This window comes from Lynx canadensis, chromosome E3, assembly GCF_007474595.2.
Source record: "Lynx canadensis isolate LIC74 chromosome E3, mLynCan4.pri.v2, whole genome shotgun sequence".
Lineage (NCBI taxonomy): Eukaryota > Metazoa > Chordata > Mammalia > Carnivora > Felidae > Lynx > Lynx canadensis.
The window spans coordinates 8,417,500-8,478,447 of NC_044318.1; the positions used below are offsets into that span (position 1 = coordinate 8,417,500).

Genomic DNA, 60,948 nt, shown 5'->3' on the forward strand with positions numbered 1-60,948 from the left:
CTGGATTTAATAAGGAGAGGTCCTATTGAGGAAACTTACTTTAAGGGGGAGACAGGGACTATTATAGTGGGATAGGCCGCAAGAGTTTTTCTGCTACAGGGAGGAGGAAACAAAACCAGGAAGAAGGGAGTCAGGAAGTTATGTGCATTGGCAGCAGAGGGGTGGGGGGGGCGTGTGATTGGATGGATCAGAGGGTGTGAGACCAGCCTAGTCCTGGGGGAGGGTGTGTGTTGACTCAGGCTGATGGTGTTCAGGGACCTGGGAGGAGGAGAGAAGCTTAACCAATGTTCACTTGACAGGCATTTTGTTCTGATCGGTTAGTGGGGAAAAGAGGCTTGGCTAATCATTTATGAGCAAAGACAGGGATCTTGGAGGGTCTGTGTCTGGCCGTGGCATAGGGAGCCAGGGAGGGGTAGTCCGGGGGTCATATCTAAGTCCTATTGAAAAGGGTGGTTCTTTACAGTAGGCTGTTTCCTGGAATTCATAAAGGAGAGAAGGTCTTTAACTGCCCCCTTTTTCCCAGAATCATGAGTCACGGAAGCTTGATGAAGTTCAACATTATCAGAGTCAAGGCCGCGAGCGTGGGAAACTGCACAGGAAGAGGAGAACCAGGTAAGGGACGGCGGCAAAGCTTGCTGCTAAAACCCGAAAGCCGGTCCCTGGATTCTTCCGATTCTCTGCTTCCTTCTGCACTCCTCCTTTGCACAGAGTGGGAAATCAAGTTCTCTGCCCCTTGTGCAAATACCGAGCCTGCTCGAAACATGCCCGATGGCCAGCGCAGCAGCAAAAAAGACCACAAAGACCGCAACAGCATTTCTCATTTTCATATCAATCGGCAGAAATTATCTTTATTAGAAAAATGAAATTTTCCTGTATTTACATTTTTACACCATAGGACTGGGCACTTTTGTTGCCTCGGGAGTTATGTACATATATCAGTTTGCACACACAGTTTCAAACCCCATTCCTTAAAACAGTTGAGAACACGTTGAACAAAAAGAAAAGACGTACTACAAGAAGACAACCATAGTATATACTTCCTCTATCATAGAAAGGTGTTAAGCAAACGTGTAATTTTGTAGCTATGCTTGGAAATATTTAATACAGTTATCAGCACTTCCTCATGCGGTTGATTAAAACATGACAGGTATAAACTGCTGGGATTGGTAAGTGAGTGTCTGTTCCCAAATGAGGACCATTGAGTGGAGCACACAGCTTGCTTTGGGCCCCACCATACAAGAGATCAAGCCAGTTCTGATGTGGGTTTTTTGGACTGGGTTTGGGTGTCGCTGTGAATGGGAAACGCTCTGCATATGGAGTGTTCAATCCTGCCCATGTTGGGTGAGGGATGGACTCAGACATGGGTCTTCAAAGCTGCTTCCCAGTCCTTCCTTGTGGGTAAATGACCAGCCTGTGTGTTACGCAACAGGTCGTCATGTGTCTGGAAGGTGAATAGTTGACCCTCTTTTTCTGTCTGAGAAGGCCACTGTTGGTGACTCTGATGGTCTATTTCTTATTCCAACCACCCGTGAAACTCACCTCATCCTTTCGGAATATTCAGCTTGAAATATATATACTATACATAAACACATATGCACAAACATCCTTTTGTGATCAACAGCAAATTCTACCGACTAAGTGATTTGGCAAGTGTATGCTTTTCAATTTGTTTTAGCAGGGGAAGGAACCGAGACTAAGACTCCTAGCTTAAGAACAACTGATAAATCTTTGAGGAACCTCAGGCTTGGAAGGCCTCTGAGCCCCATCTAGCCGTGTAATTAGTTGTTACCGAGTAGTTTCCTGAATTTTCTAAGAAAATGTTATTCTTGGCCTTATCTCCGATTTGGGAAAAAAAAATACGCACTTGGCATCCTTTCCCAGTGAAAAATGTGGGGGAACGTGAAAGTTAAAGTGCCATTTTCATCTCTGTAAATCCACCAGAATTTTCAAAGATGATCGTCTGAATTTGACCCCAAATACTCCGTATCTTCAGTTTCTAAACTGGAACATTTCCTTAGCGGCCAGGGCTTCAGAGCTATGTCCACAAACCTAATAAACCTAGAGTTTTTTTTTTTTTTTAATAAAATAGTTTTAAAAAGTCAATACCGCTCATTTATTTGAATTAGCTTAACTGAGAATAGAAATAATTCAATAGGTCTTAGATGTAATGCAATGTAAAAACCTCAGTTGAATTCAAAAGGCTATGATTATTTTTCATGGAAAAACTGACAATGTTTTTATATTTCTGGACCTTCACTGTTTGCTCAGATATCAATAGTCTTTGATTTGAGCCCTTTAAAAGCTTGAAACAGCAAAATGTCAGATCAATGAGAAGCATTTAAAATGCCAAAGACAAACTTATGTTTGCTGGAGAACAATTAACCTTATTAATTTAAAAGGCAGCTGTGGTATTGGCTACGTGTTACGTTAATATTCTTTAGAAGGCTCGTCTTAAATCCTTCCCAAAGGTGTGAGAGAATTAACTGGAGGAGGTTATGACCCAGGGCTACTGCTAATGAGGAATGTTCCAGAATCGCGAAAATGCAAACTTAACTTACTGTTTCATGGACCTGGTCCCTAAGAGGGGTTTATATGAGTGATAATCTCAGTTTTGTCCTGTTTGTCTCTGCACACTGCGGACACCTTATTTGAGGAAGTTGATCTGAGAAACGATTCTACTGGAGACAGTTCGGTTCTGGCTCCCTGGAGAGCTGTATGCTTTGAAATACAGCCCCAGAGAAGAACCCCTACCAGCCAGATGGTTCTTTGGAGTGTTCCAGTTTCTGCACAGCTCATCATCCCCTGGAGAATGTTGTCATGCCCTTGTAGACCCAATGACAGGATCTCAAAAGAGCTATTAAATCATAATAACTTCTGTCTTAAGAGACTTTTGACTGCCAGCTTGGAAGATTGTAAACAGCTAGAGAACTTCTCAGGGACGAGGACACGGGCGCTCAGTTAGATGCACTGGCCCTCCAGAAGGACTGAATCACAGAACCTCCCAGAAGAACATTCCTTCAGATCTCAGCTCAGTTTCTTCATCTATAAAATGACCTTAATGTGTCCCCAGTTCATGGTAAGCATCAACGCCCGCTGTTCTGTGGCTCAGAACACAGGAGCCGCGCAAGAAAGGAACACACGGGCTCAGGGTCTTGGCCTCCCCGATGCGTTATGCACGCTGTCATCTTGGACTCCCAGAGAGCCCGATGGAAACATTCCAGATCGACACCCTTTAAGGAGGCAAACGGAACACTCCGTGGTTCAGTAGTTACCTTGGTGCCAGTGATGACCCTGCAGAGACGGTCCCTTGCAAGTAACAGGACCTTTCTGAAAATGGGCCATAATGTTTAGGGGAGCTCGAATGGGGGCACCCCCGGGCCGCCTGTGTGCCCGCACACACGTGGGAGAATACGATTTGCCCATGTTGAATGGAATGAACCCTGATGTCTACTGAGAAAAAGAAGAGAGGTGTGGAAAGGGATAGTTGAAAGTAGGCACGTGCCAAGGAGAGACAGCAACTCCCCAGGAACCAAAAAAAGTGAATGCCGAGTGCAAGCGTATGGGGAGAGACGCAAAACCGCATTCGAGTCTCAAAAGGGACCTGAACAGAGGTGAGATCTCCAGGAGTTCTCAATACACCCCAAACCAGACAACGGGGGGTAGGACACTAACAAACCTCCTCCCCACAGAGGTTGAAGCTCCAGAGAGAGCCCCGGGGACCTCAAAACAGCACATCTCTCTTTCCGACTCACATTCTGACCTCCCTGGCAGAGATCAGGCACTTCAAGAATACACCCAACATTAGGGGTTTATTAGCAAATTCCTGTTGCTGATGAGGCTGAGACCAACCTGAGCCTCAGTTTCCTTATCTGTAAAATGGGAGCAATCACACTTCTATCCTATGGTTATTTTGAGGATCTCGTTCTAGGATATGCCTAGGATAGTCTACACTCTGTGTGGAGACATTTTGGTACTTCCAAACTCAGGTGCTGACTGACCCAAGGCACGTAGCTGGGACAAGGAGAGACTCCAACATCCTGGCAATGCACAGAACAGGAGGGACAGAGAGAAAAGAAGCTCTGCCCCCCCCCCCCGATTCCTGAAACACATCCTGATTCTTCTCACCATCTGTTTGCCCCATTTTCTCTCCGGGGAACCTGATGAGCTCTCTTCTGTCAGCCACACAGTAGGCACTTGGGACTCAACAAGGAATTCTCCTCACTCCCTTCCCTGATACATTTATACCCTGAACTATCAAAAGTATTCTTCATAAGTCAAAAATAAAACCAACCAAACAAAAAAATCTTTCAGGAAATAGTTTTTTTATATCACGGTCTGTTTTCTAATCCTTTGGCGATTTCTTTCAACCTTTTCTTGAAGCACACATCTTAAAGTGGGGCTGGAAGGAGGCAGGATTTGGCAAGAGCTGGAGAACCCCATGGACCCAGATCTGAGTCTCCTGCACACAAACGCGAAGGGTAAGTCTGGTCACCTGTTTAGATGCTCTTGGCTTTCCCAGGCTCTGTCTTGGAAGGTTAAAATCATCAAGGTTATCTCCGGGAGACCGTATTTTCCAGAGTTACTTACAGGTCTAAGGAAGGAGGGGTCTGTTTGTTTGATCCTGGAAAAAGTTAGATTTTTATTTCCTGGCAAGAACTTGATTTATCATTTCCAGTTTTTACACTCAGTCTCTGCTTGCGTTTCATGGGTCCTCAGTTATCTTTTGTCCTAGGGAGCTGAATTTCTAGACCGTAAGCTGCTCATGGGAAGAGACCATATATTTTCTATCACCCTTGCATCTCCCAAACCCAAATTGGTCTTAAAAGGAGAGTAGATCCTTACGCAAGTGCTATCAGCTGGTCAGTGTCCTTTGTTCATCCTTGGCTCATGAGAAACAGGACTGTTACCTCCGTGATCGCTGCCAGCTTTCATCTTTGGTTTGAGGTTTTAAACTCTATTCCTTGTTGACTTTCCAGGGAACAGGTCCCTGAGAAAAGGTTTCTCTTCCCCAGGAATCTGAGGCAGGGAGTGTTGGGGAGCTTAAGGAAAAACCGAATTCAAAGAGGGATGTATGGGTCTGTATAAGGCAAGAGGCAACGAAAGCGGGGTCAGTTCTGTGAGGTTCTCTGGCTCTTATCCCAGAGGTGCCCGGAGACCACTTGTGAGAGAAGCCTAGAACTGAGTCACCTGGTCCAGGGACTCATTACGTGGACCATACATGTGGGTCTTGGTTTCCAGACCTGGCTCTGATACTGTCTGTCTGACCATCTTATACAGATGGTGCCTTTTTGGGACCTTCATTATCTCTTGATTTTCTCACCTCCCTTCCCCCCAAATCTTGGTGTGGTCCTATAAGTTCTGTTTTCTTAAGACCCTTCTGGGCAGGCATCTTTAGCTGATGCCAGATCAAGGGTACTTCTGGGCACACACGTGGAGATGGGGAAGACGATGGGGATGATGCCCTTTGACGGGTTTGCAGAAATCACACACACGTCCATATCGGCACTGTCTTCAGAAGCAAGTGTGAGTAGAACGTGTGCTGTGCCCCTAACCCCACATACCATTTTTGAACAGAATCCAAGGACACCAACCCCCCAGATTCCACTTGGGCCCTGCCATCCTCCCTAGAACTGAGTTGTTGTTTTTTTAAAGAGTGCCCTCTCTTCCTCCATATCCTTGCACCGATAACCAGAATGGGTTTTCCGCGGGTCCATAACCATCATCGTCACATAATTTTTAACATAAACTTTACACTATATACAATGTTATTTGGATAATACACTTACGTGTGGACTGTAGAAGTCAAGCATGTGTATGATATGTACATGTGTACCCGAGCATTGGTATTCACAGGATAAGTGCATTTTACCACGTCTGATGTCTATTGAGTGGGAAGCTGACCTCATCGGATAGGACTAGATGTGAACACAGCATGATGGGAGGGGGTTGAATGGAAAAGCACAACTGAATTTTGGTATAGACCCCACCAAACCTCTCATTCAGCACTTCCAACCCTGTTGGCCAAAAGAATATGAGGCATCCGGAAGGCCTAATTTTGTCTCAGGTGGAAATAAACACTGCTTTTGCATTGAAGACCGCCTTTACGTGGAACCCTGGACTCCCATGAAATACCGACCAATGAGTTTTGTTGCCACACGTGCCATTTTTTTTTACCCCTAGAACTCTGAGTTCTGCCCACGTTCGTCGCGGTCAAACGCAAACAGCCTCTGTTTCAGAAACAACTCAAATCCCCTTCGCAAGGATTCCTGAACAACAGCTCTGCACAAAGAAACAGTACAGGGATGTGCCTGAAGTTAACAAATATATTCAGCTCTTCTGAAAGATATTTTGGTTTCTCAAGTGAGTATTTATTTAGGTCCTATACCATAAGGGATTTCAGTGCAAGGTATTTATTTATACGGCAACCGATTATTAGAGCTGCACTTCTTAGGTTGAAAGGACATAAATTTTTAATCACCATTTAATTAACACCAACTTTGTTTTTTTGTTTGTTTGTTTTTTCCTTTTTCATTAGCAATTCTATTTGCCAAGAATTCAGGGCATTTGTCATTTCCTGAGAAGGACGCAGAATATTAAACACACATCACTGGCAGACATATCAAATAGAATAAACAATGTGGGGCTGTATGACTGCTATGGATCTGTTGACTAATTAACAGCCTTGGCTAGAGTCCCATTTAAGTGAAACTATTTCATTTGTAAACAAGGTGTAATTTTCTTGTTCCTTCCTTGAAAATAAGTGTGAGTCGATTTGACTGATTTTTGCTGCGATGATCGGTTTCATCAGAACAGCAGAGGGTGAAAACTTCTTAGGCTCTCTGCAACAGGGAAGAGAAACCTAGTCTAATCCACGAGACACCCAGTCACGTGGCCGGCTGTAATGACAAAGTGAGATGTGCAGAGGACAGAAGAGTGGGGAGATCATAATCCCGCACCTCTCAAGGAAGCCTCACTGGCAGAAACACAGACGCACGAGGAACCTGACTTCTCAGATCAGTGAAGCCAGCAGTGGCCTAAGACTGTAAGGACAGTGAGGACTATTTTTGAGAAACTCAAAGGTTTCCAGGGTAGAATTCATGCCCTAGAAGGCCCTCCTCTTACACAGACTGTTTTAAGCTGGGCCTGTGTATACTGTTACCGATCAACAGAAACGTATGTATCTGCATTCAGAAGTACGAGCCGTACTCAAGTAGAGAAGGCCAGTTAGGGTGGCCAAAGTACCATTATGGATGCCCGCTGTGACTTGAGTCAGGTGAAACTCAGGCACAAATTTGGGTTCAGAGATTCTGGCTCTTTGAGATCTAAGATCTCAAGCTGGAATGTCAGCGGAACCGTCTGTGATGGGTCCAGAGTCAAGGGCTTCCTATTTATGCCTTGATAGGCTTCTGCAAAGAACAGAACTGACTTGATTACTTTGGAACCGCTCCGGGTCATTATCTTTCTCTTGGCAATTGCCCGTCTGATTCGACGGTCAATTTTCTGATGTTTGCGATCATCACCGTTGAGAGTCAACGAATTTGGAAAAGAGGGAAATTATACATTCATTATATATAGCATTCCAATCCTCATTGTTTGTTTTGTTTAAAAAAAACACTTTGGGTATTAAAGGAAGCATGTGTTTTTTTTTCAGTATGTTACTGTTGGTTCTTCCAAAAGCCCCATCTTTAGTTTCTTTACCTAGATAAACATGGGGTTAACAGCAGAAATTATGCTGTTGTTAGCAGGAGGGTTTTTGATCCGTGGGACGTTATGAGTGTAAGTCACCTTCTCCCTGGAGGTCTTTGTCACAGTTGGCGGCCCCCTTGGGTTTTGAGGACACGGGAAGAAGACAGAAAGCCTCTTTGGGTTGATGACACAACACTGCCGTGTGTGCTGGGGAGACTTTGTAATTCATTTCATGTCATGACACGCCAGTCTTGTGAGGGAAGGAGGTGATCCTGGCTGGGGGGAATGTAGGTCTGGAAAGCAATGGGAGGGCAGAGGCAGAAAGTTCTAAAAGACAATACAGTCAGGGCTGTGCCTAAGACTGGAAATGGATATGGGGCTCTCGCAGTCTAGGCTTCTCCACTGTTGGCTCTTGGGCAGCAGAAGCATACCATCTGAGAAAGAAAATACGATGTCTGAATACGTTTGTCCTCAGTGCCTAGCCAGCCTCTTGGGCCTCTCAACCACAAAGGTGAAGAGAGGACTTTTGGCCCCTCTGCCTCCCCACCGATGACCCTGAAACTTACTGTGACCACTTCTCATTACTGCTGGGTGCACTGACCCAACGATAGAGCTATTCAATGAATCCTGAAGCTCTGAAAGAATCATTCCTGGCCCTGCCCCCTGGCAGGAAAACCCTGCCTACAAGACAGAACGTGGCGTGTGTAAAAGAAACAGGGTAGCTACCCCTCGGTCCCCTTCTCTGAGAACCCAAAGCAAAATGTGGGAGGAAACCAGGAGACTGTCAGGTTCATCTTAGCTTAGGGTTTCCACAGTATCTTGTCAAGCAGACTCAGCTACTCTACAGAACCTGAGGCCTAGTCATCCCAGAAATCTCAGGGGCGATAATGAATGTAAAATAACCTAAATCAGAACTATATAAAATGTGCAACTAACATTGTTTGTGGGGGTTATAATATTTAGTTTTTCAACTAGGAAATTCTGATAAAGTGTCAGAACATAACAACTACCTTTTTGAGGGGGGGCACTTGGTGTGAGCGAGGCACTGTGCCAAGAGCTTCTGATGCTGAAGCTTCCCCTTCTCCCCACACTGTTTTAAAGGCGTATCATTTCATATCACACACGCACAGATCTGAGTGAAGCAAGAAACGGACAACGGGGGTGGCTCGGAAATGACAAATGCTCTGGGGAGTTTGTCATAGATCTCTGTTGGTGCTGGTGAAGCACTGTGCCTCCAATTGAGCGAGTATTTCAGAAGAGAGTAATCGTGTTTGCCACTAAAGTTTATCCACGATTTTGGAGGATGCTGAGGGTCGATGCATGAGGGTCTCTCATGTTTTGAAGGCTTTTGATCTGAGGAGGTTGGGGTGGGAACGAATGTCCAACTGAATTTCATGGGGTTAAGGACAATTAACTTAAAAGCGTGCCAGCCTTCAGTGGACAGACAGCATCGTACTTTTTACAGATCACGGTACACACGTGGCTGCTGGCATATGCCACGATGTTGACAACCCTGGGAACAGTGACACACACTTGGACTCCACCATAGCTGTTCGGGGACTGAACGAGTGATGGTCACTCTAGGAGGTAAGGGGTAACAGATACTATACAACCCTGAGTCGTCACCAGAAGGGGGGGGGGAAACACAGACTTACGTACATAGGAATCTTCGGGATAAACTACAACAGCCTCTGTGTCCAGAGACAGAAGATCCACAGATTAGGTGTCGGAGACATACACGTATCGGTTTGTGCAGCTCTGAACAAGACCATCGAAGCCAAGGGTGAGAGAGTGTCTGTGAAACACACAAGTTGACATCCAGAGAGATTCTCGTCGTTCTCCGCCTGAGGGCCCTCCTGGCCTTTTCCTCCAGATGAGTCTTGGAAACAGACTCTAGTGAAGGTAGCATGGTTACTGTGAACACGGGAATTTGCGATTCTTTGTGTGTGTGGTGGTGGGGGGGGGGGGGGGCCGGGGGTTGGTTCTGGGGTCGGGCCGGGGCAGTGACGGGAGGCATGACACTAAAGCTGAGACGGGTACAAAGCCAAACTTCCTCATCTCTTGCACGTCCATCTCGCTGCGGTGCAGACGCGTTCGTAACTGCTGTGTCTGTGTCGGGTTTACATGCGTACCATATTGCTTATTCTGGATGAGAGAGACCGTTAGGCATTTCTGATGAGGAAATTACATGGTGGACTGGTCTTCGTGGACTTTGGAATATAGAAAATCATAACATCACCACTGGCCTCCGACGCATCGTTATTGCCAACATCCCTAGAGGGCGTGTCCCGGAGACCTGCCCTATTATTTATTATTTATTTGCTTTTTTTTTTTTTTTTTTTTTTTGGTTAAGGACTCAACTATCCGGTATCTGCTATGCTCAGCACACGCCTCACAAGATTCCTTGAGGGGAAGACTATGTATGGCGTGGAGCCAGGTGCAAAAGAACCAACAAAAAAAATACCTTCCTAAATCCCCTTCTCTTTGCAGGCACCATCGGACATCCGACATTTACCCTCCAGAACGTTGGCCGTTACGTATGTTTCCCTATAGATAAAACATTAATGGAAGGTTCTAAACATCAGATTCGATACTAGGCATTTTCTTGTACACACGTCTACTGCTGCAGGAATTCAAAACCCTGGGGGTGGAGTACATATTGTTCTTATTTGCAGCATAAGGCCTAACATGCTCTGAGATATACACGTCGTCGTGGCCTCTACTGTCCCTGGAACAGTACGACGCTGTGGACCTCAAGGACGATCGAAGGTAGCTGTCATTCACGGCCTGGGATGGCAGCGAGTGTTTGTAAGGGTCCGAGGGGCATCTCCCAATGACTAAGCGTCGCTCGTCCCCATGGCAGCGGAGGAAAGGGTTCTCGGAGGTGTGGTCCGGCAAGAGAGACTTGCTCCGTTTGCTGTCCTGCAGACCCTGGGGTAAGAGGGAGCTTTTGTTCCCCAAGAGTTTGCTTGAGGGCACGCTACAGAGACTCCCATACAGGTTTCCCTCCAGAAGCCGTTCCCGGTCCTTGAGGCTTATGCTCCTGGAGGGCCTGCTAAGGTCTGTCTCCCGAGGTTTGTCGAGAATGTTGTCGTAGGAGTGCTGACGGCTGATCCTGAGTTTGTTCTTCTGGAACTGGAGGGTGCTGTTCTGCGCCCAGTCCTGCTGGTAGACCTCCTCCTGGGCGGCCGGGCTCCCTGTCTCCTGGAGCATCTGGTCTTCGTCGATGTCGTACAGGTTCCCCATCCGCAGGCAGGCGTCGCACTTGAATGGGGACCTCACGGTGAAGTGGCCTGAGTAGGTGGGCAGGTTGGAAAGGCAGCTCCTGCAGTGGGTAGAGTTCTGTCGGTACCGCTCGCTGCCCTCGCTGTGAGGGGGACTCTTGTCTTTCAGGGTGAAGTGCTTGGAGTAGAACTTATACTTGTCATTGTTGGGGGGTCCGTCTTCATTGTGCAGGGGGTTCCTGGTGGCTGGCAGCGCGGGGTCCCCCTTGCGGAAGTTCTCGTCGTGGTCTGGGTAGGCGTCTGTAAACTCCACGTTCTCGGGAAGGGCCATGTTCTCAACGAACTGGGGAGGGTCTAAGTGGAAACTGGGCTCCTTCTCACCATCGATGGTGTAGATCTTGTCCCTGGGGGAGCTCGCTTTGGTTTTCAGGTAGGAGCGCTCGACCTCACTGCAGTCCTTGGGGTATTTGGAGGCTGCTGACCTTTTGAAGTTGTCCTTGGTCTTGTGGTTCTTGTTGTTGTCTGGCTCTCTGTGGCACGTGGCCCGACTCGAAGTTTCCGAGATGTCCGAATGGGCCACCTCTTCTGGAAGGTATCTAGGACTCTTTAGGGAGTGGGTCCTGTTCTCCACTGCTCCCTCGTCCCTCTGGGAGACAGGGTTCTGGCTCAGGGAGTCTTGGCGCAGTGATTCCATGGATTTCTTCCAAAGCTGCCGGGGCCTGGAGTTGGCTTTGGAGTCTGTGCTCACGGCCACCTCCACCGTGTTGGGGTTGGACTCATTGAGCGTGAGAGGGTGCTGTCCCTGGAACACATAGTTATTGAGGCTGTCCTTGTGCCTGTTGGCCACGAAGGTTTGCAGTTCGTTCATGTTGTCCCCAAAAATGGTGTCTTTCCCCTGAAAGGACCTGTTGTCTGAATAGACCAAATTTCCCTTATCTGAAACCATGTCCATGATGAGGGAACCTCTTTGGATGAAGTCTCCAGCCCTTTTGGGGGAATCCATTCTTGAGGAATTCATGTTGGACATGTCGGAGATGTTTTTGGCTGACCGAAGGAGTTTTAACATGTTGCTCTGGGATCCGGTCAGGTTGAAGTCTGGAGACTTCTTCTTCTCTTCGATGTGCACTCCATGAATGCAGCTGTAAATGCCCTGTGGGAAAGAACACGAGACAGCATCAGTGGCAGCAGGGACAGAAAAACACTGCACACCCAGGCTTTACCTGCGAAGGTGAGATGTGTCCTTCTGGGAGGAGCCTTGGAGAGATGGCGAAATCCAATCTGAAGCCTGGTACTGTTTCTTAAATGTACCAGACCAGTGGCAAAGTGCCCGGCTTCTCTGGTCTCCCTGGCTCAAGATGATCTGACACTTTTGCCTGTGACACTCATACACAGAGTTTGAGAGAAGGTATCGACTAACGGTCACGTAAGCATACAGGTCTCAGTGCCTCCACGGTGGAACCTGGGGTACTGGATTGATAGGTGGGTTGCTAACTCATCTTTCCCCATGGTTTCTCAGGATCATCTTTGGAGTGTGGATACCGGGGTCAGTTATTAAACTGGCACGGGGCCCCTGGGTTGCTAGAGATTTTAAGAACTTCTGTCCCCCCCTTCCCTGACAGAGCAATATGTTAAAACCAGCTGAGATGGGCTGGCTGTCTGTTTGAGGGGGGCCCACAGAGGTGGTCAGGGGGCTGAGTTATGTTTCAGGAGCAGGAGGATGGCTGCTGACTGCTTTCGCTCTTCCCCAGTTTGCCCTAGGACTCACAGGATACTGGGAAGGCACTTGCAGCTGCTGGGGTGCAGGGGGAAGCCTCAGAAAGGAGGCCACGCGATGGACCCAGCCCATACCCCAGGCTTGGGTGCTAGTGTTCTCCCACTCAGTTGACCCACCTTCTTGATGGGCTGCTGAGGAGGAGGGGGTGCATATCAGAGACACACGGAAAGAGCCGGAGCCTGGAACCCACTGGAAGTGAGTCCCAGCTCCACCTGTTAGTAGCTCTGTGACCTTGGATAAGCTGCAGCAGCCTAAAAAAATGTGTTTTAATGTTTATTTTTGAGGGGTGGGGAGGGACACAGGGAGAGAGGGAGACAAGAGAATCCCAAGCAGAGCCCGACGAGGGGCTTGAACCCATGAGCCGTGAGATCATGACCTGAGCCAAAGGCGAAGGGTCAACTGACCGGGTGCCCACCTTTCCTGGTGCCCTTCTTTTCTGTCACCTTTTACTCCTTCACACACTAGCACGAGACCCCACTGCACACTTCCCCACGGCTGCAAGAAGACGCATGCTACCCTTTACTACCGAAGGTTCGTTCTCCTCGGACAGCAGCCCAGACCCTCCGTCGGCCCTGCTGTGGCTCTCCTCAAGGGTCCCTGACCCCTCGGAACAACTCCTGATGAGGCATGCACCCTACTGCCCTCTGTGGTTCCCTGGAGTCTGGGCTTGACCCCTGATGTATCTTCCAAGGCCTACACGTTTGTGGTCCCCCCAACAAATTCACATAATGAGATCCCAACCCTAAAAGTTGATGGTGTTAAGAGGTGGGGCCTTTGGGAGGGGGTTAGGTCATAATGGTGGGGCGCTGGCCAGGCAGATGACTGCTCTCGTAAGAGAGGCCCCACATTGCCCACGGCCCTTCCACGTCGTGAGGACACAAGGAGAAGCCTTATGACCCAGAAGGGGACTCTCACTTGACCACGCTGCACCCTGATTTCACACTCCCAGCCTCCAGAACCATGAGAAGTAGGTGTCTGTTGTTCACAAGCCACCCAGTGTGTGGTGTTTGGTGATAGCGGCCCTGGCAGACTGAGGCAGTATCTCCTTCTGCTCTCTTGGTCCTGACTGTGGGGGAGCCAGAAGCCTGTCACTGTCCCCAGGATCCCCTCCAAGGAGCCCACGGGACAGGCTGCCACAGTCTCCATCCCGTGGTCTCTGTCTTTGCTACGTCTCCAATTCCTCATGGCCGAAAACCGAGGTGGGTTCTTTTTGCTGGTGACACTGACTATTTTCTTCTAGGGGAGAGGGAGAACATTTTGGAGAGAAAAATTAAGAGCCTCCTGGAGACTAGAGGGCACACTTATTTTTTAACCGGGAAAAGCCAAAGGCCCCAACTGTGGGAGAAACTGGGTTCTCATGTGAAGTGAATGACTTCTTCAAGCTCTGGCCCGCCCCCTTGGCAGGCCAGGAGTGCCCATATGTCCAGTCTGTATTTTGCTGCACTATCCAGGAGCTTCCCGAGGGACATCGAGCCCATGGGGACAGCTGCATGTGTCTGCTGCGTGGCAACAGCTCGGTCCACGGGCTGGGTGTTGAAGGTGCTACCAGAACTGGTGAGTGGAGACCCCTGGCTGCTGTGCAGGAAAACACCTGCCTCGGGTGCAGGCACATTTCAGAGCATCCTGGATCCACGTCCCTACACTCAGAAACGGGCGGAAGCATGCGACCCAGCCCGGTGCACAAGACAGTCCTCCTCTTTCCTGCCTTGTTCTGGCATGATAGGTGAAGCAGGAGACATAACGTGAGGCCGAAAGGGTCCTGTTCCGCCCTTCGCGGCCTCAGTTTCTCCATATCCATAGGATGGGTGTGGTCATGTCACACACACACGGGTGCTGTCAGGATTAGAGATGACAGGGAGACGTCAGTCACCTGGCCCTTACTCACACGCTGGGCATGATTCGTTGTGGGGTTGTGATCTTGGCTTGGTAGGAAAGTGGGTTCTTGGCTTGGGGATTCCCCACTGCAGGTGTGTTAAAGAAAATGTTTACATGCCTACAACGAGGGCGCTTCTGTTTCTGTGTGTATGGCCTGCTCGGTGTGAAGAATATACATGTAAGCTGGCATGTGTGTGAATGTGCCCATAAGACGAATTTAAGAGATGTGTGTTAGCCCTTGATCAGAAAGGAGGAACATTTTTCTTGAGCAATCTGAAAGCCCTGCTATGCGTGAAATTGGGTGCTGAGCTCATTCTGAGTTCCCTAACAAATGAGAGAGGCAGGAAAAGTATATTAAATATGAAATCCTTCTCTTCACACATATTAGGGCTGCACTTATTTAAAACATAGGATCTGGGGAGAAGGAGGGTCAGTGCTCAAGTAGCATTCCCTGCAGCCTTTGAGGACACAGGAATGCTGGTGGATGGGAGTCCCCAAGGGGCACAAAAGTCCTTGCAGTGCTCCTGTGAGGCACGGGTCCTCTCTCCCCCAGGGAGGGGAGACTGAAGTTCAGATTCCAGCCTGTAAAGCTGACGATGCCTACTCCTGTGTGCCCCACTGGCCCCCAATCCTGCTCAAGATGCTTGCAAGGGAAGCGGGGGATTTAGTTCATGCCTCATAATGACAGTCCTCTCAACTGGCTGCCTTAATGGTATCTCAGAGGAAACGCTCTTCCAGATCCAAGCAGGATTTACAAGGAAACGCAACAGTGTGCATTTGCTCATGATAATCCCAGAGTCATTTGGGTATGGAAAGCCTTTAGTAATTGGTGGAGAGAATTAGCTTAAAGTTGGCATAATACCTAGCTAGATGCGTGCACATTGTTATTTTTAAGCAGTCTGTGTTTAGATGCCATCAAGTTAATTAGGAAATATGTATTTGCACAGAATGCAAGTTAAGAGTGCCACTGAACAGAAAAAAATAAATCTTCCTCACTAAGCTAATAGGTGCCTTCGGAATCTCCAAAGTTCTTAAAATCACCAAATGCTAAGAAAACACAAATTCCTTTAAAAATGATTATTTAGTTTTCCCAATAACCATTAGCATATAAAACCAGGTGTTTGTACCCAAGTGTTTTTCACCATGTTTCATGTCTTAATTCATTAAATTCTTTCAGAGTGAAAACATTCCAAGGTGAGTAAATGGGAGAAATAGGTAGATAAATAAATGGACCAGATGGATGGATGGATGGATAGGTAAATGGGTGTAGGGATGGATGCACAGATGGATGAATGAAATGGGTAGATGGATAGATAAAACAGGTGGGTGGATAGATGAGATGAATGGATGTATGGGTGAAATGGGTGAGTGGATGGACGGATGGATGGATGGGTGAATGGGTAGATGGACGGATGGATGGATGAAATGAATGGATGTATGGGTGAAACGGATGGATGGATGGATGGATGAACTAGGCAGATGGAGGGAGGAATGACTGATGGGCTGTGAGGTAAATAGATGTTATATTCTGTTAGAAGATGAGTGAATGATATGTACATATGATGTAAGCGATAAGATCATGTCAGTTGCATGCACATATGTGTCATGTAGTGTGATCTGTATCAAATCTCTTGTGTTGCTTGTATTTGATGTTTGTTGCTTGTGTAGGAACCTGTGCTCTGGCTGGTACCACACCACCTCGGCTCAAGTCCCGGCTCCACCAAGGCTGGGCAGCCGTGGATGATCCTCTAACCTCATTCCCCATCTGTAATCTGGGATGAAGAACAGTTACACGCCTCACAGAAATGGCTTGTAGGTGAAATGAGATGAAGAGGATGAAGTCCATACAGGGTGCTTGGCACCTATCTGTGCTGCACAAATACAGGCATTTTCCATGATCGTTGCTATTACTGATGACCCATATGTGCTTTTTTTATGGTAATATACACATGCCACATTGCGTAACAGGAGAGGGGTTTTCCTTGCATTGTGGGTGAGTTCGTTATAGCATGTGTGTTTGCGGCTGTAGTTCATGCTGGGTTGAATGTGTATTTTGTTTTCTGTTTGACATGTGTGCCTTTCCTCGTGGCCCTTCATGTCTTTGTTTCGTTGGAGGCTCTGCTGTAATGCAGACGCTCTTTGTGTTTTGTTAGATGTGCGGATACAGAGCATGGCATGGGATGTACATTTGGTTTTGGCATATGTGTCCCGCTGGGATGTGTGCATAAACTGTAACATCCTGCACAGGAATGGTAGTCGTGTCGTAAAGCACATCAGCTGCTAACGGTGGATGCCACAGACTGCTTCGTTTGGCCTACGTGGTATTTTGGTGTTGTATAAAAAAATGGAATTAGTTACTAATATTTAAAGAGTGGAAAGGCTTCACGTAAAATCAGATGACTACTTTCTCTCTGACAACCTACAAGACCTGATAATATTGCCCTTGAATTCCCATAAGACCATACTCAGCAGGACCTGAGGACTGCCCCCTCCGGGTGTGGTAGGCATTCTCAAGTGTTCCCTCACCTTGAACCCCAGGGACATTTGCTGTTTTTATCTCACTGGTGCTATTTTTCTCATGCCCAGCCTGCATTACCCATTTTCCTTCCCTCTCTGGCTTCCGCGGTCACCTGGGTTTGCTACCCCTGGGTTAGGACCACACAGAATCCGGATGCCTTTACGACAAGCCCAACAGGGGTTGGTGAGCGAGGGCAGGATGTGCAGACCGCCCCCCACCCACGAGTCCAGCGTCCTCGATTCTCTGGGAGCCCCGTGCTCTTCTGGACCTGCCGCTGCACTGAGAACGAGCCGCCCGAGGTACTGACCCTGCTGATGGAGAACAGCAGCCCCGGCCGGTCGGAGCACACGCCCGTGAAACAGAAGCGCAGCTTCCAGTAGAAGAGGTGTTCCCAGATGAAGGTGATGAGGCTGAGGGCCATGGCAGCCGCCAGCATGTAGAACACGCCTGCCATGTTGTCGATGTCCAGCTGACTGCTCATCACCTCGTTCTTCTCGTTGTGGCAGATCCCCGTGAGCCACAGCGTCTCCAGCTCCTCCATCTCGCCTGGACAGAGGACAAGAGCCACAGGCAGTGAGGAGCACGGCACGCACTCTGGTTCTGGACACACGCGGGTGACCCACAGCTGGACATGCAACCTGCAGGCAAGTTCCTGAGCGCACCATGTCTGCGTGCACTCACTCGACGGGCGAAGCTAGTAACGGTAACAATGCCTACCTGGTCTCGTGAGGGGGATGAAGTGAGATAATGGATAGTTACGTTCAGTCCGGGTCATGTTTTTGTTTTTGTTTTAATGTCATTGTGTTCTGCCCTTCCTGCTTTTCTCTCCCTGTGTCTCTGACACCCACCCAAGCCTGGAATAGGGCCCTACCATGGAAAAGCTCATGTTCCGGGTACAACTTCATCACTTCCTAGCTCCTTCAGAACTACATCTCTCCTGTCTATAAAATGGATATAATAATAGTGCATACTTTCTAGACTTCTGGGGAGGACCAAATGAGCTGATGGGTGCAAACTTTCTAAAGGTAGTGCCTGGCTTATGGTAAGTGTTCATAAATAGTAGTGTTCACGGGATGGAAACGCCCGGCACCATGCCTGGCACACGGCAGTCCTCGAATATATGTTGCTTCTTTCATTTTCCTTTAGAACATCTGGGGCTATTCCAGGAAGTCACCCGCCACCACTGCACTTGGGGCAAAAAGCACGAATGGAAAAGAGGCTTCTCGATCAGCTCTGAATGTCTCCTTACAAACTAAACACCTCGCCACTTGAGCAGGCAGCTACAGAAGCAGGTGGAGTTTTCAATGGAAAAGAAAAAGTAGGCGTGCGTAGCATTATTTCATCTTTTATGTGCGTTTCATCCAATTGCCATTTAGGAGGAAATTCTCCGATCTAAACGTCTAGCAATTAAACTGTCTAGCAATTCACGAAACTATGGCACTTACGCTATGATTCAGACTTTAAAAATTATCCTTCAAGGACAGTGAAAATCACAGAAGACGTATATAATGTTAAACGGAAAGTATGATTTTGGGGCATGTGTGTGTTATCTAAGATATAATATGAAACAGGCAGAGAAAAGTAAATACTGCAAATGTTTCTTTGATTCCCTTTTGAAGAGGTTAGCACAATTAATGCTTTCAAGTTGCTTTCTTTCTCACTCTTGAATGATTTGGCTGAACAGGGCAACCTAGGTGGATAATGATTTTTTTCCGGACCTTTTGAAGATGTTACTGAGTTTTCTTCTGATCTGGATTATTATAGTCGTTGAGAAGTCGGCGAGTAATCTAACTGTTGCTACCTTCTATGCACTCTGTGCTTTTTCTCTGATTGTTTTTGAGACTTTTTGTCTTCGGTGTGGAATTGAAATGTGGATTTGCTTTAGGATTTTTTCTGCTCTGTGACCCAGTGGCTTTCTTTGACGTGTGACTTATAACTTTAATTCTGGAAAAATCTCACCCATCCTTACTTTGAATATCGACTCTCCCTCTCCCCCCCATTTTTAAAAACTTAATAGAATGTACTTTTTAGAGTAATTTAAGGTTACAGAAAAATTGAGAAGTACAGTGGGTACAGCAAGTTCCCATACACTCCTCCCCTCATCCTCCCTCCCACCCTGCCTCAGTTTCCTCTATTAACATTGGCACTGGGGTGGTAATTTTTTTTTTAACAATTCATGAACAGGTATTGATACATTATTATTAATTAAATTCCACACTTCACATTACGGTTCACGCTTTGTGTTGTATGGTTTTGTGGGTTTTGCCCAATGCTTAATGCCATGTTATCTGCCATTATAGTATCGTATAGAATAGTTTCACTGCCCTAAAATTCCCCTGTGTGCCGCCGATTCACCTCTCCTCATGCCCCATCCCAACTCCTGACAAGCACTGATCTTTTAATGGTCTCTATAGTGCCGCCCTTTCCAGAACATCCCATAGTTGGAACCATAATGCACACAGTAGCCTTTTCAGACAGGTTTCTTTCACAGTAACAACATGCATATTTTTTATTTATTTATATTTTTTTAATTAAAAAAATTTTTTTAACATTTATTTTTTTTTGAGAGAAAGAGACAGAGCATGAGGGGGAGAGGGACCAAGAGAGAGGGAGACACAGAATCTGAAACAGGCTCCAGGTTCTGAGCTGTCAGCACAGAGCCCGACGTGAGGCTCGAACTCACGAACCGTGAGATCATAACCTGAGCTGAAGTCGGACACTCAACCAACTGAGCCACCCAGGTGCCCCAACATGTATCTTTTTTAAATGTGGGCAGTCATCTGATTTATAAAAAGATGCAACAAAATTTAAAATGATAGAAAATATCAATTTCAAAATGTCAAAAAGTGAGTGTATTTAACCATATTCAGCCCATAACAGAGCAAATGGGTAAGTGGAATAATTCAAGCTGCAGCATATTGCTATATACGAACTGGCAGCAGTAAAAGTTGATAAATGAAGGCAGAGGAGCTCGCTTCAGAATTAGAACCGAGGGGCTTCGTAATCATCTGGTGTCTGTTCCATGTTGTACTTATGGCTAGAAATGCAGATGATGGGAACTTCAGAGATCTTTTGGATCCTTCCTTTAAGCTCCTGGTCATCAGTGGCTACAGTGCAGGGCTTGTGCTGAGAACAATATGCATTTAAGTTCCTCCACATCCTTCCACGGCTTGACAGCTTGCTTTTATTTGTGAATAATATGCCATTGCATAGATGCACAGTTTGCTCATTCCCCTACTGAAGGATATTTCGGCTGCTTCCAAGTTGGGGCAATTACGAATAATGCCGCCATAAACATCTGTGTGCAGGTTTTGTGTGGACGTATGTTTCCAGCTCATTTGGGTAAAGACCTAGGAGCACGATGGTAGGATTGTGTGCTAAGAAGATGTTTAGCCTTGCGGGCAACCGCCAAGCCCTCTTCCGAAGTGGCCGTGCCATTTCGTGTCCCCTGTTGAGCTCCCGTCACTCCACATCCTCACCAGCATGTATCAGTGTTGTCAGTGTTTCGGGTTTTAGCCGTTCTAATAAGGTGCATAGTGGCATCACATTGCTCTGAGCTGCAAGCCCCTAAGGACATGCGACAATTCTCTTTTCTTCTGATTGTGTTTTAAGTATTCTAAACCTTCTCATTCTGTTCTCTAGGTTATTCACTTTGCTTTAGTATTTTCCATTCCTTTATCACTCTGTCCTGTGGTTAGATGCTTCCCGCAGATCTATTTTCCAGCTCATTTATTCTTTCGTTAGTAATATTTAGCGTTATGCTCTCATTTAATCTATTCTAGTTCTTCTATTCACCTGGCCATTTAAAATTCTGCCCGTTCGTTTTTATCATAATGTCTCATTCTTCTGTTAGGACTTAAAAAAAACTTCTATATTAAATAATTTGAAACCCACCATCTTTCAGATTATTCTCTGCCTTGCCTCCTCCCCCCAGTCCTTGTTGGGATTCACATACGTCTGGTTGCTGTGTGTGCTGACCTCATGGTGGATTTCTTCCTTGTGCTGTTTGTAACTTCTGAGTCTGAGCTAATACTCAGCAGAGGTTGTTTTCCCCCCTAAAGCGTGGGGCCCCCAAGCACACTGGGCTATAGGAATGTTCCTACAGTGGGGTTGAGTTAGCTTCTTCTGTGGTTCCCAAGGTACTCCCAAGGTACCAGTTTCTGTATGAAAAAAAAAAATGTGACTGCCTTTGCCACGCCATTTAGTGTACATTCGGACCTCCATACTCATTTAGGTTTTGAAAAACTATTTATTTTGGGGGGCAGAGAGCACAAGCTGGGAAGGGGCAGAGAGAGGAGAACAGAGGATCTGAAGCAGACTCTGCAGTGACTGACAGCAGTGAGCCCGCCGTGGGGCTCTAACCCACAAACCGTGAGATCATGACCTGAGCCGAAGTTGGACGCTTCGCCAACTGACCCACCCAGGTGCCCGGATATTCATTTAGGTTTTAATTTCTCACTCAAGAGCTTCAACGAGATGGCAAGGCGACTTTTACTTGCTTCACTTTTATGGACAGCTTTTTCTAGTCTTTTCACAGATGCGCTGATTCACTGGAGAGCTCAGATTTATGCATCCACATACGTTGGATGTTAAAGCCACGCCTCCACCCCTGCTGCCTAGGTCCCCTGAGGCTGCTGCACCTCAGCAGGAAAAGTGCCGTGAGAATATCCCATCCCCCTTGGTTTCCTTTCCCTTTGCTCTTTACTGTGCTTTGTGCAAGCGCGCATGTGCATATGCAAGCATGCCTACGTATGTGCAGATGTGCATGCGCGGGCGTATGCGTGAGCATGCCTGGAAGGGTGCGCATGCGCAGTCGTATGTGTGCGCATGCACCTACTTCTAATCCTGCGCTGTGATGTGTTTGTAGCCCCAAGGGGGCTGCTGCTGATTTAGTCTCCGTTGTACCGCAACCAGAGAGGCATGTACACCTTTTGGTATCAGGGCTACAAAAGCATTGCATTTTTGAGGGGAGACAACAGAAAACCTATCCCTTTGTAAGTTCATCACCTACAAGGAAGGGTGCTGGCTCACCAGTGGTGCAGGCTAAGTTATGGGAAGGGACATCTCAGTTTCAATTCCTTTCCTTCCGACAGCCTCCCGAACTTTGCACATGATCACATTTGTCTCGGGATCCTGTGTATCATCATCTCATCGTCTAAGCCGACACCCCCACCTGCTCATCCAAACCCTTCTACGTTTTTGCTTCCTCTTCTCAAAAACACCAGTGCCGTCCCTTCGAAACTACTGCGTGCTGTTGACTTTCCTCTCCCTTTGGAGTTTGCGAGGACACAAAAGTGAGTCTTCTCGCCGTGTTTCCGTCCATGTTTTGTATGCCCAGAACAGGGTCAGTCTGGGTAAGGAAGAAACATCATTAGATTCCTTTCACGATGTAAATACAAAGACTGCCTTCTCACCAAACATCTCTCTCTGAATAAGTCACCTCGGTAAACCAGACCCGTGTCGCAAAAGGAGGGCAGACGCACATTTCTCAATCCCAATTACAGCCTGTTCCAGTCATTTTGCAGTTACTCATTTCCTGCCTTGTGGCCTTCTACTAGTTCACTGAACTGTAGTTCAAATACTTTCTTATTTCGTTTTTAATTTACTCAAGTATATTGTAATCTCCTTGGGGGAGATCAGGGACCGTGTTTCATGATTTTGATATTTTTCATGGCCTGCAGCACACAGCAAGCACTGAATCCCTATTTTCTGTTTCTATTTCTTTCCCTGCATCCCGGGGCTTAAATTAGGCAGCACTGCAAACATGTTCAGATCTGCCGGGTGAGTTTTTCTGCCATATAAATAGAGGAAACACAGATCAAAAGGGAGCTTGCCGTGGGCTTGGGAGTAAGAGGCTGAGAAGTATGCATGTCCTCAGCTGGGGTGAAGCGGCGAGGGTCATTTTTCGAAGGAACAGCTCTAAGATGCTCATTCCACCGTCCGTTTCTTCCATTACAAAGAGGCCGCGATCTTTGTCAATGTGGTCTTGTGAGCTGGAGCTGGTAAGTGGGACAATTAAATCTGTTTCCTGAAGCGGACTCATTCTTGCTGGGAAGACAAAAGCTAAGTGCTCTCCTGGGAGCACAGAGAGCCTGGGCCACTGTGGGTTTGCAGCCAGGCTCCAGTGTTGTCCTCCTCGGACCTGAGAGGACAGGTCCCTGCATGAAGCTGCAACCCCCCCCCCCCCCCCCGCATATATACATTTAGGGGCAGGAGGCTCACGAGCACCTGAGAACACCTCTCCATCCACGTATGTCACACCTGTTCGAAAGTTCTTCCTGTATCTGTTTTCAGGGGGCACGATGTTGTCTGCCACAGGTAATCCCTGCCAACGTCTGAGTTCTGCGCCACCCTGAGGAAGGCTGTAAGGCCCATACACAGAGCAGGCATCCCAGCTCTCTCCCTTCCCAGTGTTGCCATGAAAAGGCAGAGTGGTGGGGCTTTAAGAGGCAGGGGCCAGAAAGATGTAAAATCTAAAAGGGAACAGGTGAGAATAATTGAGACAGAATCAGGCATATGCCTGAGACTCGCTTCCATTAGCTGCTTGGGTGATGCTGTGAGGCTGCTGAGTATGTATCCAGCCGCTCACTCAAAAGGTACACGCTCGTTTCTAGTTTGCAAAAAGGAAGCAATTGCAAATTCAAATAGACGCCTTCCCCAAAAGCACAAGAAAGAACGTTGCACGTAGAAAACACTAGGATGAGCCTCACGAGGGAGGGCCCTTACCTGACAGGTTTGAGGAGCAAGTCCAGGCATGCTGTCGGGTGGAGACTGCCCGCACGGGACTGCCTTCAGCGCTTCGGACCCATTTGACCTTGGTCCCGGTACTCTGCTTGCCTACCCATCCACTCATCCATTCCTGAACCTATCTTCCTATTCTCATATTTAACAAAGTTACATAAATTCCCTTCCATTTCAGGCACTATGCCAGGATTTTCCAAAATTAACCCACGCAACCCTCATGTCAACCCAATGTGTTTGGAGCCATCACCACACCCATTTTACAGACGCACAGAAAGCAATCTGCGCACTCTGTCTAGCGCCTACAAGCAGCACGTGACAGCATCTCCTACGAGTCGTGCTGGAATTCAGTGAGGTCACGTGCACACCCATTGCTCAGGAATCGTTGGAGATACTGTTAGTTCCTGCATGAAGCCAGGGCAGGTGGGGGTGTTGGTGGATCTCATTCCCCCCGCCCTCTGCCTTGCCAATTCGTGGAGTCTGTGATCCCCGGAGGGCACGTCCAGAGAGAAGGCTTCGCCCTCCAAGAGGAATCTGTTATGTCCAAAGTAAGAGAAATCAGTTCCTTATCTGTCCTCAGACTCCTCTGCACTTCCAGAGGGACTGAAGTAGCTTTTCAGATTAGATTTCATTCTGCTCCATAAGACTGTCTGAGAGCTGAGGGGATTGCTTCGGGAAGAGATTTTATAGCATGTGGTGTGCCTAGCCTTCAGACTTCCTGAGCATTTCTCCCCCGAGGTCGCTTGTAAAAAGTTCATTTTGGACCTGTACCCTTTAGGCTTTGTCCGGGGCCTGAAAATATGCTGCAGTACATCTTGTGATACCAGCCCACACACAGACCCTCGCTGGCACATATCCACATACTGCTTTTTCTTGGTGTCGGGCCAAAGCACCTGCCCCTAGGCAATGACGCTATGGAAGGATGTAGCGTGTGGTTTGAGGAAGCTGAGTGTGATGCCCTCTTTCATTTCTAGTCAAGGAAGCTGATGCTCTTTGGTTCTCCGAAGGCTTCATTTGGTCTTGCCTTACTCCCTCATTCATTTGCTCGCTCATTCATTCACTGAGAAAAGAACATTTTTCAAGCATTTAGATGGGGCGCCTGGGTGGCTCGGTCGGTTAAGCGTCTGACTTCGGCTCAGGTCGTGATCTCACGGTCCATGAGTTCGAGCCCCACATCGGGCTCTGTGCTGACAGCTCAGAGCCTGAAGCCTGTTTCAGATTCTGTGTCTCCCTCTCTCTGACCCTTCCCTGCTCATGCTCTGTCTCTCCCTGTCTCAAAAATAAAACATTTAAAAAAATTAAAAAAACATTTAGCACGTGGTTGGCGGCATCCTTGTATCTGCATGTAGAGACAGATCCTATGTAGTCTTCGGGTGCTGCTAACTCTGAGTCCTTTGGGAGGGAGCATCCTCCAAACCAGTAATTCTGGTAAGATGAGATGCCTGTGCATGGGGCTGGAGGCAGGAGAAACGTGGGGCATTTGGACATCAGAGAGAGGTGCAGAATTTGCAGGGAGGAAGAAGTGATCAAAGGGGGCCCAATCGCAAAGGACCTGGCTTTTGGGTTGAGGAGCTAGGGTGTCCGGGGGGGGGGGGGGGGGGGGTGGGGACACCGGATGAGACCAGCTGTATGCTTGCTGCATCCAAGATTCTTCAGTGGCCGTCTCCCCACACATAATGTAAGGCAGGCTGTTACAGGCGGGTGGGGTGGCAGATTTGAGTGATGGGGCTACAGTGCGGAGGTCTCCAGTAAATTCCATCCCAGTGACAGAATCACTGTTGGAGTCCTGTCCCGGTCTCGGGGGCAGGCAAGCCATGCGGATGAAACTCTCCTGCTCTCAGGATATATGGTAACTACAGAGAACTCTATCCGCAGGAAATCACTGGTAAGGATCCGTTGTGAATTGTCATCCCCGTCACCAGGGCCCATGACAGTTTACTCCGGATGTCCCAGCTGTGTGGTATCATGCTGAAAACTGGCCAGTGGGTACCTCTTCAGCGCAGCTCAGAGGTCTCCACTTGCAGGAAGTCTTCCCTGAATGCACAAGGACATGGGTACGAGATCACGGTTTCTCCTTCCACAACATCCTGGGTCTTGCATCAGCGGAGACTCTGTCGCACTCCAGTATAGTTGCCACTTGCTTCTAAGTCTTCTCCATTGGGATGTGACTTTATTCCCCCATTTGGGGACTTTATTCAGGGTGGGCATCCTGCCATAGTCTTCTTATATCCCCAGTCCCTGGCACAGGGCTCAGCACACAGAGGATCCATACAACTGTGTTGACTGTAGATGACACGAGGCTCCTTTGCTTGATCAGCTTCTGATACACTGTCTGGAGCATCAGCATAAGACAAAGAGAGGAAGCAATCTGTGAAGTCCCAAGCAGAGGGGTCAGGAATAATTTCTGAAGCCCAGAAATCAAGGCCAACTCTCAGGGCAAGCGAGTTCCGATCAAAGAGCCTAGCATAGATTTTGGTGGTTCCCCACAGGGAACCAACTTCCATCTGTAGCCGAAAGACGTCAGGATGATGTCGCTACTGATCCCATTAGGGTTTTGCTGTGAACGCCAAGAGGGGAGCTGACCCCGTTTCAATCCTGTTTTCATGTCTTGCCCAGGGACTGGGCACTTCATGTTTCTCAGAAGCCCGAATGGAATTGGAAATGGCAAAGGAACAATTTTCTTTGTCGAAATCTAGGGCACCGTCAACGACAGGCTCATGCTCTCGACGATAACAGATTCGGTCACTGTGAGCTCTGAACTGTGGTCCCCAGAGTGAGGACAGTTTGGGGTCTGCAGGGTTGACACCACGTGTTCTCTCTGTCCCGTCGCCCTGGAAGAAAACTGCTGTCAGGTCTGGGATGGAGTCTGTGGGCCTGGAACAGAGCGAGGTCAGCTAGATCGTTCGATTACTGACCTTGGTGCCTTACCTTTGTTAATTTTACACTCTTGACTCAAAGCCAGGTGACCTTGGATCTGGAAATAGCATTCCAGAGCCTAGGACCTCTGTATCCATGACCTATGAGGGCCAATGAACAATTTGCTGGAGAGAAAAAATAAAAAAACCTTGGGTGGTGGTGATAGTACAAGAATCTGGACACAAATAGACTAAATCTGGAAGATGCATCTCCCTTATTTAAGTGTCAGAATATTCCATTTCTGTATAATGCTGAGAAGTCACAAAAGCAAAATAAAAATAGGGCCAAGCTTAAAAGTATCCAGTCAGATGCAGAGACAGGCTGTCTTTGGCATCAGTGTTTTACTACCACCTTCCAGCTGAGGTCTCTGCTCTGTGGACAGAGCCCGGAGCACTGCATGAGGCAGTGCTGCTGGTCGCCATCTGGCTGAGATTTCACAGGCCACACGATCAACGGTGCACTGTGGACTTGGGGACTTGCATGCACACAGGTCCCCAGCCTGTGTGTTCCTGAAGAAGGGGAAGGAAGAAGAGTGTAGAGATTGTGCAGCCCCATCAAACATCAGACAACATACATGGTCGCAATTCTCCAACAGATGGTGGGGGTGGGGAGAAATAATTCTCTAGAGTAAAACTGCAGAAAAATGGCAAGATGTCCAGGAAATCCTGTGCGGGCCAAGCACCTGTGGAGTCTGCTTAATGCATGTGCCTCACACATGTATGGATGGCCAAGGTGCCATGGCTTAGCAGGCATATGCACTTGTGAGCATAAATGAATTCACAGTAACTTTTTGACAACTGCTCATTTCCCCCATCAATAGTCCTGAAAATCCTATGACTCATCTTGTATGAGTATGGGGGCTTTTTAATACCACAAGGGGGTCCTTGTGTGTTAAAAGGCCATAGACATAAGGGGCCGGCGCTGGGGGAGAGGTATAGAAAAGGACAGCAATAATCCCACATGCCAGGTTGAGGAAGATCTTTGAGCAAGTAAAATGGTATTGCAACTTTCTGGTTTCCTTTTTATTGAAGGGTGGTCAAAAGGCTACCCGAGACTGTGGAGTCCTTAAGCAAAGGGGATCCCATCCATTGTCCCCACATTCCTCATCCTCAAGGACAGGGCAAGGACTTAAAGGGCACTCAAGACTTGGTTGTGGCATGGAGGAGAAAAAGGAGGAGAGGTAGGAAGGAAAGCGGAAGGGAGAGGAAGGAGAGAAGAAGAGAAGGAAGAAGGAGAATGGAGAAGAACAGAAAGGGGTATAGACCTTTCTAGGAAGTCCCCTGTATCTGCTGTCACTGCTGTCCATAACCAGAGTGGAAGGAAGACCAGTCTGTTGATGGACAGGGTGGGCTACAACTTAAGAGAGCTCTGAGACGGCTTTGATGACAGCCCTCTTCCTCCATTAGGAGCAGCGGTGTTCCTCTGGCCTCCTCTTTCTTCTCCCAAGTCTGAAGTACCAGATAGGGGTGAGACCGTTGCCAGAGAAGAGTGGGAGAGTGGACAGAGATGGTTAGATTAGATGTCAACTCAGGAAAGTGTGTGGGGCAGACACCACAGTCCTCTTGCTCCATTCTACACAAGAAGGAAGGAAGATGGAGAAGGAATTGGGGGTCTCTAAACTATGAGCTATGATCGTACAAGAACATCCAACCAGTGCCATAATGCACACACCTAGCGATCAGTTATACAAGCCCACTCTGCCTCTCTCCTAGAAGGGAGAAACAGGGCACTCAGAAGTTTCCAGAACCACACGCTCTGCTGATGGGAACATAAACGGGTTGTACTTTCCCTGCAAATTGTTTGGAAGTGTCTACTGGAACAGAGTATATGCACACTCTATGACCCAGCAATTTCATCTGTAGGTACATTCCCAATTAAGTGCCTACCTGCACCAAAAATGTACACGAATGTTCAAAGCAGACAAAATTGCAAAATAACACAAATGCCCATCGACAGCAAATGTATAAATAAATTCCAGTATGTTCATATAACAGAACGCCATGCAGTCCTAAATAAACGATACGCTTTAGTTATATGCATTACTATAGATTAATGTCCTAAAAGAAAGGTCAAAAGGAGGTAAAACCTGTCCGTGTTCATGAGGGGCAGAGTGGTGGTCACTGTGCGGGGAATACTGGCTGCAAGGGATTTTCTAGGGTGCTGGTCATGTTCTAGATCCTCATCTGAGTGGCAGTTACACAGTTGTATAAAAATTAATTGGACATGGAGATTTGTGCCATATAATGAACATATGTTCTAATTTACAGAGGGAAAAAATGGGCAGCAAATGGCAAAGTAGAGGTGTAAAGCATTCTTCCATTTTGGGGGTCAAGAGAGAAAATAGTAAGCAGAAGAAAAAAGACTTTGTAAACCAGAAAGAAAAAAACCCTCATTTTTTTTTTTTTAGAAACATTAAATTTTTTTTTTACAAAGAATAAGTTCTTAAAGGATAAAGAGGAATGAGTTAAATTAAATTCTTTCATATTGTTGGAATTATTTTAAAAGAACATTTTGGACTCTAATGATTGAAGCCAGAAGCCACCAATCTTTCTATAAAGGTCTAATTAGTAAATATTCTCGGCTTTGTGGGCCATCTGGTGTCCGTTGTAACTACTCAGCTCTGCCCCTGCAGGACAAGAACATCCTCAGACACACATGGTGAATAAAAAGGATGTGTCTGTGTTCCAATAAAACTTTATTGACAAAAACAGGCAAAAGGCCAATGTGCGCCATAATTAGCAGAATCCTGATTTAAGCAATTTTAAAAAATGGGAAAAAAAATTTTTTTTAAAGTATATATACGAACAAGAACAAATCCCAATTTAAGGAGACGCTTATCACTGTTATGATCTATGATAACTTGCTGAGTACTTACCATTTGATGGGTACCATACCTAGAAGTTCTTATACATTATACGATTCAACTTGGTGAGGTCGGTGCCATTATAATCCCTAATATAAAGAAGAAGGTGGCCCTTACAAAGGATAAATAACTCTCCCTAGACCGTGGAGCTAGAAGACATCAGTTGTTATATTTGAACCCAAAGCCTTTGGTCTTCACTAGACCCCGTGTTGCCACATTTATTATGACTTTTTTTGTGTGTGAAATATTACAACTAGAGTCTTAATAAATTACTTAGATATACAAACTGTCCATAAAAATCTTTATGTAAAAATAGTTAAATGTTCCAAAAAGAGGAAAAGACAACTCACTTTTTTTTTTTTCCATTTTCACTACTATTCAAAGGAACTCAAATTAAGGCAACTCTAAGATAGCACATGCTCCTTCTAAAACAGCACAAAGAGCCATAATGCTCGAAGCTGCTTGACTGTTTTAAAACTGGTACATTGGTGCATTATTAATAGTACTTTTAGATGGAAACAAACTTTTGGGGTATTAATAGGATACTATAGATCAAGACTTCTAGACATGTTTATAGCCATTAACCCTTTGAATTCTACCTCCAAGGGTCTGTTACAAATAGACAATTAAAAAAAAAATAGGCATGGGGGCCCCTGGGTGACTCAGTCAATTAAGCATTCAACTTTTGGTTTTGGCTCAGGTCCTGATCTCCTGGTTTGTGAGTCTGAGCCCTGTGTTGGGCTCTGTGCTGACAGTGAAAAGCCTGCTTGGGATTCTCTCTGCCCTTCCCCTGCTCACACGTGTGCTCTTTCTGTCTCTCAAAATAAACATTTTTTAAAAAGGGAAAATAATGTAATAAATTATGGTTTCATAACGTTTATGACATTTTATACACAATCGGAAAGAACCGTGATGACTAGACGATGTAATGACCTGAAAAAAAAAGTTTAAAATACAATATAAATGAACACAGTGGAATATAAAAGCGTATATAACCAATGCTTATATATTTACAGCAGTGTTTCTGCATGAAAAAGGACCAGGAGGTATAGCTAAACTGAAAATAATTCTGTTGAGGTAGTAGGCTGGGAAATTTTGTATGGACATTAGATTGCCTTTCCAAATACGGGTTTTACAAAACGGAGACGGAAAGGGATTCGGGGCCACTGTTTATGCATCCTGTAATTCCCACATTGGGTTCTGTGACATCAGGGTTTGACTTACCAGCAAGCTATTCATTATGTCTTATTTCAACTCTGACGGTTCTCTTGACATTTGACTTTCCCTGGTTTGAGCGATTCACTGCTTGTCAGGCACGAATTTGGCACTGCTGACCTTGTTCTAATCCTGGCATCAGATTGATAATAAACACTGCAGCTCTGAATCTCAAGGGACCTATTGGGAAATTCACTGCTAACTTAGGCATATGAAACCCCTCCAGCACAGAGGGAGAGTCAATGGCCCTTCAGGATATTTATGGATTTTATCTGTTTCTTAAGTAAGTGCTGCTCCGTTATTATTCCAAATATGTCTCTAGTTAAAATTAGGAGGGAGATAAACAAGTCTAGTTTTTATGGTACCATCTGGTCACAGGCCAGTGAAGAAGCACTTAAACCCTTTATGGCTAATGTAGGCTTAGGACTGACACATTTCTTCCTTTCAGAACATTTCATTTCTGAATGCATGGTTTGCCGTGCGGTTACGTTTTACATCCTAGGAGGGTCAAAGTGACTTGGTTGCTGGGGCGTCCAAATGGCCATCGATCACCACGCCCTATGGGTGGATGGCATCAAAGCTGCCATTCTGTGTATTAGTGACGTCTGTGTGCGTGTCACAGTCATCCACGCACAGGATGTCCCTGTGTTCCATACTGTGGTCACTGTGCGGGCTGACGCTTACACGTTCTACAGCACTTACTTCTTGCGTTTTCACCATCTCCAAGGTCTCTGGATATGGAAACCCAGCTAAGAGCCTCGAGAGATGAGGTTGGAGAGAACTCACGGTGAAGACCCAATTTCATGGACCCCACACGAGTGATCTGTTGGCCCCTGGCCTCTGTATCCAGTACTGACCAATCAGAGATGCGTGCTACTAAGGGCTAAATACTGTTATTCTAAGGAGTGGTTCTTAAATCTTACTGCGTTTTAGATATCCCAGAGAGGATGTGAAAAAATGCCCCATGGGGTAAGAATCAGGTATCTATATTTTCCACACGTTCTCCAAGAGAGTCTGACGGACACAGTGTGCCACGAAAGCACTTTGTAAGGAAAGTAACTATTAAGAGCAATAGAGCAGGAGCCTCTAATCATTTTTATATTCCACCACCTGGAGTTCAGAAGCTGCTCAGTTATTGTTTGTGAATGAGTGTCTAGAGGCAGACTGAATGAATGAATGAACAACTGGGTTAATAAATCAGGGGGCTTTGTCAATGGCACCCGGTCTTGCTAACTTGATTATAAAGTTCATGATTTATAGAGTAGCCTAGCTCAGCCCAAACTGTGATTTCTGCCTTTGAAGTCTCAATTTGATTAAAACACGTTTAGCAAGGAACAATAACCTTCTGAAATGCCGGGGATTATGCAGCTCCGAGGAGCTCTGTGGGGAACAAGCAATTCCGGCAACCAGGACGGGTCTTTGTGAACCTGGAGAGGCCTCTCTGCAAGCCTGTATCGGGGCCAAACATCTGACTCCTCTTAATTACACTCTGTCCTTGCTCCATTCCTTCTCGTCTCTGGCTTCTGGGTCCTGAGTTTTCCCCAAACTGCCAGGGTTGAATGATCTCAAAAATTAGGCTGAGCCTGTCCCCATGGTGCCGGGGCCTGGGGCATGGACAAGTCTCCTTCTCCGTGGAAAAATGGGGAAAAAAGCCTAGGTCGCTTGCTCGCCTACCCTCAACCTCTGTTGCCAAGTTATTCTGCCCAGTGTCATCTGCAGGGAACCGATGCTGTGCCTTCAGTGAAAGAGGAATGAACGCTGAATATGGATTCTGGCCAATCTGCATTTAAATCACAGCTGTGACCCTTTCCAGATGGGAAACCTGCTGTAGAGATGTCGACGACAGTTGGGAGTAGACAAAAGGAGAAGCAGTACTGCAACATGGTTAAAGCCAAGGCCCTGTGGCCCGTTTGCCTACATTCCGATCCCAGATCTGCCACTTAGGAGCTTGTACATATTCCTTGACCTGCCTGTGACTCAGTTTCCTCATCTGCAAACAGGCGTTAATGATCATAACTCATGCCATTTAGCCATTGTGAGGACTGGGTAAAATTAATACCTAGACAGACTGAGATTATTCTGTGACCCATAGGGCTCCCTCCCTAAGTGTCATCTCTTACTATAAACATCTGTAACACCAGTGATCATGGTGGCTGTTGACCCACGGAAGCATTTAGAGAAGTGGAAACTGTCTCTTCCCCTGAAACGGGGCTCTCAGATCCTCGGCACCTCCTCTCCTCCAAATCCTCCCTGCTCACCCACCCCAGCCTTATTCTGGCATTTATCTCTTTAAACCGGTTGAAGCTGCTGGTTGCACTAGGGTGTTGCTGAGTCATCTGAGGACACGGGGACCTATGTCACGAAGAACTGCGGGCAGGGAGGCCAGCGGGAGACAGATTAGAGGGCTCCGAGGCAGGAGTGAGTCAGCCCGTGGTCCGCGCCTCGCTCCCGCGTGGAGCCGGTCGAGATGGGGCGGCCGTGGGCTCTCAGACTTTTCCAGGTTCCACCGCACCGAGGCTAATTGCTCAGCGGAACAAATGCAGCTCGCGCTGGAGATGCCCGGGCTGAGTCCTGCCTCCCTCTGGCCTGCTCTCCGTGGCTCCTCTGTCTCCTCCTCCCTCCCCTTCCTTCCTGTCTCCTTCCTGTTTGACTCTTTTCTTTATAATTCCTCCCTGCTCTGATTTCTGGCTTCCCTTCCTCCCTCTTTTCCCACCCTCACCTCCCCCTTCCCTTAGGAGAACTGGAAAACCTCCAGGCTTAAGTCTTCTCTGCCCTCTCGTCTTTCTCCAGACAGCCTAAGACCAGGAGCCATCACACTTTTTCTATGAAGGGCCAGACAGTAAATATTTGGAGCTTGGCAGCCTGTGCAGTTGCTCTTGTGGCATCTCGACTCTGCCGCTGCAGGGTGAAAGCAACCACGGGCAGTATCTGAGTGAATGGAGAGGGCTGTGTTCCAATAAAACTTTATTTTTAAAAACAGGCAGCGGCTGGATTACACGCCACGGCCATAGTTGGCCAGACCCGGGGGAAGATACTATTTCTCCTGTTTACTTCCTTGATGCAGAGACCACAAACTGGTTAACAACTGATGATCCATTTAGGTGCTAAAAGCTAGGAAATATTTAATTTTGCCAGTTATGTCCATCCCAGAAATTCGAGTTAAAAAGACGAGTGCACGACAGATATCTGACTACAAGAGCACACAGATTCAACAAGGCAAGAATTTGCCTCCATCTTATAGTGAATGAGGGGGTCAGAGGCTTGGGGAGATTTTCAGACTGGACAGTGACTGAGTGATTACTTTTTGCGACTCCCTCCCTAGAGAGGCACCTAATGTCCTTCCTAAAGAAAATGGCATCCCCTTCATCAGAAGAGATATTTGATGAAGTCAGCCCTGTAAAAGTGTGCCTGTAGTGTTTTCTTTTTTTTTTTTTAATTTTTTTTTTCAACGTTTATTTATTTTGGGACAGAGAGAGACAGAGCATGAACGGGGGAGGGGCAGAGAGAGAGGGAGACACAGAATCGGAAACAGGCTCCAGGCTCTGAGCCATCAGCCCAGAGCCCGACGCGGGGCTCGAACCCATGGACCGCGAGATCGTGACCTGGCTGAAGTCGGACGCTCAACCGACTGCGCCACCCAGGCGCCCCTGTAGTGTTTTCTTTAAAACAATGTTTGTTTATTTTGAGAGAGTGTGAGTGGGGGAGGGACAGAGAGAGAGAGAGGGAGAGACAATCCTAAGCAGGCTCTGCATTGTCAGCGCAGAGCCCAACACGGGGCTTGATCTCACAAACTGTGAGATCATGACCTGAGCCAAAACCAAGGCTCAGACAGTCAACAGACTGAACCACCCAGGTGCCCCCGCCTGTAGCGCTGGCAAATCTACGCGTTCGTTTGTCCATGCACCAGTGAGTTCTGTGTCAGCAGCAAGCTCAGTCGTGGGTCCTAGGGGAGACAAAGGGGCAGCAAGAATGGACACGATAGCGTCTGCCCTCCAGGGACTGAGAACGCAGTGCCCCTTAGTGGCACAAGGAAGTGGGAGGTCCGCAGTGAGCAGGCATGTAATACGTGCCAAGCACTAGATTAGTTTGTGTTTGCTTTCACGTAAGCCCAGAACAGCTCCAATAGAGAGGTAAGGAAACTGGAACGCCGAGAAATTAATTTGCCCAGGATCACACAGCGAGGGAGTTGGGGAACCTTCCACCTTTCCCCTTCACGCGTGATGCTCTGCCGAAGGCCACAAGAACGCCGTGAGTGCGGCGCTAAAGGGGGTCACGGTTTATGAACGCTATCTAGTGGAGAGCTGTGGTCTTTAAGGAGACCTTAAAGGAGGACACATGGGCTGAAGGGTCAGACACCCAATCAGCAAACGGGGTCAGGAGCAGATTGGAAGAAGGAACTCCATTTTTAAAGGGGGTTTCATGCAAGAGTCCGTGCTTATCTGAAAAAACTTCGGTAGAATTTGAGACACTGCAGAAAGTTGAATAAGGAAAATGTTTAGGGGTCCCTCAGTGATCTCCTCAACCAGCGCTGCCCACACATTCCTAAGTCAGACTAAGAAGACAGGCCAGGCCACCCAAGCTGTGGGGGTGTCCAGCTCTCCCCAAGACTCGGACATGAGCGCAAAGATATTAAGCTGGGAAGTTGGACTAGGGCGGGGAGGAGGATATTAACGACCCATCCAGTGGCTCAGAGCAATTTATGAGAATCCTAATTAGATACACAAAGAGCTTCTGCAATCACAAAACCACTCTCTACTCTGGCTGGCAGCATGGGGTCCCTTCCCACCCAAACCCACCCTGCCTTCTTCACTGAAAGAGAGGCCAACAGATAAAAGAATTGGGAGCACTGACGGACCCACTCAGAAGTAGGGAGTGGGCTTCCCCACCAACTCCCTCCAGCACTCCCCAGTCCAAGGTCTGTGAGCACTGTTCTCCTGGAGTGGTGCTTTCCAAAGCTTTAGAGAGTCTATTGTAGCAAGACATCTTACTGACACAAGAGCAGAGTGTGCGGACCCTTCTAATCTCACATCAATCTGGATGAGTCTTTAAAACAATTGCTTGTGGGGGCACCCGAGTGGCCCAGTCAGTGAAGCGTCCGACTTCAGCTCAGGTCATGATCTCACGGTTCGTGAGTTAGAGCCCCGCATCGGGTTCTGTGCTGACAGCCCAGAGCCTGAAGCCTCCTTCAGATTCTGTCTCCCTCTCTCTCTGCCCCTCCTCACTCATGCTTGGTCTCCCTCTCTCTCTCTCTCTCAAAGATAAATAAACATTAAAAAACAATTTAAAACGACTGCTTACAAAGTTGCAGTTACAAAGGGGCAAAGGGCCCCCAACGTACCTGTCCAAGTGAAACGATATATATGGTATCTTTCAAATATATCACATATGATATCTGTCATATGTGCTCAGATAGGATATAACTGGGGTCACTAGTTTTAAACTGAGAGAGTCCCAACAAAATGGGTTGAGTTAATCACCCTATTAATGCAATATTAACACAGGGGCTGTATGTGTCATACCTCTCAAATATTTCATATGATATCCATCATATAGATGTAGATAGGATATAAGTGCAGTGGAATATAGCATATAGCTTATAAAGATGTACGATATACATACATATATTTGGTTTTATTTGTTCGGTGAACTCGGACGAGATACCAGGGACAAGTAATGTATTTCTGGGTTTAAAAATAAACCAACAACCATGAAAACTGAGCAGAGTACAAAGAGGAAGATTAAATGTGTCTCTGTGCTAGAGCATATTATTTATAGCTAAGGTGATCTGGCCACTAGCAACCGAGGATTTGCCCCTGGAGCATGGCCCCTGAGCAAGACGATCAGAACCGGAGTTACACGAACCATAAAAAAATCCATACAGGGTGTTGTCCATAGACCAGCAGCAGCTTGTTAGAAATGCAGAATCTGACCCGTGCGCTTGCTTCCCCCATCCCCCGACTGACCCACCGAACCAGAATCTGCACTTTAACAAGATCCCCAGGTGATTCCTGTTTACGTCAAAGTCTGAAAGCTCTGCCTTGGCTCTCTTAACCCAACAGAGCCTCATTTTCCTGCTCTGCAAAATGGGGATAAGATCTGCCCCAGAGTAATGTGTGAAGGGCTGCTAAGAATATTTGTGAGGTACCTGGCCCTGTGCTGGGCCACTGACAACAGGCTCCAACAACAACTGTTTTCCTTCCTCTTCCCAACATCACTGGCTGCTGAACAGTATTATCATACAGTCTTGTTCTCCTCAATATCTATTTGCTGGCCTCTATACGCCCACAGGGCTTTAACCTCTATGATCTTCCATCCATCTCTTCAAATCCCAGGATCACATTTTTAAAAAGTACAAAATCCGGAAGATTGATGGGACCTAACATCTCTCATTCAACCTCTCCTGTGAAGCCAGAAATGCCGTTTTTTAGGTCCCAGACTTACTTACTCTTTATTTCTCACTCAAGTGTCACCTTTTAGGTGCCAGGGAGATACCAGATACTCAACAGATATTTGCCACTTGCTGGATGAATTAATGAATGAGGCTCTATGAACTCAGGCCGTTCTATTTTTTGTCTAAATCTTACTATACCTATTCTTTATGACTTACTCTGCCTTTTCATTCTTCCATTAAAAAACTCAAGTGTATCCCATATTTCCTCTGGACTCCTCTCTCACCTATCCAAGATACCTAAGAATATATAGCCACATATATGTATATGTTACTTCATATTTATGAATTATTATAATAAGCTTGCATCTTGAGATTAGATATTTTAAGTTTGTACACTGCCAACCAACTGGACTGTAAGTTCCCTGAAGGAGAGAAGAAAAAGACCGTGACATTCCCCTCTAGGAAAGTGTGTTTCCCAGTAAATGTTGGATACTGATGATCAATGCTGAAAAGTACTCATGAGTGTTGTTACTAAAGTACTGAGAAGCAAAGATCCCCGTGGGGCACTCCACTATTTCAGAAAGGATACAGCAATTAGACAGGAAAAGGAAGGTGAGCTCTTATTGGGATTCTGTGTACCTCTTAAGGGAAATCAGCAGTCCATCTCCTAGGGAAATGCCTGGCAGGCTTCACGTAAGAGGCTCCCCCAATAACTAAATGCTCCACTCAAAGGTTGTATTTACACAGCTCATTAGGAGAATTTTTTATACTTTTGACACACATTAGACTCGTAATCGTCCACCAAAGCTACTCTATAACAAGAGATAAACACTCCATTCTAGAGGATGAATAATAATTAGGTACTGCTTAGCACTGTGCTCTTTACAGGTCTAATTTTAGAGCATAATTAATCCTGCTGAAGCTGCATAAGATAAGTGAAATATTTATGCAGTTGTGTTAATTCATGTATTTACTCCTAGAGAGACATTCAGAATTGGACGTGCCTTTGCGAGAAGATTATCTTAAGACACCCCCTGGAGCAACGTCATTTTCTCTCTAATGTCTTTGCTTCCAGATGGCCTCTAGAGATGAAGCTGAGAAGACACGTGTCCCAATCCTGACAGTCTGACCAGGAAAGCAATGATTGAGGACAGAAAATATGTGTAAGAATCTAGATGCTCTGCTACTACCAGAAACACACTTTTGACCTATCTGGATGCCTGTATTTTGTATTTTTTATTTGCCACAAAGAGCGCATTTTATGTTCAGCACCATAAAGGTTGTTTCCATGATACTATTAACCACCAATACAATACTAAATAGGCTATACTGAATATTGGAGTTGTGGATGGACAACAATGAGGAGGAGGTGGAGACTGGTAATGATGAGGATGGTGGTGACGATGATCATGCTGGTGATAAAATGGTGATGATGATGATGATGGTGGTGATGGTGATAAGGGACAGTGATGATGGTGATGGGGATGGTCGTGATGGTGATGGTGGTGATGATGGTGATGGGGATGGTGGTGATAAGGACAGTGATGATGGTGATGGGGATGGCGGAGATGGTGGTGATGATGATGGTGGCGATGATGGTGGTGATAAGGACAGTGATGATGGGGATGGTGGTGATGATGGTGATGGGAATGGTGGTGATGGGGATGGTGGTGATAAGGACAGTGATGATGGTGATGGGGATGGTGGTGATGATGGTGATGGGAATGGTGGTGATGGGGATGGTGGTGATAAGGACAGTGATGCTGGTGATTGGGATGGTGGTGATGATAATGGTGGTGATGATGATGGTGGTGATAAGGACAGTGATGATGGTGTTGGTGATGATGATATAATGATAATGATGGTGATGACGATAATGGCGATGGTCCTGATAATGATGATGGAGATGATGATGGTAATAGCTAGCATTTATTGAACCACTTCTATTTCCAGGTGCTGGGCCTAGCTAAGCTCTTTAAAGGTCTCCTTTCATTTCATCCACATGCCAGCCATATCAAGGAAATATTTCTGCAAGCATTCATTCACAGATGAGTAAACTGAGGCTAAGGAAGATCACCCCCTTCACAGAAGTATTTGTCAGTGGGGCAGAAGATTTCAGTTCAGAGGTATACTAGATTACTTCTTCCTGAAGGGTCTATAAATCTCATGGATACAATTATCCAACTTTGATAGACATCGTTGGGAATTAAATGAAACAGGAATGTGACATCATCGATCCCCTTCCAGATTAAGGCCCCTGACGTAGAAGCTCTACCACTTTCCATTTCCCCCTCTGTGAAATGGGCATAAGCAACACTGAACGTCATAAAGTTATCATGGATATTAAAGAACACAGGTAATGTATGCAGTCTGGCAGCTGGCTCCCAACTCTCCACCCCTCTCTGTGTCCACACCCCTGGTCATATAACTCCAAACTCCTCCCATAAAAGGCAGAGTGTACCTCTGATCCCTTTACTTTGGGCTTGGCAATCTGACTTGCTTTAGACAGAAGGGTGTTAGCAGATGTGAACACGGCCAACCAGAGACTTGAACAGCACATGTCCAGTTAGATGTCCTTCTCTGTGCCTGTGACATAGCCGAGAAAAGAGCTTCTGCCAGGCAGCCTGCTGCCCTTTTGGCCTGAGACCCAGAATAAACATACGCAGAGCAGAGACCACACATTTGGTCCACGGACGCACAGCGGGGGCCAGAGCCACCAAGGCCACCACAGCCTGACACAGAGCCCCTCCACTGAACCTGTACTCCCACAGGCAAAACAAATGCTTACCGGAATATGCCTCTAAGATTTCACAGCCAGAGCTGACCGACACAGCCACAAATCACGATTACACAACAGAGAACACAGATCGTGATCAGAAGAAGGTGCAAATGCCCCACAGGGAATTCACAGGATCAGACGTTCTTATTTGGGAGTTAAATATAAAACACATTTAGATGTTTGGTGGTACTTTGAGAGTCAAGGGCTTAATTCTGGGAGCAGAGAAGAGGGTGCATTGAATGATGCACCTTGTTCAGATCCACACCACGCTGTGTACTAACCTCTGCCCATTTCAATATTCTATCTGACTGCAGTGTTGACAGATCTGCCTCTCCCAGCTGCAGAGGCACAGCATCCTGTGTAACCATCTCTGAATAGGGCCTCCAGCCGTCCTTGAGTACAGCTTCTGCCCGGGGCCCGAACTTCTGTACCCCGCTCACACCCACTCAAGTCTTCAGGCGTCACTGGCCATGAGGCTCACTTTGCTTTTCCCTTCTCAGTGTTGGCAATTCAAAGGGACACCCACATGCCATTGGAGCCAGGATGGGATCCTAAAACCCGTGGCGTGGAACTCTCGTGTGCTGAGGTCACCGACCAGGGAGTACGGAAGGCCAGACTGAAGGAAATGTTGGCTGGAGACACAGTCGGCCCAATTACCTACACCGATCCGTACATGCCAAAGTCCCATTAGACTGTGAGACCCACAGGGGTGGGATCTATCTTTTGGTCTGTTGAGCAAGAGGCAGACTTTATTCCTTTCTACAGACTGCTTCTCCTTCACCCCTCCACGGGATAATAACAGGAACTGTTTGTGTTAGAACAACATAACCCCACCCCTCAGGCACTCCTGATGGGCCCAGGAAAAAGAGGTTGATTCAAAATGCATCAGGAATCCTTCCTCTGCAATGTGAAATTTAGAATTTAGAGAACAGAGCTTAGGACTGGAGCCGAGTTCATGCAGAGTCATGATTTCTCTGGCCCAGCACTACTAACATTTGGGGTCAGGTGATTCTGTGTTTTGAGATGTGGAGGGCTGTCCTGGATGCCGTAAGATGTATGCCAGTACCCTGGCCTCTACCCACTAGAATCCAGGAGCAAACAGCCTCCCAATCATGACAAAGATGTCTCCAAACATAGCCCAATACCCACTGGGGGCCCAAACTGTCCCCAGTGAGACCTGGTGCTCTAGGACAGATCTACGAATTCCTGCTATTAAGACTCCAGGATCGCTCTGGTTCCTGTTTTCTTTTCTCTAAACCTGTTTGCTCAACTCTTCCCTCAATTCACTGAGATAGACACTTCTGCATCCTTAAAATAAATCCCCTTTGACAATTTCATTGTCTAAAACTGGTTTCTGTTACAAGCAACTTAAAAAACGTGGTGTCGTGTGAGAGGCCCCTGACCAAGAGTGAGCAAGCTCACCCTACGAAGGTCTACTGGAAAGCCAATCAGAAAACAGAGCACAAGGGTGTCACGTCCCCCGAAAGTTAGGGGGTCACCCAAGGTCTTACCATCACCCACAAACTGGAGCAGGGCCAGGTCAATCTGCCTCTTCCAAGGGGAGCCCTTCTGGAGAGCAATTCCGTAGCCAGTGGTGGCGAAGATGTACCCGCTCCCGATGGTCACCAGCTTGCAGCCTTCATCCCTCCCAGCCTTGTAATTCAAGACCGCAGCATCATAGATGAAAGCGTCCAGTTTCCTGCAATGATAAAAAACCAGGGGGTCATGGGGATGGCGGGGTACCATTTCGGGGCCCAGCTCCTGGGGCCCGAGGCAGCACCTCACACTGTCTTTCACACCACACGGGGTGACTCATGGCCACTTCGTCCCCTCGTCATAAAAGGATCTATTTTTAATGAGGAGATAAAAGCCAGAAGCTTTTCTCTCCAAGTTACAAGAGGCAGCTAAATAAAGACATAAAGAATCCTTATGCCTAAGTGAGTAAACAGTTGAGTTTGCTGGTTTGTTAAGCACTTAGCACTCCCAACAGTGGAGAACAGCGACCTATTTAGAAAGGTTTGCATCAGACCAAAATAAACCATTAAGGTGCAGGAGAATTTGGTGGAGGGTGCAGGAAGCGAGAGCGAGTACATAGGAATGATGTCTTTTCCTCCCAGAGGAAACATGTTTACTGTCTATGTATATTACAGAAATTATTACATGATAATTTTTAGAAACCTCAATAATATAGAAAGTATCAAAAATACAATTAAAATTTAAATTGCCCATAATTCCATAATTCAGAAGCAGAGGTTAACACACTGGTGAACAGCCTTACAAATTTCTCAGGCAGGTATACACATGTATGCTTGCACACACACCCACACCTTTAAAAAAATTCTTTTTAATTTTTAAAAATGTTTTATTATTTATTTTTGAGAGAGAGAGAGAGAGAGAGAGCAAGCGTGAGTCGGGGAGGGGCAGAGACAGAGGGAGACACAGATTCCTAAACAGGCTCCAGGCTCTGAGCTGTCAGCACCAGGGCCTGACACGGCACCTGAACTCACGAACCGCGAGATCATGACCTGAGCCAAAGTCAGAGGCTTAACGAACTAAGCCACGCAGGCGCCCCCATACCCACGTGTTTTAAAACAGGGGTTGGCAAACTTCTTCTGTAAAGACAAGATAATCGATTAAGCTTTGTGGGCCACACAATCTCTATCACAACCTCTCAACTCTGTTGCTGTAGCATGTTTTGGGCTGGTCCCCCCCACCCCCAACAAATTCCTATGTTGAAGCCCTAACCCCCGGCATGTCAGAATCTGACCTCGTTTGGACATAAGGTCATTGCAGATGTGATTCATTAGCCTAAGGTCACATGGGGGAAGTGTGGGCCCCCAAACCACTATAAAAAAAAAAAGGGGAAATTTGACCACAGACACACAGGCAAGGAGATCACCACCATGGGGAGGCTGGAGTTCACACTGCCACAAGCCAAGAAGCTACCAGAAGCTGAGAGAGAGGCCCCGGAACAGATACTACCCTTGTGCCCTCAGAGCCAGCACAGCCCTGCGGACCCCTTGGTCTCAGATTCCAGCCCCACAACAGTGAGACCGAAAAATTCCTATTGTGTAAGCCTCTTGGTTTCTAGTACTTTGTTCTTGCAGACCTAGGAAGTGAGTACACAACACAAAAGCGGCCCTAAATAATGCAGAAGTGAATGAACTCAGCTCTGTTCCAATAAAAGGTTATTTATAAACACAGATTGGCCCGTGGGCCACAGTATGTCCTTGTTTCAACCTGCAAATTATCATTATTCCATACAAACCACTTCCCAAGTTGCCTTCTTTGCTTGTTGCCATGTCAATAACATAGCACATTTTTTTCCCTTTGTGGATGTATTTATTTTTATTAAGGTCGAATAAAGTGCCACATAAATTTGTACCCATTCTACATCCTGGAAATCACCACACAGATTAAGGCATCAAACGTTATCATCTCAGAAGTCCTGCATGACCCTTCCCAGCCCACGCCCCCAAAAGGCAAGCATCAAATCGTCCCTCGATACCGTGGCTGTACCTCTTTCATTACCCAGGTCACTTTCAGTGGGTATGAGTACTGTTCGCAATTTTTAAAAACATTTAACAAGGCTGAAGTGGTCGCCCTTGTACATGGGGATGGATGGCTCAAAACTAGGTAGGGATGGGATGGGATGTCCTCAAGTAGATAGAAAAGCTAAATCGGAGATTACTCGACGTCCTGGTACGTTCTCAACTTTACTGCCTTTCTTTATTTAACAAGAACACATAAAACAATGAAGCAAAGAAAAATAAAAGTGGCAGGGAAAGGAGGTAAAATGTTGCATTCTTTCAGAGACAGCTGCTGAAGGCCTCCCGATGGGAATAAAACTATTTGGAAGGTTTACAGCGGCATGCTTCATTTTAATTTTTCGTTTCTGTAATGGTTAGAGGTGGGGCAAGACTGCAAGGCTCATCTCACCAACACAAAGACTCTAAAGTCTTTCTCCCAAGGCTGCAGAACTGAGGGTTTGGGATTATAGTCAGAGAGTATTAAAAGGGGATGAGATCATCCAAGTGGAAGGGGAAGGAAACTAAGCATTGTTAATGGTGATGGTAAACCAGAGCTGATGAACCAAGAGGAAACAGCCTTTTGGACAGCCAGCAATGCAGAGAGCTGTGGAAATAGGAGATGGAGAGTCAAAAACAATTTGTACATAAAGGCGGGGGGAGCGTGTGACAGGAGCAGTGGATGGGCAGGTAGAGGGGCTTGGGATTCTCTAGTAGACTCGGAGACGGTGGGACCTCGGGAAACTCACTTCCTTCTTTTGGATTGCCAGTTCCTCATCTGTGAGTTGGTCACTGGGGTGCTGCTGAGATACTCATCTAGCTGTGGCATTCTGATTCCACAAGCCAAGAGTCATCTTCTGTGACTATCAGTAGGGAAACTGAGGCTCTTGATGACATGTGTATCCTGAGGACTTGGGGCCATGGATGGTATCTGTCTTCTTCATGAAACTTATGTGCTTGCAACGTCAATACCTTAACATATCAAAGTTGCCATGGAGATGCTGGGAACGTGGGTTTTGCTGAGACTTCCTAAGCCTCATCCCACTCTCTAAATTCTCAAAAAGACATAAAATAAAAACAAAAATACACACATACACGCATACAGGGCATTCAAATGTAAGACCATCTGTATGTGTGAGGTGAAAATCTCTCCCTATCCTGGTAAGCCACCACACATTGAAGCGTTTTCTGGGATAGAAATCCCAGTGCGGTTTTAACCGGTTTTGACTGGAAATCCCAGTGTGGTTTTAACTGCACCTGGCAACCATCGAGAGCTATCCAACAGCAGCTTAAATCACCATTTTATGGACAGGCACAGATTTTTTGCAAATCATACCATTATCTCATGACAAAATATTCTTCAGCTGAGCACAAACGACCAGATGAGCAGAGCAGAAAGAAAAAGGAAGTTTTCTCAGGAAACAAAGTTTGCAAAAGTAGATGCTGTTAAGGCAGAGGGAGGACAATCGCCAAAAGACCCGAGTGAATGAAGCAGTTCTACACACTGGTGTGTCTGGTGTGGGCTGGTGGCCAGGAAGGGCCACAGAGAGGCCTGGCGCGGGTCTCAGGCCCGCATCAGAACCAAAAGGAGGACAGTGCAGGAAGGAAACTGCAGGGCCCTGTGATGTTGGTTTTCTCTCCTCATCAGTGATTCTAGAGAGCTGAGGTCTAAATGCAATGGTCACAGACACCTGCTTCGCTGCTCCGTGCTTTCCGCAATCCTGGGGCTTGCACAGCAATCCCCCCCCCCCCCCATAGATAGCTGGTCCTCACAGCGCTTTGCAAAAGAGGAGGGAGATACACAATTGGTATTGTTCTTTTCCTATGTGGTCTATGAGCAGAGCGGGTCCCATGGGGCTAAGGCAAACAGAAGCCCGTCTATATTACCAGTCTCTGTGGACAGTGCTGCCCAGTAGAGCTTCTGAAACAAACGCTCCCACGTCTCCTCTGTCTGATGTGGCTATCACGCATTTGAAGTGCGGTTCGTGCAAGTGGGGAACTGAGTTTTTAGTCTTATTTCCTCGCATTAATTCAGATTCTGTCGTTATGGTCACTCACTGCCGGTTGCTCCTTAAGTGGACGGCATAGCTCCAGGTGGGCAGGGCAAGGCCGTGGGGAGCGGGTTCCCTCCTTGCTCTGACCCAAAGAGGTATACCTGCTCTCTTTTCAATTGAGAGAAAAATGTTCCTATTTTTTAAAAGAAGAAATTGAGACGTGCTGACATCCTCAAGAGTGGGCTCTGTGCTCAAAGACTCGCAGCCAGGGGCCTGTGTTTCCAAGCCCCAGTCTTCTCTCTGCAAAGCGGGATGGATAATCTCTGCCCTGGGGGGCTTTGGGAACAAGGTGAGGTTACGTGAGTAAAATGTGTGCACCGTGTCTGGCACAAAACAAATGCTCGAAACACACCAATGCGTTCAATCGAATTCAGATTTTTATGGCATTTTCCACGACGTTCTGTGCACTGCCTGTGACCAATCCAGTCCCGGGTACTTGACCACGCATCGTCTCATCCCACTGAGTCCTGCTATCAGGGCACGGGTGGATGTGTGGCTGCCATCCCCATCGCCAGGTGAGGAAACGGAGGCAGCGGAGGGCCACGTGACTCACACCGTCTGGTGTCACCACAGTGTCTGGCCTTCCACACAGTCTGACGCCAGAGGCCACAGACACAACCACTGTGGCCACGACGTTCTGTGACACTTGCAGGGTAGACCAAGGCAAGTCTGTATTTTGCTCATGAAATTCAGACCGGCGGGCACAGCTGTGAGTCAAGCCCGGCACTACGAGAGAAGAAGCCGGGATCGGAGCCTGGCTGCAACAGCCTCGATGGGTCAGCTTCACGTGTCTCTTTCCCAAAAGATGCACAGCCACGGAGGGTCCAGAGTCTCCCCCGCAGAAAACCTTCTCTCGCCCCCAGCACACCCACCCCTGCCTTCAGGACACGTGTAGGCATAGAGACCACAGCTCCCATTGGTGCAGGGTCCGGAAGAGAAAAGCCACCTGAAACGGAAGCATCTGGGGGCCCGGAGCTGAGATTTCAGGAGGACAGCCCGCTTTCAGGCCGCAGCGTGGTAGCTGACAGCCCCTGGGTGTGAAGCAGCACGAAATAAAGCCGACCAGGCAGGAAAGAGGCCCCAGAGCTCGCAGGGGTCCCCGGGACGCTGGGGGGCTCACAGGTAAGGAAGCCAGTCATGCTCGCTGCTCCGTGCTTTCCGCTCCTGCTTTTCAAGAGGAAACCATCTTCGTCCCGCCTTCCCAGCTCCTGCCCATGTCCCATGGCTGTCACAGGCTGGAAGCTTCTCCCACGGGCCGGGGAGGCCTAAAGGAGGGGATCTGAGAAAAGCCATGGGGCAAAGCCCCTACCTCATCCACCTTCTCTGCCTGCCCTCCCCACAGAAGGGCCATCTCTTCTCACAAACATTTGTGACAATGTGAACGGCCACCTTGGCTCCCCAACCTGAGGCGCCGAACGGAACTGGAGCCCAAAATGAATGCGGTGCTGTGCTGTGTGTGCTGTGTGCATGTTTGCTGTGCTGGCCCACCCCCCGCCATGCATTGTAGAGGCGGTGTGGGTGCCCTCACTCGCTCCCTGTCACTGGCAGTCCTCAAGGAAAGCAAATGATTAAAACCGACAGCCATTCGGGATGGGGGTGGGGGGAGCAGTAACACTTCCGTCTGCCAATGTGCCAACAAGCAAAGTAAGGAGGATGTCACACGTGCCCCGTGCTACTTTAACCGAGCACTTTCCTGCCAGAGCTTTCGACGGCTCTGAGAGGCTGCTACAGCTTTCTCGAGTGTGTCGATCTGACGCTGTCACCGGGGTCGGTGTCCCTTCTGCCAGTGTGGTGGCCTCAGAGTTCACTCCTTGCCCCAAGACTGCCTGTCGGCCAATCTGATGCCCCCAACACGAGGGAAGGCCACGGCCGGAGGCAAGGCCTGGCCCTTTGGGGAAAGGGACTTGTATGGCGAGGGCAGCTTGACATTTCCTAATCAAAAGTTTCCGGTTTTAGCTCATCATCTCCTTCTGCATGTTTTCAGATGCTCTCTGGGGGTCTCAGTACATTTAAAGGCTAATTATATCGTTAGAGTTAATTATTCACCATTAACATTCAAGAAGCCTTTAACGAGACACTGACTTGTTTCTGATGAATTAATGAATCTGGAGTGTGGACGGGTGTGTGTGTGCCTGCGCACGTGTGTTTTGGAGTCTAGTCTAAGTGTTATGAAAATTAAACACCTCTTGGATGATAACTGGATGTACTTTGGAGGTCACGTGCGAGGCTAGCCGAGAAGGGAAATGCAGCGGCCAGAAATTCGGGCCAATCAGGGCGCTGGGACGCTGGGGGTGGGGCTGGGTGACTCGGCAGGCTCCGCCAGTGAGGCCCCCCGCAGGGGACCTCTGTGAGCTTGGGTTTTCCCACGTGGAAGAAGGGGGAATGACACCTCTTTCCCGGGGTGGCTGTTGGATGGACGAAGACAGATGTGAACATGTTCTGTAATTCAGGCGCAAGTTCAGGGGCTGGCGTGGGCGTGATGACGTCAGTGTGCGCGGCGGGCGAAGGCGGTATGGATCCTCAGCAAGCACCAGACACAAGGCTGTTGGGGGGTTGAGGGTGTTCATGGGCCCAAGAAGTGGTACCACTGAGGCATGACAACCCCTTGGAAACTACCTGCTTGGGGAAGAGACCCTCAGCACGCACAGGCTGTACCTGCCGTCGGCACGGGATGGTCTAAAACTGCTTACGAAAGTGGCTTAGAATCACATCTGGACTCCCAGTTTGTGAAAATAAGCTGTAAAATTAGATGTTATATGGACACGGATGCATTTTCACTGGGAAGCTTTTTTTTTTTTTTTTTTTTTTCAGAGCAAACTCCATTAAGCTAATCTAATTCCTAGATCGAGTCTCCTACAGCCTAGTTATTGTTTCCAACTTTTCTGGAAGGAAACTGTTTTCACTGGGATCAATTCTTTTGTGTTTAAATTTTATAAGGATTTGGACTCAATGATCAGTGTTTGTACACAACAAAACTTGACTAATTTATAGCTGCTGCCATTTTGCGTTCCTTGTATGGTTATATTTCCACTAAAGTTCAATTCTCCCTGAGTCAAACTTGTGCAGAGACCCCAAACTTGCTGGGAAAGTTTGAGTCATCCAGGATTTTAGTCAATAACAAATTCACCCTGTGTGCTTTTAACTGTTGTCAGTTTAATTTGTATGGATTATGTCTATTGGTGATGATAGTGGCGGGAAACTGGGTTTAAAAAGACCGATAGTTAATATTTATTTTTAGCTGAGAAAATTATAGTGATTTTGTGAGACAGAGACAGAGAAGGCAGAGAGGAGGAGGAGGAGAAGGAGGTAGAGATAGGATGGAAGCGGGCACCAAGGAAAACAGGAAGAGAAGGAGAAAGAACGAGAAAGAGGGAATCAGAAAAAGAGATGGTGAAGGGGAGACAGTAAGTCACAGGCAAGGAGAGAATAAGAAACGGGGAGATGGGGGCGCCTGGGTGGCGCAGTCGGTTAAACGTCCGACTTCAGCCAGGTCACGATCTCGCGGTCCGTGAGTTCGAGCCCCGCGTCAGGCTCTGGGCTGATGGTCAGAGCCTGGAGCCTGTTTCCAATTCTGTGTCTCCCACTCTCTCTGCCCCTTCCCCAGTTCATGCTCTGTCTCTCTCTGTCCCAAAAATAAATAAACGTTGAAAAAGAAAATAAAAAAAAAAAAGAAACGGGGAGATGGGAGAGAGAGAGAGAGAATAAGAGACACAGAAGAGGGGGTGTACCCTTTGCCTACTGATGAATAACCTCAAAAGTAAGAAACAGATGGAAAAAAAATACAGCAAATCCTTGCTTTGTTTCTGTTCAATTCAACAATGGACCCAACTAGCCATGTCCAAAGAGTTGACAGGTCATGTAACGCTGTCTTTTTCTTTTACTATTTTCCAACAAGGCAACCGAGGCCCTAAGATCTCTGCCTAAGGCCTCCCACAGTCCAGGATTCCAGACCAGTCCATGACTTGCCCAAGCAATGCGCCTTCAGAACACCGCTGTGGGGCTTCCTCACATGGGATGTGGGGTCAGAGGAACAAGACCGTGGCACGTAGAGTGAGTCTGTGTGTTTCTCTAAGCCTTGATTTCCCCACCTGACCAGAAGGAAAACAATCTCCCTCACATGGCTGTATACTGGTTGGATGAAGTAACGACTATAAACATGTTCTGGTGAGTTCTAAGGCGCTAGGCAAATGCTATGCTTCTTCACCTCACAACTCACGTTCTGACATTGGAAAAATACAGATTCCTTCTGGAATATAAAGCTTTTATACAGAGTCCCTTCAATTACTCTCTTCAAGGGTTGGGATCATGCTAACCATTTCACTACGAATTCTGTGGCGCATGGCCTGTTATAAAGAATGCTCAGGGGCACCTGGGTGGCTCAGTTGAGTGAGCACCCGACTTCAGCTCAGGTCGTGATCTCACGGTTTGTGAGTTCAAGTCCTGAGTCGGGCTCTGTGCTGACAGCTCAGAGCCTGGAGCCTGCTTTGGATTCTGTGTCTCCTTCTCTTTCTGCCCCTCTCCCCGCCCTCAAAAATAAGTAAACATTTAAAAAAAGAGTGCTCAAAAATTTTTCTTTGTTAGACTTTTCTCGAATGTCTGCCGTGTGCCAGACACTATGTTATTTGCCTACATATCTCATTTAACCCTACCTACCCTGTTTTCCTAAGCCGAGGAGCCAAAATTAGCATCATTTTATGCATGGGAAGACTGGGGTGTATGGGGTTGATTGACCTGTCCCAGGCCCCACAGCTGGACGTTGGCAGAGTGGGGATTCCAATCCAGGACACTCAGCTTGGAGGCATCACATTATACTGCTGCTAGTGACAATGACACTGCTGAGCCTGTCACACCAAAACTGAAAGACGGGCAATCGCAAAGACCAAAAGCCATATGAAAATGAAGGAAAGAATAGAAAAAAAAAATCAACGTTTGATAAAATGCTGTTATGCATCAGAAACAGTGCCGTGTACTTTCCCTAGAGTCAATTCACTTAATTTCAGGGGATGGGACTGTACAGATGTGGGGAAAACTCAGAGAGGTTATTTATTTGCCAGAAGTCACAGAGGTGGTCGTTATCACAGCCAGGGTATGCATCTAGTTATTTCTCACTCCCAGGCAGATATTCTGCACCAAGAGTCCACCCAGAAAATAAGCCAATCAGTCACCCGAGTAAGACTGAGCTTTTTCAAGAAGGTATATATATTTTGACTCAGATATTCTCCTTCTTGAGATTATCCCTAGAGAACTACAGAGGACTCATCCGGATTTTTTTTTTTTTCAGATTTTAAAATTTTCTTTCTTTTTTTTTTTATTAAATAGAACTTATTGTCAAATTGGTTTCCATATAACACCTAGTGCTCATCCCAACAGGTGCCCTCCTCAGTGCCCATCACCCACTTTCCCCTCTCCCCATCCCTCCATCAACCCTCAGTTTGTTCTCTGTATTTAAGAGTCTTTTATGGTTTGCCTCCTTCCCTCTCTGTAACTTTTTTTCCCTCCCCCCCCCCATGGTCTTCTGTTAAGTTTCTCAGGATCCACATAAGAGTGAAAACATATGGGACCTGTCTTTCTCTGCCTGACTTATTTCACTTAGCATAATACTCTCCATTTCCAGCCATGTTGCTGCAAATGGCCAGATTTCATTCTTTCTCATTGCCAAGTAGTATTCCATTGTATATATAAACCACATCTTCTTTATCCATTTGTCAGTTGACAGACATTTAGGCTCTTTCCATAATTTGGCTATTGTTGAAACTGCGCTATAAACATTGGGGTACATGTGCCCCTATTCATCAGACAGTCTCTTTAAGATATGGTGCTGGGAGAACTAGACAGCAACATGCAGAAGAATGAAACTAGATCACTTTCTTACACCATACACAAAAATAAACTCAAAATGGATGAGGGGCCTGAATGTGAGACAGGAAACCATCAAAACCCTAGAGGAGAAAACAGGAGAAACCTCTTTGACCTCAGTTGCAGCAATTTCTTACTCGACTCATCTCCAAAGGCAAGAGAATTAAAAGCAAAAATGAACTACTGGGACCTCAACAAGATAAAAAGCTTCTGAACTGCAAAGTAAACAATCAATAAAACTAAAAGGCAACCGACAGAATGGGAAAAGATATTTGCAAATGACATATCGGATAAAGGGCTAGTATCCAAAATCTATAAAGAACTCATCAAACTCCACACCCGAAAAACAAATAATCCAGTAAAGAAATGGGCAGAAGACATGAATAGACACTTCTCCAAAGAAGACATCCAGATGGCCAACAGATACATGAAACAATGCTCAACGTCACTCCTCATCAGGGAAATACAATCTAAACAAAACTAAAAGGCAACTGATAGAATGGATAACAATATTTGAAAATGGCATATAAGATAAAGGGTTAGTATCCAAAATCTATAAAGAACTCACTAAACTCAATACCTGAAAAACAAATAATCCAGTGAAGAAATGGGCAGAAGACATGAATAGACACTTTTCCAAAGACATCCAGATGGCCAACAGACATACGAAAAGATGCTCAATGTCACTCCTCATCAGGGAAACACCAATCAAAACCACACTCAGATACCACCTCACACCAGTCAGAGGGGCTAAAATGAACAAATCGGGAGACTATAGATGCTGGAGAGGATGTGGAGAAAAAGGAACCCTCTTGCACTGTTGGTGGGAATGCAAACTGGTGCACCCGTTCTGGAAAACACTGTGGGGGTTCCTCAAAAAATCATCCGGATTTTTAATGGAGCAATATGACTGCTAGCCCACAAAGAGAAAGGGTTAAACAGACCGTGATGTGGATACCACCCAATTCTGTCCAGTAGTCAAAGAGAATGAAGGCAAAAGACACCTATAGATATGGAAGGTTCTCCAAAACGTATTATTAGTTGGACACCAAACTGTGATATAACTTCATGGCTTGATAGCATCCCACAGAATGCACTGATAATGATGTGTGGACATATAATACATACCAATGAATCTACCAAAGGTCGAGGAGAAATGGCCTGGAATATCAAACAGACAGCGGTGCTTATCTGGTGGTGTGTGTGGGGTGGTGATGGTGGTGGTGGTGGTGGCTTGGGGTTGGGACATGGTCAAAGGGATGCTCCTTTTTCTGTGGTTTTGAGTTTTTACAGTGAGAATTTACGTTTCAATGGGAAGCAATGCAGCACAGCAGTTAAGGGCACAGGTGCTAGAGCCAGTCCGAATCCCAGCTCTGGAGCTTACCAGCCATCGCCTGGCCAAGAGCATTGACCTCCCCGGTCTAGCACCCCTGCCTCATAACAAAGGCGTCCATCTTTCCCAGAACTGTCCACCTGTCAGGACAAGCCGAGAGTTAGCACGTACGGGTAGGAAGAGATGTTGGGCTGAGTGTGAAGGCTGGCTGTGACCCTCACTCAACCTCTGGACAAGCTGCCTCTCCCCCTCAGCCTTGGCTTGCTCTTCTGTAAAATGGACAGAAGGCCTACTTGGCAGAGTTGGAACAGAATGAAATGAGATCACACAGTCGAAGCCTCCATGTGCGTTGGGCAGGCAGTAAGAAGAGGCGGTCCCTCAGGAGAAGGAATCTTCCAGAAACCCCCTGCCTCTTCACAGTCTCCAGGAGGAACTTCTAACCACGTGTATTCTAATGTAAGAAATATATCCTTTGCAGGGGGGTTGTTTTGTCTGTGAGTCCATTCCCCCCATCTCAATGGAAGGAGAAATAGTTCCCCATTTTTAAAGCAGCATTAAGATTTTCAAAGGAAAAAAAAAAGACACTTTAAAGTATGGACAAAATTAGTTCTGGGTTTTGTGTAATAGTGGGCAATTTAGCAGGCTAATTGTACAGTGTTATGGGAATGTTCATATTGATATTCTAAGTCATGGCTCGAAGCATGGGCTCTGGAGCAAGTGTGACCCAGACAAGCTGTTTATTCTCTCTACGCCTATTCCTTCCATTGTATATGGGAAAACATGAGAGTCGTTGGCTCGGGGTGGCTGTGAGGTTTAAATAATGCAGGCACAACACTCAGAGCAGTCCCCAGCACATGGGTGAGCGCCCAATAAATGTTATGGGCTAGGTAGAAATACCTCGCTTAGATCCCCCAAACCATTCAGGTAGCTTAATGCAATAGAGTAAGGTTTAAAAATACGGATAAAGAAATCCGATTGAGTTACGGGAAGTCAGAGGTGGGATAGTGGCTAAAGCTTCAGGGAAAGTCAGGAAGCAGATATTCAGGCCCTAAGCTCTCCACAGTTGCCGACAGAGGATCACAAGTCGAGCTCTGAGTTATGTAGTAGGCCGGGCCAAAAGAAAATCCCAGAGACGGTGCTGTGCACAAGGTAGAAGCGTGCCTTAAGGTGAAGGAAAACGACACTGTGCGTGATGGAGACGTCTGAGAGGCGGTGGAGGGCAGCAATGTGAACAAACTGATCTACGATGATGGTACCAGCAAGCTTCCTAAAATAGCTGTTTCTTTAGGGGGCCCATGCCAGCCACAGGGTGATGGAAATGCAGAGCAGTGAGTTACATTAATTTATATTCCTCTAACTCGGCGAAATACCGTCCAGTCGTTAAATGTGAAAACAGTCCAACACCACGGTACAGGTCGGAGAGAAGCAAAGCGCATATGTGCACGCACGGCGATTTGAGGCGTGTAAGCCACACAACGGGAGGACAGACACCGGGAGGAAACGGAGCATTGTGTTCAGAAGAAACTTTTCTCTGATTATTACGAGTAATACTTTTGTTGCAGAACAGTTGTGACATACACAAAGATGGAAAGAAGATCAGACTCCCGGGCAATGAGCAGTATCTCTGATGCATTTTGATGTATTTTCATTTTTGCCTTCTTTTTACCTCTCCCTCTCCTCTCTCCCCATTGCTGAGTTTACAGAATTAGGATCCCACCTTTAAATCCCCCCCCCATTCTTTCCTATTTTTAACATTTTATGGGTGGCCTTGAAAATCCATTAATATAGTTTTAATTGAGTTTAACAAGAAATAATTGCAACCACTAAAAACACCCCCCAAAAAAAAACAAAACAAAAAAAGTGCCTGTGCCTCCCTGAGTTTTTATTTTGGAAAAAAAAAATCCTAACTCTGTGATGTGGTAGCAATTATTTTTAAGCTTTATTTGCAGTGTGGGGGTGGATCTCAGAAACCAGGTCACTGTCGATCTGACTTTTCTCTGGAGATGAGGCTATCCCATTTAGGAGAACGGCTTGTGGAGCCCTGTTGTCTATGCCTGCTTTCAAACTCAGGAGCTGGAAATGAACCCTCTGAGTTTGATCCTGCCTGACTGATAAAATATAGCTAATATTTTAGCTACGTATGCCACTCAGATAGCATCGTGGAAAGAACGTGCCCCACACAGCAGCTAATCATCGATGACAATCCTTAGGCCTTCCCAGGCTACCTTTGCCTTGGCAACTTCAACATCTCCCAGCCAGTTTCTTGTGGGGATAGAAAGGAGGATGCTGTGATCTTATCAACTCTCAGGTAGTCTGTTGATAGATATGTAATATAAAATATCTGTATCTTATATGCAGTATTTTAAATATGCCTAGATACACACACATATGTATCAGAGATAGAACTGTGGGGTCCAAGTTTTGAGCTCTAACCTCTTACACCCAGCTGCCTCACTGGCACGCCGCTGGGGAGAGGCAACCCCAGATACCACACATAGTAACTCTACAAGGTAGTGACTTGGTTAAATAGCCTGTTGAGTAATTTAGTTAACCTCAGTTCTTCATCCCTTAAAGGAGACACCCAGCTCGGCAGCATGCTGTCAGGATTAAACGGGATTATTATGCATGTGAAACATTTGGGGCTGCGTCTCACCAACTGCTGGGTCTCAACAGATGCAGAGGGGAGGTGGGTGCCCAATGATGGGGTCCCAGAGACACTTCTAATTAAGCCTGCACAAAACCTCCTCCATGCCTCGTCTCCTCCAGGGCATGCCTTCTGAAATGCCCTTCCTCTTCAGACGGGACACCATCTCCCAACATTCAATGAACCTCTCAGAAGCCACGGACTACCTCTACCTGAGTCACCAGAAGTGCTAATAAAAGCATGGATTCCTGAGCCCCAGAGGCTTGGGGACCCTGTGCTCCAGAACAGGGGCTCAGTGCTCCCCTTTACCGCGAAGGCAGTGCCGCGAAGCTACGCAAGTAGCTGCCTGATTTTATTTTTACCGACACATCCCTGAGCACGACGTGAGGCCTGCAGTAAATGTTTATCGGTCCAAAGGCAACCCTCCCTCTCCATCCTTCTCTCCAAATACTCAACATAAGGGAAGCCGAAAGATGCCTGCCTGTTTCCCAACACTCTTGGGCGGGACAGGAAATCAGATAGATAGGGGACGGCGTGGCCAAGGGCTAAAGAAGGATGCTTCCAAAGGAAATTAGGACTTTTCATAAACGTATATACAAATAACTGTACACGAACATCCGTGAAGATAAATAGAAACCATCCCACTGTGTCTTGAAAATTAGGCTCTGAGGAGTCCTGGGGATGTTGACGGTTTAATTTAAATCTGCCGTAAAATGCTGGGCTTGCAAGTTTGCCCATTTGCTAGAACCGCTTGGAGAACATGAGCTTCTCATGACGGAGCATTTGTAAATCTAAATCTGCCTCCGCTCATTTCAGCTCCCTCTTCTAGAGCGGACGTCTTCAAACCTGGATGAGCGCAGGTCAGAGTTACCGAAGAGCTTGCTCTGGAATGCCGATTCCCAGGCTGCCGCCCCCAGACATTCTGATCTGTCGGCTCAGTGGGGCTCAGGAACCCACATTTTTATTAGCACTTCTACTGACTCAGACTCAGGCCACCCTCGGAGAAATACTGGTCTAGAAACCCGGGGTCACAAACTGCTCACCCACCTCTGATTCAGGAGAGCCCCTACCTGTCACAACAGACCCAATCCTGAAAAACCCTATCTCTGTCCATGTTTGCACGTCAAATCTTGTTTCCTCGCTGATTTGCCCGCTGAATTCTGGAATGGTTTATCTCGACTTAAAGTTTCAGTAAACAATGAAACTTAACTTAGTTTCAGGTTTCTCTCTACCTCTGGTCTTAAGGCAATTAGGGATCCCAGAGATAAGCTACATGGTTACATTGACTGGTCTACTTTTTATATGTTTGTCTCAATAGAATGTTTATGGAATCCCTTTAGAAACAGTAGTTCTCAAAGTTCAGCATGTATCAAAATCACCTGGAGAAGAAGGATGCTTGTTAAAATGCAGACTCACAGGGGCGCCTGGGTGGCTCAGCTGGTTGACCATCTGACCTCGGCTCAGGTATGATCTTGGAGGTCCGTGAGTTTGAGCCCCAGTCAGGCTCTGTGCTCATGGCTCGGAGCCTGGAGCCTGCCTCAGATTCAGTATCTCCCTCTCTCTCTCTCTCTGCCCCTCCCCTGCCTGCGTTCTTTCTCTCTCTCAAAATAATAAAACATTAAAAAATTTAATTTTAAAATGTCCTCAAGTTTAACAATTCAGGGGTGCACTAGGGCACCCAGATTGGAATCTTCTGGAGACGCTGCAGTGAAGGAGGGGAATGGCTGGGTGCTGGGTATGTGAGGAGTTCATTTTGTACGGTTATTCCTTCAACAATACAGCCTCATGATATTTACTCTTGTGAAATTATTGCCTAAGGCACATCATGTTTTAAAATAACCTATTTCCTAGGGGCGCCTGGGTGGCGCAGTCGGTTAAGCGTCGACTTCAGCCAGGTCACGATCTCGCGGTCAGTGAGTTCGAGCCCCGCGTCAGGCTCTGGGCTGATGGCTCGGAGCCTGGAGCCTGTTTCCGATTCTGTGTCTCCCTCTCTCTCTGCCCCTCCCCGTTCATGCTCTGTCTCTCTCTGTCCAAATAAATAAAAAGCGTTTGAAAAAAAATTTAAATAACCTATTTCCTAGTGGCAAGTTTTAAAGGAGATGAGATGTGAGAGGTAAGGAAAAGATAAGAAGGTGAGGCAGGACACTTGACTTTGATGAAGTCTTGGAGGAAGAGCAGATGAGACCCCCCATGGAGTTGCTGGGATCCTGGTACCATTCTGTGGTGGCAGGTTCCCACATTTTTGCTTCTCATAATCATGTTGAGGGGTTGAAGTCACATCGTATCAGGTCGTGCCCCTTCCCTGCTCTATCTTTCTAAATAAAAAAAAAAATGCAAACTGGGATAGAAGAAAATTCAAGAAAGGAATCTCTCTTTTCAGAGTAAGTAGAGAAGGACTTCTGAATTACAACTCATAACCCAGAAGACTTAAAAAAAAACTGATAAATTTGACTACAAAAAAAAAAAATCGGCATGGAAAAAAAAAATACCATCTGGAAGCTCCAAAGACCAGAAAGCTGGAACACCATTTGTAACTACACCACAAATAAAGGGCTTATTTCTGCACTACAAAAATTAATAAGAAAATACCAAGAGACCAATAGAGAAAATAATGAACATTTTCAAAAAAGGAGCTGCAGAAGCTTTTAATTATGCATAGATTGATCTGGAGGGACACAGGATGGTCAGGAGATGTGGTTGCTGTGGGGGATACTTGGCAGAGGAGAAACAGTGTGGGGGGAAGGTTCTTCACTGTTCATCTTTTTATACAATACTTTTTGATTTGGAATTATGTAATGTATTCTCTATTCACATTTTAATTTAATTAATTTAAATAATTAACCAAGCAGTTCTTTAAAAAAGATCCATACAGGGGCGCCTGGGTGGCGCAGTCAGTAAGTGTCCAACTTTGGATCAGGTCATGATCTCACAGTTCACGAGTCCGAGCCCCGTGTTGGGCTCTGTGCTGACAGCTCAGAGCCTGGAGCCTGCTTGCTTCGGATTCTATGTGTCCCTCTCTGTACCCCTCCCCTGCTTGTGCTCTCTCTCTCTCTCCATAAATAAATAAATAAATAAATAAATAAATAAATAAATAATTTTAAAAAAAGACTCATACTCCTCCAACTCTGGTTTCTGAGTTTGCTGTAATAGCACAAATTATCTCTCACATGGAAAAACTGAGTCTAGAGTAAAGCTGCCAGCTGCCCAGCTTTGCTGGGAGGATGTCGTAATATTATATGGCTTCCAGAAAACAATGTGTACGATTTATGGCTAGGAACCGTTTCCATTCTCGACTCCTTTTTGTTCATATTGTTTTTTTTTTAAAAAATGGGAAATCAAGAAAACAACCCATTTGCTGCACTGGGTGACAGATGGATAGAGACGGGGCCAGCGAGACTCCACTCGTTCTTTCTAACCACTGTCATCCACATTTGCGTTCATGGTCCGTCCAAACCGACAGTGTATGTTGAAGAAAGACCATGGCAGAACAAACATACAAAACCCATATCTGGGGCTCAACTGGAAAGTCATCAGAATTTTCTGGTATCTACCGAGATCAAACACACATGCATTTTACAGCTCAGCGATTCCTGTCTTAAGTATGTATCAAGGGAGGTGTACTCCCTTGTGCAGCGAGGGCATGTGTGAGAATGCCCCTAGAAGCATTACCCCAAACATCCCCGAATGGGACGCCACCCCAACGTTCACGACTAGCAGACGAGGATGACTCTGTGGCATGTCCCCACAGTGGACTTCCACACTGCCACGGCAATGACAGACCTGCAGTGACACGTGGCCATCTCGCAAACAGACTGCTGGGCTGAAAGAAGGCGAGCGGAAAAGAAGACGTCCGGTGTGATCTTACTGAGATGCTAGAATAACAGGCCAAATGAGTCTACGGTGTTAGAAGCGAGGCTGGTGGCGGGGGATAAGGGCGTGGCAGGGTTTCTAGGGATTGGCTACGGATGGTCAGTTTGGACAAAGTCGTCAAGCACTGTCCTTGATGTGTGTATCTTCTCTGCATTTGTGTCCGGCCTCGATGAGATGTTTTAAAAACACTCTGAGCTAGACTGCGCAGCACGTGAACGAGTCTGGGGTAAGCCATGGGCTCGACTTCTCAAGACGTGTTGTCCCAGCCCCTGCTGAGATACCAAAGAGATTCCAAAGAGAACGAAGGGACCAAATGCGACCGGCCAAAGCTCCTGGAAATCGCGCGGAGGTGGGCTTGAGGGTTTAGACGGGGCCCCTAAGGAAGAGGCTGTGGATGAAACTACGGGATGATGCACAACAGTCATGTCTCACACCCCCCAAGACGCATTTTGCACATCCCCAGCATTTTGAAGAGGCCACAGAAGAGAATTTAACCTTTACACCAACTAAGAGCACTGGCAGTCGGGTCGTGTCTGTGCCAAATGCTTTCCGGCACATCTTCCCTCAATCCTCACAAAACCCCTACAAATTAGGTCCCGTTACGATTTCCATCTTACATATGAGGCTGGGAACAACTCAGCGTCTGTCCCAAGCCACACACGGTATCAAGGGGGGAGGAGAGGCACACTCCAGCTTCACCTCCCGAGATCCTAGCCTCTGCGGTCTTTCTCAGCAGGTCCTCCCTCCGAGTGGGCTACACTCTGCAGTGCCAACAGGTGGACAGGGACATCGGCTGCACCTTTAGAGACGCTGCTCTTCTCTCCAGCTTTCCTTTCTGCTTCGTCAGTGCTACACTATCAGCTTTTACATACAGCCACTCGCCAAAAAACTCCTACCCCAAATCAGATGAAAGTCTGCAGCACTCTGTTTTCAGCACCTTCGAGAGGCTAACAGGCCCTTTAGATCTTTCTCTCTCGCTGAAACATCCCACAGGGTTGCACCAACTTCTTTATCACTTGAAGAAACCCCTCTGGTTCTCTGCATTTTCAAGTGTCCTGGATTTGTGTTTCCTTAACACGACTCAGAAGGAAACCTGTGGTGCTCATGAGATTAACAAAAGAGCCCTCATGTGGGGTTCATCTGAACCAACAGCCACTTTCCAGAAACACAGCTGCGAAGGCAGGTAAGCACCAAGGCACGCAGAGTCATTTTCTGCGAGGTTTATGGGCTGGCAGGCCCTGCAGAGAAGAAAACAAATCCCCATCATCCTTACCCAGTTTTCAAGCTGACAAGGCATCTTCCACTCCCTTCTGATTGAATTTGGTCATGTACTGATGCATGTAGGGGTAGTTATTACGAATGTTTCTCTCGGTACTGCCGTTAGGCACCGTGCCAAATCGGAAGGGTGGGGGAATAGTCGTGAGGTCTCTGAAACTGGAGAGACAGACAGACAGACAGACAGGACAGAGACAAAGAAAGAAGGAGGAGAAGTCAGCCACCATTGTGTCTTGTGTCGGGAGTTAAACATATGCACGCCCTAGCACGGGACAGCTGAAAAACCATTCATTTCTGTTTCCTTTTTTTATTTAATCCCACCTGCCACTGGCCCGTGAGCTCTGAGAGGTCAGAAACAGTGTCTGTCTCGTTCCCAACTGTCCCCCAAGTGGCGAGCACAGGGCCTG

The 60,948-nt window shown here is 46.9% G+C and overlaps 1 protein-coding gene across 1 annotated transcript; it reads right to left on the reverse strand.

Moving 5' to 3' along the window:
- Positions 1 to 10,009: 10,009 nt before the first annotated feature.
- Positions 10,010 to 60,650, reverse strand: GRIN2A (glutamate ionotropic receptor NMDA type subunit 2A). The gene is made up of 4 exons (XM_032591633.1): positions 60,540 to 60,650; positions 41,494 to 41,681; positions 17,385 to 17,623; positions 10,010 to 12,060 (listed from the first exon to the last, which is right to left on the reverse strand). Exons 3-4 carry the CDS (start codon positions 17,616 to 17,618, stop codon positions 10,261 to 10,263), a joined length of 2,034 nt encoding a protein of 677 aa, XP_032447524.1. The 5' UTR covers positions 17,619 to 17,623; positions 41,494 to 41,681; positions 60,540 to 60,650; the 3' UTR covers positions 10,010 to 10,260.
- Between the last annotated feature and the right edge of the window lie 298 nt (positions 60,651 to 60,948).

Bases quoted from the DNA above. Each gene is read 5' to 3' on its own strand.
- GRIN2A (XM_032591633.1), bottom strand. From the start codon at position 17,618: ATGGAGGAGCTGGAGACGCTGTGGCTCACGGGGATCTGCCACAACGAG. The intron at 12,061-17,384 runs GTCAGTACCTCG...TCTTTCCCACAG, and splicing joins TGCTGTTCTCCATCAGCAGG to GGCATTTACAGCTGCATTCA.